General features: G+C 38.8%; 2 protein-coding genes across 3 annotated transcripts; both read left to right on the top strand.

Annotated features, from left to right (window-relative positions):
• Window positions 1–11,769: 11,769 nt before the first annotated feature.
• Window positions 11,770–33,478, top strand: LOC121318535 (sodium- and chloride-dependent GABA transporter 2-like). Of its 2 annotated transcripts, none has more exons than XM_041255300.1 (15): window positions 11,770–12,430; window positions 13,434–13,662; window positions 18,045–18,179; window positions 18,343–18,483; window positions 20,645–20,774; window positions 23,363–23,495; window positions 23,888–24,022; window positions 24,805–24,908; window positions 25,237–25,361; window positions 28,811–28,923; window positions 29,708–29,845; window positions 30,241–30,343; window positions 30,680–30,780; window positions 31,118–31,264; window positions 31,473–33,478. In XM_041255300.1, exons 1-15 carry the CDS (start codon window positions 12,428–12,430, stop codon window positions 31,626–31,628), a joined length of 1,893 nt encoding a protein of 630 aa, XP_041111234.1. In that variant the 5' UTR covers window positions 11,770–12,427; the 3' UTR covers window positions 31,629–33,478. The 2 variants fall into 2 exon arrangements, with proteins under 2 accessions (XP_041111234.1, XP_041111232.1); XM_041255298.1 differs by having other exon boundaries at window positions 13,421–13,662.
• Window positions 33,479–45,256: 11,778 nt separating this feature from the next.
• On the top strand, window positions 45,257–54,024 carry LOC121317834 (uncharacterized protein C11orf24 homolog). Its single transcript, XM_041253936.1, has 5 exons — window positions 45,257–45,387; window positions 48,462–48,583; window positions 50,072–50,393; window positions 51,621–51,764; window positions 52,280–54,024. Exons 3-5 carry the CDS (start codon window positions 50,150–50,152, stop codon window positions 53,857–53,859), a joined length of 1,968 nt encoding a protein of 655 aa, XP_041109870.1. The 5' UTR covers window positions 45,257–45,387; window positions 48,462–48,583; window positions 50,072–50,149; the 3' UTR covers window positions 53,860–54,024.
• Window positions 54,025–60,948: the final 6,924 nt, after the last annotated feature.

Here is a 60,948-nt window from a genome sequence, read left to right as displayed (position 1 = left end):
ATAATCACGTACAGGGCTCCTTGCTCTGGTACAACCACTTTCAACCCATTTTAATGTCTTTACATGGCTTTTTATATATTATTTTTCTGTGGGCTGTGGGCAGGGATATAGATTGGTAGAGTGGTTATGTGTGATTTTGTAGTTATTCACCCTTTGTGCCCCTCCAGACAGCAGTGTTAAAGCCTCTGGTGGTGTTGTGTGACAGCCTATAGCTATTCCTTCCACGTCACTGTGTGCAGGTTGGCTCCCCTGTGTGAAGACTGGTTTCTTTTCCACTGTTTCCCAAGTGAGTTGTGTGGAAACTGGTCACAGGCCAGCTTGCTGCACATTGCTGATAACAGCCAGACTGAATAGCCACTGACTGTGCCCTTTCTATGGTCGTGAGAATTGAAAGTCACATGTATTAGTGGCAATGCTGTTTAATTCAATGCTTGTTCAGATTATATGGATGACAACACAAATTGAACAGCCTGAGGAGACACATGAATGAAAACAATCAGCTTAATTCCAGACATGAAATGGGCACTCCTACCTGGATTTAGGGTCATCCTGAATTCAGTGCTTGTCAATTAATCAATGGCAATGACATGTAAAGGGCAAGCTGTAAATACATCCCGTTTTTTTAAAACAAGTCAGTTATTATAGCCCTATGTGACAGGGTAGCCGAATAGATGACATCCCCAAACCAGACACGGAAGTTGAAAGAGACAACACAGACAGGTACTCGGGTGAAAAGCGCACTGTGGCGCCATTTTTATTAAACACAAAAGTAGATAAAAAGGTTGTACAAAAACATTGCTCACAGAGCAAAATAAGTATTTAAATAAAAAAAGGTCACGAACAGAAAAACTGACACCAACTAAACAAGTACAGTGCTGGTGCTTCCAGCACGGTTAACAATTGTTTTTATTTCGGTTTTGTTTTTTTGTCCTTGCACGCACGCATGCATGCACGAACACCCACCTTGAACACAGAGGCTGCAGGAGTTTTATACATGTGACCGTCTCATAATAATTACAAACACTCAAACAATAATTCAATAAACGGCACCAGCCACATTCCCACAAGTTGTTTGGCAGAGGAAGCACTGCTATCAGCACCTCTGTCAGACTTCATTCAAACCGAACAATAACAACAAACCGGCGTGTTTTTAACTAAACACAACATACATTCAACTCATACAAAGAAATGCAATACATCTCCTGTTCTTAAACCCCAAACAATACATTTCCTTTTTAAATAATCATACAGTACACCAAAATACAATACAATACATTCACCTGTGCTGAATAAACACACTATTTCGCTACATGCAGGGCTTTGCCCTGCCTTCTCTAATTATGTCAGGGCTCTCTTTTGACCTGCCACACCCTACACTTGAGTTATTAATGTGTTGTACTATATTATTATTACTACTATTAGTCATTTAGCAGACACTTTTACCAAACGTGATTTGCAGAGACTAGGGAGTGAACTATGCATCACAACTGCTGCTGCAGAGTCACTTACAATAGGACCTTGGTTTTGCATCTCATCCGAAAGATAGGTAGTATAATTGAGTTATTAATGTGCTGTAGTATAGGTGTTACAAGTGTGTTATTAATGTGCTGTAGTATAGTTGTTACAGGTGTGTTATTACTGTGCTGTAGTATAGGTGTTACAGGTGTGTTATTAATGTGCTGTAGTATAGGTGTTACAGGTGTGTTATTACTGTGCTGTAGTATAGGTGTTACAGGTGTTATTAATGTGCTGTAGTATAGGTGTTACAGGTGTGTTATTAATGTGCTGTAGTATAGGTGTTACAGGTGTTATTAATGTGCTGTAGTATAGGTGTTACAGGTGTGTTATTAATGTGCTGTAGTATAGGTGTTACAGGTGTGTTATTAATGTGCTGTAGTATAGGTGTTACAGGTGTGTTATTAATGTGCTGTAGTATAGGTGTTACAGGTGTGTTATTAATGTGCTGTAGTATAGGTGTTACAGGTGTTATTAATGTGCTGTAGTATAGGCGTTACAGGTGTGTTATTAATGTGCTGTAGTATAGGTGTTACAGTTGTGTTATTAATGTGCTGTAGTATAGGTGTTACAGGTGTGTTATTAATGTGCTGTAGTATAGGTGTTACTGGTGTGTTATTAATGTGCTGTAGTATAGGTGTTACAGGTGTGTTATTAATGTGCTGTAGTATAGGTGTTACAGGTGTGTTATTAATGTGCTGTAGTATAGGTGTTACAGGTGTGTTATTAATGTGCTGTAGTATAGGTGTTACAGGTGTGTTATTAATGTGCTGTAGTATAGGTGTTACAGGTGTGTTATTAATGTGCTGTAGTATAGGCGTTACAGGTGTGTTATTAATGTGCTGTAGTATAGGTGTTACAGGTGTGTTATTAATGTGCTGTAGTATAGGTGTTGCAGGTGTGTTATTAATGTGCTGTAGTATAGTTGTTACAGGTGTGTTATTACTGTGCTGTAGTATAGTGTGTTATTAATGTGCTGTAGTATAGGTGTTACAGGTGTTATTAATGTGCTGTAGTATAGGTGTTACAGGTGTGTTATTAATGTGCTGTAGTATAGGTGTTACAGGTGTGTTATTAATGTGCTGTAGTATAGGTGTTACAGGTGTGTTATTAATGTGCTGTAGTATAGGTGTTACAGGTGTTATTAATGTGCTGTAGTATAGGTGTTACAGGTGTGTTATTAATGTGCTGTAGCACAGGTGTTACAGGTGTTATTAATGTGCTGTAGTATAGGTGTTACAGGTGTGTTATTAATGTGCTGTAGTATAGGTGTTACAGGTGTTATTAATGTGCTGTAGTATAGGTGTTACAGGTGTGTTATTAATGTGCTGTAGTATAGGTGTTACAGGTGTGTTATTAATGTGCTGTAGTATAGGTGTTACAGGTGTGTTATTAATGTGCTGTAGTATAGGTGTTACAGGTACAGTATAGGTGTTATTAATGTGCTGTAGTATAGGCGTTACAGGTGTGTTATTAATGTGCTGTAGTATAGGTGTTACAGGTGTGTTATTAATGTGCTGTAGTATAGGTGTTACAGGTGTGTTATTAATGTGCTGTAGTATAGGTGTTACAGGTGTGTTATTAATGTGCTGTAGTATAGGTGTTACAGGTGTGTTATTAATGTGCTGTAGTATAGGTGTTACAGGTGTGTTATTAATGTGCTGTAGTATAGGTGTTACAGGTGTTATTAATGTGCTGTAGTATAGGTGTTACAGGTGTGTTATTAATGTGCTGTAGTATAGGTGTTACAGGTGTGTTATTAATGTGCTGTAGTATAGGTGTTACAGGTGTTATTAATGTGCTGTATAGGTGGTATAAGTGAATTTTGGGTTTTTTAAATCTTAAACCTGAAAATGAAAACTCGTCCTTACTCATATCTTGATACACATCACATTTTTTACGCGTTGGCAAATGATCCTCTCATGCGGACTGTGTCATGCAGACAATATAACACAGCCAGCCCATAATGAATGAGGGCTCTGTATGAAGAGACCACCATGCACACAAGATGGTGGTTGCAGTGTTCTAGTCGACACAAATGTGATGCAAGTTTTGAAGACGTAATTTGGACTAACAAGGAAAAAGGAAATTGTGCAGAAAAAAATGTTGTACAGTACAAAATATGTTTTTGCTAATTGTTTTAATATTTGGAGTGCAGGTAGGTTTCTTGTTAGAAACTCATCTCCTTCTCTGTCATCAGGTGCTCCACTAGACTGGGCTCCAGAGAGTTCACATAGAAGACCACTTTACCTCACAAGGTCAGTCTGACTTTATTAGGGCTCACTAGTCAAAGACTGCTGGAAGGCATGATCAGCTTTCTCAATATGAGAAGTGTAACGTACATGAAAATTACAGTCTGGAGTCTCACAAACGTGTGAAGTTATTTTATTTTAGTTCTTATTGTAATTCTAAACACTTCTCAACATATTTGACAAGTGCTTTACAGGCATGTGAATATTTATACAAATTAAATTACAAAAAACGAAAAAGCTCCTTCTTAATAAATGAGCCACATATCTGTGTGTTGGCCAAGGCATACACAATAAAAATAGGAATGCAGACCACCGAGGACAAGGTGAAAAACCAGCACAGTGCCATGGACCAGCCTGGCTCCTTGGAGGATGAGAACCACGCCCCTCTAAACAAGTACAGAATGAATGTGACCTGGGGGCAGAAGCATCCTTCATTAGTGCTGAACAGTGCTGGTTGACAGTTTTTTTGGGGGATTTTCTACGCATGTGTAAAGATATATTTAATCCTTTATATATATGTATAATTTAGCCGTCGTTTTGCTATGAATCATACAATGTTAAGGGTTATTTTTGAATTGTATTGTTTAGCTGTAGTTGTGTCAGTTGAGTCTTTGTATTGTTGCTAACCTACCAGAGTTATTAATGACAATAGGAGCTAGTGCCAGTGACTGTATCTGATTACTGGAATTATAGTGTATACAGAGGGACCTCGATTTTAGAGCGGAACCACAAAACAAAACACAGCAATGCAATGCAAGCGTGGCACACAGCACAGATAGCATGGGTGAAGAACAACCAGCAGAACTTAATCAGGGGTGCAGCCCGGTAACCAATCATATCCTCAATGTTGTCATAGAAACGGTCAGCACCTGTAACAATCAGTCACATACTGCAAGTACCTGCCTCAGAAAGGAAATACTGACAAATGAAAAGGAAAGGACAACTGTATTGCTTACTGTGAGCTGCTGAAAATGGAACAAGCCTAGTTTGAAAATAACTCTTAACATTTTAAAAACAGGAGCACAAACTTCTTTTTTTAACTAGTCCTTCTTTTAGTAATGGCATACAAAGCTCAAAAACCAAGAGGAAGGTCTCCCAAGCGTTATTACATACATCAGCACCAGTGGTGTAGTCCTAAATCCAAAAGTACAGGAACGCCAAATGATACAAATTCCTGTTTTATTTGTTCATTGAGCTTGAGGTAACATTGAATAGGTAATGCATGTGTCTCGCATGAGACCTTTATAGGCTACTCCCCGGGTCAGTGCTACCAGATTGGCAGTTTTCCAGCCAAATGTTTTTGCAGGTAAATGCCGTCGGTGGTCTAGTTATTTTTATCGTGCATGTTCTTTTTCTATTTCTTTCAATTATGAGGTTGTCACCAGCGCAGATTGTTAGGTTAATTACCGCAGCCGTGGTTCCGTGAAAGAGAAGGCAACCAACAATTGTATATGGGATATGCCTGCCCATTGGATAGGTATTGCTGAGCTCTTTATACCAGAGCTGCCGATAGGCCCCTTCCTGGGATGATGCATTTGGTCCCGCCAGGTTTACGGTAAGTAATGTATACCAGAGCCATCGCGAGGGAGAAGGAACGACAGCATATGAGGGACGTACAAGCACTGTCTAACTCAGAGGTTAGCGATGTGAACTTACACCCTCAAGGACCCTTGTGCCTAAAGGCAAGGCAGGATCTACCGCAATAAGACGGTAGAACCTGGAGAAATTATAAGGCGTAGCCCAGCTAGCCGCAGTACAAATATCAGACATTGAGGCACCTCTGAAGAGGGCCCAAGATGTAGCCAACCCTCTAGTGGAGAGTGCAGCTACCTTACCAGGTGGGGGCAAGCCAGCACAATTATACGCAGTCGAGACTGTATCCACAATCCAATGTGACAGACGTTGCTTAGAGAGGGGATGTCCTAGGGTCTGTGTCCTGTGACAGATGAAGAGCTGGTTAGATGGACACAGAGCTCTTGTCCTATGCACGTAGCATCTCAATGCCGGCACTGGGCAGAGGAACTTCAATCTCTCATCCTTTGTTGAAGCAAATGTTGGTGGATGGAAGGACTCCAGTTCCAGTTCCTCACCTTGGGGCGGAAAGCAGGGTTGGTGCACAGAGCTATCTTCCCAAATATGCATGCAGGAGCTGTGGACAGACAGCGCCTGCAGCTCACTGACCGGTTTAGTGGAGGTGATAGCCAAGAGGAAGGCTGTCTTCATAGACAGGTACTTCAGCTTTATGGAGTGTATGGGCTCAAACGGATCCTTTGCGAGAGCCTCCAGTACAATATTAAGACTCCATTCGGGGAGAACGGTCCTCCTGGGAGGGCATAATCACAGAGCGCCTTAAAGAAAATGGTAAGCCAAAAAATGCGCACCTGGAGACATTGAATTTACGGGGCATGCTGACACTTTGCATCGTTGATGGTGAGGCCCAGCCTCGCCAGATGCTCTGTCACAACCGTTGTGTGGGCCATCACTCCCTCTTGCGACTGGGAACAGTACAAGGAGCTAGTGAGAGGCTGAATGGCAGCACAGCAAACTCATAAATGCTTACTTGAAAAAGAAAAGTGGAGATACTTTCTGTGCTCTGGATAAATGGAAACGTGAAAGTATGTGTCCCGTAAGTCCACGGTGGTGAACCAGTTGTCCAGCCGGACGGACTGGAGGATGTGACGATGCATCAGCATTTGGAACCGCCTTTCTTTTAAGAACCCGTTGAGGAGCCTCAGGTCTAAGATGGTGTGGCAGAGCAAAGCTCTGCCCTTTAAATTGGCAGGGATGGGGTTAACTTCCCCTACCTGCCTGGGTTTATTATGTTCAGGTGGCTGGGGTTGATTAGTTGATTAGGTTGATTAACGATCAGTCAGCGCCCAGCCACCTGATATAAAAGGAGGCCTCTGCTTCTCATTTGGAGGAGAGGGAGCTGAGGAAGCAGGTTGGGTTTTTTTGGGTTGTTTGGAAAGTTTGAATCCAGTGAAGGCATTGCCCAGCCTGGAAATTGTTATTTTTGTAAGTTTTGCTTTTTGTCTTTCTTTGTGTTTAAATTGCTTTGTTTTGGCCCTTGTGCCCTTTCATTTTTGTGTTTATTTATAATAAAATAGTTATTTTTTTGAACTGCAGTCTGTCTCTGGGCCTCTATCCACTCGCCAGCCTGCCACAGATGGGGTGAAAGCCGCCGTTATTTTTGGGTACAGAAAATACCTGAGTAGTACCCCTCTCTGTGGGAGGTGGGGTCTACGAGACGAATGGTTCGCTTGCACAGCTAGGCGGCCGTTTCCTTCTGAAGTAACGAGGCCTGGAGAGGGTCTGTCATCAAAGTATTTGTCATGCCTCGAAAGGGAGGAGGTCCCAAGCAAAACTGATCTCGTAACTATTAGGCCTTAGGTCACCCAACGGAGCCGTGGGGACTGGAACTGTTCTAGTGACAGTTCGAGTTTGACCTGCCCCAAGTGGAGATGCTAGGAGGGAGCAACGCGGCCACCTGCTGGAACACCTTGCGTTCCCAGTGGGATCTCTGCAAGATCTCCTCTATGACAGGCCCAAAGGTATGTCCTGGGGATATAAGCGTGTTAAGCAGTGCAGCCTTATCCACATCAGGAACTCTGGCTTGTGACACAGTTGTCTACGAGTCATGATCAAGCTAGCCAGGCTCCAGCCAAGCACTTGCCCTTGGAGACCAGAGATCTGCAGCAGCGTGCTGGACAGGAGACGTAACTCCGTGGCCATCGGCGTGGGGAGCAGGGCCTCGCGCAGTACACCATCCATGTAAGCAGTAAGCACACTCGCTGTATTACACAGGTGAGTTGCCTACGCCTCTGTTGAATACGCCCACTTGAGATGCGTTTCCGTCACCTTACATTGAGGGTACAGGCATGTTGGGTCTCTAGCCAACCCACCCACTGGCGAGGCCTTAACTAGGGCCGCAATGGTGGAGTCTACCAGGGTGAACCCTGCTAGGCCAAGCTTATCCTCACTTTCTAAGGAGGCAAGCGGTGTGGCCTGTCTTAGCACACTGGGGCCCGAGGCCAAACAATCCCAGGAGGAGTGTACCTCCTCCATGAAGTCTGGGAAGGCTGGGAACATCGGAGGGCGAGGAGCCATTGCCTGCATCCTGAAAATGGATCCCATAAATGCCTACCCTAACCGCATAGTCGCACACACCTGGTCAGCGCGTAGCATGTACCAGGGGGACACAAGGCTGCAGTGGGCGAGTTGAAGTAGAGAGTTGAAGTAGAGAGCAAAAACATGGTAGAAAGATAGTATACGAAGGTGAGCAGGCCTACGCAGCCGGAAGGGTCTACTCGACAGCGGGGATGCAGCAAGGCCTAGCCTCGTGGAGGAGAGCGCGGCTGGAAGGGTCACTCAACAGCGGTGATACAGCAAGGTCTAGACCTGTGGAGGAACTGTGTATTCTCAGAAAGAATAGAAAACCACTCGGGGCTGACTGCACAGGCAGTCGCTCACACTGCCTACCACACAAGCGAGGAGGCTGCTGAAAGACAGAACGGCAAAAAGGCTCTGTCTTTTTCAAAGTCGTTGATTCCGGGAAAGCGTCAAGCAAGCTTTCAGCAAGAATGCAAGGGAATTCGACTCAAGAAGCTCTTTTCCATCAACACGCTCAGCTCAACACAGAGGTCTTACCATGCCGTCTTGAAAAAGAGAAACGGTTTCCTTTGAATTTTATTCCCTCGGTGGGCACGATCGAGTGCATCATCCCAGGAAGGAGCCTTTCAGCAGCTCTGGTATAGAGTGCTCAGCGATACCTACCTAATGGGCAGGTGGTCGTCTTTGAATTGAAAGGGAACTTCAATCGACACAACTTCCTGTATAGTATATCACGTCCTTCCCTTGTCTTTTTTCTGGGGCTCTGCATCCAATAAAATAACGAATCACACAAACATTGTTATTCAGAACTGCACAATTACAGTTGTTTTTCAATTTATTTTTAAAGAATGTCTCCACTGACAGTTCTGGACAATTTATTTTTTCACGACATTCTGAATACATTTTTTTTTTTCCTGTACCGATCGCGTTTGATCTGATCAGATAAAAAAAACACAAAAAAAAAACCAGAGGTTCTGGTACTGTGAGAAAAAAATAGTGAGAAAAAACAAGCAAAGCAGATAAATAAATACATAGTTTATAATATTAATGTTTTTTTTGTTTGTTTGTTTTTTATATAAATGTGTAGCACTTATTTATGCTTTTGTAATATATATTAAATCTTAGATGTGCGGTTTTACTAAACGCGGTATACTAAATGCCTGTTACAGTAGTTTCCTCAATGAAGAACACAATCTCTAGTTAGTCATTGTTAATCACATTTAATCACAAAAGATCAATTCATTTGATTAATTTAGGGCTTAAATCTTTTTTTTTTAACAGGACTCATAATATTAAGTTTTTCTTTCTTAAACACTCTCAAACAGTAATGTTGAAGCTTACAAGTAACAAACACTCAGACATTCTAATTGCATATAGATGAAATTCACAAATACGTAATACATCCTTATTGTGGTTATTGATAGTAACTCACAAACAACTCCTACAACTCTCATACATACCCAGTATCTAAACATATTTGGAATTCACTTTTGATCTGATTACAATTACAATTTGCTTAACAAATAACATTATTATAATTATCATTACATTTCATACATAAACTTTTTATAATCACTTCAACAAGAATAAAATTAAATAAAGGTTTGTGACAGAAATACAATGCGTTCTGGTGATAAATCTCCCTCCCGACCTGTGAGGGAGCCAAAGAACTGGAGGGGAAGTATCTGGAAAGGCTGGCCTGACAGTTCGTTTCCGTTCAGCCTGGAAACAAGCGAGACTCTGTTGTAAGACTGTACTGACCTGAAAGGTAAACGAGGGGCAGCTGCAAGCAATAAGGCAGCTGCAACCGTTTACCTAGATGTCATGTGGGAGTACATATAGGGGCCAGGGTAACGCTGATCTTTTCCTTCATTTGAGTTAAACGGTGGGAGAGTGAAAGACTGAGAGAGGAGCTCTCAGAGTGAATCAAATACGTGTTGTGTGTTATTGTGTCTGTCCATATAATTGTCTGTTTTTGTGTTCACTAATAGACAGTTAAGCACACCTCCGGAGCTGTCGCCAGGGTTAACACGATCCGGAGCACCACTGCACACCACACAACCTGTGTCTGCACGCACCCAGGACTGGTGACCGCATCTTTTGTTTTTGTTCTGGACTGTGCCCTGTTTTGTTATCCCCGTGCTTTACACATTGTTGTGTATTGCTGGGGATTTATTATTTGTCGGTCACCAGACCTGGAAACCAAAATAAACACGAATTCACGCAAGTCTCGTTGTCTGCCTGTCACTCCTGCACCACATCACCGCTACATCTGTTCCCTTTACCAGCCACTTTGCCACAAGGTTACATTTAATAGGCTTCATACAGTATATCTTCATTGATGAATTTACTCTTAAATGTCAATTACAGGTATGGACTAAGATCCAGATTTTCATTGAGACATGGTTCCATTGTTTTCAATGCAGATATCCATTGAAAACTGATCCCACAGATGGTGACGTCTTTAGCAGTGTCATTATCCTTTTTCAAATGTTGGGCTACTGGAAATGTAGTGGGGTTGATTCGAATGCTTTCTCAATTTTCCACAAAGTGGTATTCTAAATGCCTGTTAGTTTCCTCAATGTAGTTTGTTGCATTTCTTGCAGATAATGCATTATACAGTTCCTTCAGAGGTGCTTGTAAAAGGTTCATGGATATTGAATGATGATTTAGTGCCTCTGATCTCAGTTTAGGTGTTAATGTACTTACAGGTATACATTGTGGTTTATTGCATGGATATTCCCCACAATGACGAATCTTGCTGTAAAATGTTGACGGCATCTTGAAAATAGGCTGTAGATGGATCTTGCTGTAAAATGTTGACGTTTCTTTGCACGTTGGTAGGGTTATAAGTGAGGACCAGAGGAATTCTGTTGTTTACTGTTGTTATATAAAGCATCCTTTCTGTTGATTTTAGAAATGCAAGCTTTAGCTTCAGTGATGATCTTATCTGGAAACCCTACATTTAAAAAAACCAAACAAACACATTTCCTCACTTTTGGTGAAAAAGTCTTGATCATCACTGCAAATACGTCTGTCTTAAAATTTAGGAATAGGGAATAGATTCAGGGCAAGCCTTTGGGTGTGAGGAGTCACACTACAGAAGATAGTGGTGTTAATGGTGAAATTCAAAGCTGTGACGGAGATGGAGATGGAAATTTGCTGCAGACTGAATAAACTGTTTTAAATCTTCAGAAGAGTTAGTTTAAATTCCAAAGATGTCATCAATTTATCTGAGATATAACTTAGGTGTGTTTCCATTGTGTTTCTGTAAAAAAGGACGGCATATGATGGTCCCATTTTAGTTCCATGCTAACACCCCTTACTTGAGTGTAATCATTTCCATTAAAAGAAAAACAATTCAAAGTCAGTACAAGTTTAGCCAGTTTCAAAAAGAAATCTGTTGGGGCTCTTTCATTATCCGTTCAACATTTAATGCATTTAATGCAAATAAACTGCAAAATAAAAGTAATACAGTAATATTGTCTTCCTTGTGCTACTTTATTGACACAATCTTCCATACATGACAAAGGGAGCTTCTTCCTTGTCTTTCTCATTCACTGCAGGACAGACACAGACATTACATCTCCCTCCTAAACTCAGGCTGTGTTTCAACTGGTCAAAGCAAAAACATTACGACAGAGGGGATGAGGAGGAGAGAAGGCAGTAAAGATAAAATATTGAGACAGAATATTAATGAAAAGGAAGTAAGAGCTTTTATTGAACAATGACAAGCCTTAAAGAAATCCAATGCATGACTAAACCAGTATAAAAGCAAATATTAAAAACTATCTTTGCATTGGCAAACAAACAAACATTGTAATGCCTTTGCTTTCTATACAGATGATTCATTTTTTTGCATGCATTTTGTAACCCTTTTTATTTTACCACTTAGTCATTTTCATTTCAGTGCACTGTTCTGAGGATTATAGATGTATTGGAAGGTAAACAAACATCTCAATACTGTTGAACAAAAGTTTAACCTTCCCAGGCCCTGCTCAAAACTTGCAACTTCTGTGCCTGAGTCTCCCTCCTGGTTGTAACAGCCTGGCCAGTGACGCTGTCCTGTCACACACATACAAAGCCCAGAGATCTGAACCACATATTGAACAACAAGCCCCACAGTCCCTCTCTGACGATAGAATGAAGAAATCAGGAACAATGTAGACACCCAGTGCTGGCATGCTGGTTTTCGACTGGCTGTGAGAGTGCACAGCTGGTTCAAGAAAAAAAACAAAAAAACAATTGATTAAAAGAACCTTCAGTGAACTGTAAAGTTCTGAAGTTACTCTTGCCTGGGCTCTTGTTAGAGGGAGCACAGCAAACTAACTCTATTAACCCTATCCATTAAATTCAAACATGCTGGCAGTTACCCATCTCTGGGGGCTGCAGGCATTCCTCTGCATTCTTCTTTCTATAAGCCAGATGTCTTTAAAGGGGAAGTCTTTGGAAGCCTAGAGCCACACCCCTCACTGACACAGCCTGCACCCCTCTTTCATAAGTCGAAGGAACAGTAAGAGAGGCCAGAAAGGGACTTTTTCATAGAGTTCATGGTAAGTGGAATATTCCTTGTTCGATTCAAACCATTTTATGTAAACATTTCTTGTATTTACTAAATTATATATATATATATATATATATATATATATATATATATATATATATATATATATATATATATATATATATATATAATATATATATATATTTACAAATAAATGATTAACCTCTACGGCAAAAAACATTTTTGCTTTTTGCATTATTTCGGCAAAATAACTTTTTGTTTTTTAATTCACATAAAGTTGTTCAGTATTTATTAATATTCATGCAAAATGTAAACAAGATTCATCAAAACAAAATTTCTCCTTGATTTTAAAGTGCATTTTAATTATCTAGTTCTTTACAATGTTTTTCTTGATTGTTTTCTCTTGGTAAAAAAGGTTCAATATAACAAATTACCTACTGATATGTGTGTGTGTATATATATATATATATATATATATACACACACATACAAATATAGCATTGTACATCTCCATGTGTTGCTACCTGTAATTTTTCTTTACATTGTTAACATACTGACAACTTTTTACACTTATAACTTTAAAGTCCGCTCTAGTGCACTGGGGATTGAGGTCTGTCCTCTAAATCACTGCAGGAAGAATGATTTTAAAAAAAAACATAACAACACGTGGGGGTGTGTAACACTATATTTTTTGGAACCCCGCTACTTACGCTTTAACTAAAAATGTAACTAAAATGCTACATTCGTAACAGATTTACTAAAGAACTAATAAAATGCTACATTGCAAATGCAAAATAAAAAATGCTACAAAGAGCAAAAAGGTTATCTTAAACACTTAGAAATAGTGTTTTGATTGTCCTTTTATTTTTCATTGTTAATAATCTTTTGCCAAATATATATACGTCACACATTTTGCGCCAATATTTTTCATGCAAAATGTTCTTGTCATTTTCCTGTCATATAAACCTTGTTGTTGGTAGTAGAATGCATGTGTGATTAATATTACTATAACACACAGCATGCATTCTCAGATTCCAGCCCAGGAGATCATGGATAGACCACAAGAAACTCTCCCAAACAATGCAGCTGGAAATTCAGAGACCCTCTGTCTGGAAAAAGGCTTGGAGCTGGAAGAAGAGGGTATGATGGAGAGAGGAAAGTGGGAGAACAAAATGGAGTTCATGTTTTCCATGGCAGGAGAAATCATTGGTCTGGGGAACGTGTGGAGGTTCCCCTACCTGTGCTTCAAGAATGGAGGAGGTGAGTGAGTGGAGGAAATTGATTGAGGGAGGGCGAGGGGTATCAGTAACCTATGAGCCTGCGAGCACTAGGGCGAGGGGTATCACTAACCTGTCAGCCTGCGAGCACAGGGGCAAGGGGTATCACTAACCTGTCAGCCTCCGAGCACAGGGGCAAGGGGTATCACTAACCTGTCAGCCTGCGAGCACAGGGGCAAGGGGTATCACTAACCTATGAGTCTGTGAGAACCAGTGCATGCACTAGCACTAACTCCCTCTAGCCAGTCGCCATGTCGCCACAAGCAAAATGTTTTCCCTTGTAGCTCAAGTTCGCCATGGTGGCAAAGGCTTTGAAAAATGTACTTGTGCAAGACTGCCAGCACGATTACTTTCAACGTGTGCTGGTAGATGAATCAATAAACACTGTTTAGTTTGATTTCATTTGTTTAGTTTGATTTCAATTAAAGCTCTTTAGCTTGTTCATGTAAAATGTATGCCACAAACGTTGTGTTTGGCAGGACAACAGAGGTTCTAATTAGAAATAGTCAGCGGATGGCGTTGCTTGTAAACAATATTTTTTTTAAAAAACATGGCATCAAAACAGAAAAATTCTTGATATGTTTCTCAAAAAAAAAATTGTAGACAAATTATCAGAATCTTGTTCCGAAAGATGTAGCCCAATGAATCCTACCATGTAAACATAACTAAAATGTGACTGTGACAGGGAGGTGAAGCAATCATGATTTCAAACATACCCTCTGGTCTCGAAAGAACATTTTCACATAAGGCAAGCCAGAAACACACAGCTTCAAAAGAGCACAGTTTTTTTGGGGTTTTTTTTTCCAGTTATTTGCTATCTCTTTAAAATGTGTTGAAATGTATTTTGGAAATAGTAACAGAGTGGATTCAAAAAAGGAACAATTTAATAAAAAATAAACACATTTATTATTTTAAAAAGAAGGATTCATCTCACTATGATATTGTAGCGATCTCGGTTAATGCAGGCAGGAGCATCATACAGGGCGAAACAATTCACACACAGCCGGGGGGCGGGTGTGAACATGGGACCGCTCGCACTAAAGCACAGCACCAATATCGCTGCACAAAAGAACAGGTGTTACAGGCTAATTCTCACCCCAGGCAAATTCTCATCCCATGAGAATTAGCCTAGGCTAAAACTCATCCCTGTGATAATTAGCCTAGGCTAATTTTTACCCTAGGTAAGTTCTGACCTAGGTTAATCCTTACCCTGTCAGGCTAATTCTGACCCCCAGGGCTGTGAAGGTTTTTGGAGATTTTAGCAATCAGAAAGATAAGATGATATGTGTCCTTAGTGTGATTTAACATTTTTGTTACCTTAATTAAATTAAGATTTATTATTTTTATTATTTAAATTTAATTAACTTAGTATCCTTCATTTTGGCACTAACCTGATAGTGTGGGTGAGAACAACAAGACAAGCACTAGCATGAACCTGATATTCTGTGTGGGACTGTGAGCAGCAAGACAAGTACTAGCACTAACCTGATACTTTGTGTGGGACTGTGAGCAGCAAGACAAGCACTAGCACTAACCTGATACTCTGTGTTTGACACAGAGTATTTTATAATGCAGTGATAAGGTGGTGTCCTCCAAAATCTGGAACTTTGATTGAGTGGAAATTACCGGTTATAAAATCATAAAAGTGCAGTGTGTTTGAATTGACTACCCCTGAGTAGTGTACATTACACAATGCTGGACAATTTGTGGTCTCATTAATCGGCCCAAGAGATAAATGTATAAAAGACAAGTGACAACACAGGGCAGCGTGTTCTTATCCATTACCTCAGTAGCGCAGAGATTAGAGGCACTGTGACCATGTTTCTGAACAGGCCATCTCTTTGTCTGAGTAGAATGACCCAATTCACAGGTTGCTCCTGCACCAGCTATCTGAATTCCGTTTAATGGAATATTACATTACAGTAATTCCGCTTTGCTTTCGCTATGATGTAGCACAGTAAACATGTATACAGGATCACAGTGGATTAGATAAAAAGGCAAAAACTCTAGACAAAATCACCCAAAGTCTATTATTCTAACTAAGGAACATCATCATAATCACAATCCATAAACACAGTTGGAGCTGCGAGGTGTTTAAATTGAATATGTGAAGCACCAACTTTATCAATATCCATGTCTTTATGTGTTATGATGATAGCATTTATGTTCTATCTGGTCTACTTTAATAGCAGTTATACTGTATAGATACTCATAATCACAATCCATAAACACAGTTGGAGCTGCGAGGTGTTTAAATTGAATATGTGAAGCACCAACTTTATCAATATCCATGTCTTTATGTGTTATGATGATAGCATTTATGTTCTATCTGGTCTACTTTAATAGCAGTTATACTGTATAGATACTCAGTTCCCATTCAAGTTTCAGATTTTAAAGGCAGTGTGCCAAGTTAAGAAAGCTTTAACGTGCCACTAAACCCTTTATAGTGCACAAATACGAGCCTACCCTTCTGGCTAATTAAGAACAAGATATGTGAGTAAACTATTTAGCAGCTGAAATGAAGGCTGTCATCAAGGCAGCTGGAGTCGAGAGATGCTCTTCACACAAAGCACTGATTCATTACCAAGGCCTGAGTCTGGCTGGAGAGATAACCCTCTGGTGGGTATTAAAGATATCATTTTAATAAGAACAGCAGGGCATGTTTCTCCCTTTCTTTCCTAGGAGTGGTACCAGACACTGAAAACAGGAAACTAGGTATAGATATAAACACGCTTATATACCACATGAAACCAGCTTACAGAATGTGTGCCTGTAGTACACAGTGTTAAGAATACCCAGCCTACAGAATGTGTGCCTATAGTATACAGTGTTAAGAATACCCAGCCTACAGAATGTGTTCATGTGTAGATGCTGTGATAGCACACATTCACCTGGTAATGTCTTAACAACCATAAACTGAAATTAAGTTAATTATGTTTGAACAGAAATGGAAATCCTAGTCAGTTTCATTTTATGTACCTAGTAACATGTGAATATCAGACCATTTAAAATGTAAAACACTCATAGAAAATATACTGACATACATATTTTACTTAAAGATTAGACATTATGCCACTGAAAATGCCACAGTGAATCTGCACTAGAGAAGTGGTTTGCTGGTTGTGAGCTTTAAGGTGGCAAAATAAATAACTGAACTATTGAATTGAATTATGCTGTTTTATAACAGTTTAATAACATTGAATGGTATTTTTCTTTCACACACTTGGAGCAAAAACCGTGGTCGATCTGCTCAAGTCTTCAACACTATTTGCTCCCGTTCTCTGAGTGGAATACAAACAGGTTACTGTCTAAGATGTACGCTGAAGCCCTCTAAAAATGATTATTTCTGGCTTTTTAAGACAATACATTTTATATCGCTGCAGAAAAAGCTTTGTTTATGTAGCCCATAAGGTCTGACTTTAGTTTAGAAGATCTTTATTTTTTATTTGTTGTGTTTCACAATCACAGTAAATAAGTGATATCTGATCTAAAGAGCATAGTAATAATCTACAGCACAAAGGGGACCTCTATCTTCATTTCATCCTCATATCCTGTTGTTGTTGTTGTTGCTGTAGCCACTCATAAACAAAGCAGCCCATTCCTGAACCTTTATTGTGAATAGAGACTTGGCATGCCTAGCTTTAATTGTTTAGTTCTGTTTGCACGGGAAGTGCATTCACTTTTCCAGGAATGTTGTATCTGACAGATTCTCTCTGTCTCAGTTCTAAAAAAAAAAAGCCAAACCATTGTTCAGAGAAAATCCTTTGAAATGCACCATTGTAGCATTTGAACAACTATCTGGTGTAATTACTGCACTGGTTCCCCTGTCTGTGTGGCCTGCATTTCTTAACTGCTTGTGTGTGACAGCTTCAATGTGTGTTCATTAGCCCTCCTAGTAACCTGTCGTGCAAATTATAATTTGTACATGATACTATTGCAAGCAACCATACTGTCTGCTAAAATGGACTGGAATGTAATTCTATGAAAAAGGAACATAACCTGCATTCACAAGTGTGATTCTGATTGTGTGCTTGATGATTCCACTATATCTCTCAATGGCATGTCTCTGCAGGTTCCACTATATCTCTCAATGGCATGTCACTGCAGGTTCCACTATATCTCTCAATGGCATGTCACTGCATGTTCCACTGTATCTCTCAATGGTATGTCACTGCTGGTTTCACTATATCTTTCAATGGCATGTCACTGCTGGTTTCACTATATCTCTCAATGGCATGTCACTGCTGGTTTCACTATATCTCTCAATGGCATGTCACTGCAGGCTCCACTATATCTCTCAATGGTATGTCACTGCAGGCTGCCATCCTGACTAGAGCACTAGTCCATTTCCTGTCTGTTTTCCAGGAGCCTTCCTCATCCCCTACCTCATCTTCCTTGTCTTCTGCGGGATCCCGATTTTCTTTCTGGAGACGTCTCTAGGACAGTACAGCAGCGAGGGGGGAGTCACTGCCTGGAGGAAGATCTGCCCTCTCTTTGAAGGTAGTAATAGAATGAAAAATAACATAAATAAAATTTGTAGTCTGCGAAGGCTGCATTTGCACAATTTGTTTGATGGGGGAGGGGAGACGACACACCACTTGTGCTCCTCTGTTCAGTATTTTGATGAACTGAGTTTGATCTCCACTTTTCTGTCTGTTCACAGGAATTGGCTATGCCTCACAAGTGATTGTGACCTACCTGAATATCTACTACATCGTCATTCTGTCCTGGGCTATTTTCTACCTCTTCAACTCCTTTAGTGCCACACTCCCCTGGTCTACCTGCGATAACGCCTGGAATACAAGTGAGAACAAGTCACGAGATATTGTTAACAGTTACTAAAGTATCTACTGTGTTTTAGTGTTATATATCCCCTATGAAATGTGCCAATTAAGAAAATAAATTAACTGATAGTAGCACATGTTTTAAATGAAGAATCATAACATGAATGCCTTAGTATTGGTTAAGGTTAACTTTGTCAGTTCTTTTCAAGATTTTAAAGGCTTCAGTCCAGTCCCCCCTATTCTGCTTAATCCAGGCTAAATACTGTACATTCAGATCTTTCAAGCTCTCTTCATAGCTCATTCCTTTAAACCTGAAGATTAGTCAAGGTGCTCTTTGTTGGACTTCAAGACCACAGTGTCCTCTTGGTAATGTGGTGACCAACACAGTATTCTAAGTCCAGCCTCGCCAATGCATTATCGGACCTCTTCAAACCTCCTCTGATTTGTACTCCACTATATACCCACAGCCCTGGAGAGGGCAACCTTGGCTCCTATACTCCTCGCCATCTTGAGCAATAGAACTGAATGATGTCATCAACAGACATTTCGAACCTAAACAAACAAAAAAGTTACCAAGTCATCTAGAACCTACCAATCCTTCCTCACTTTGTTTTCAAATATTTTGAACCTTACAGAAACAAGGAGTAGCTGGCTCATGAAGCAAATTATGCTGTGTATGTTACAGATGTAGTCCAAGGTTAGGCCATTTGCATATTAGCTAATTTGCACTTTCCTGTTTGATTCAGAACTTTGTGTAACAGCTAGATATTTTCTAGCTGTTACACAAATGATCCTACAACTGCTAGATGCTGCTAAGGTCAGAAGAACAATATTCAAAGATTTCAAAAGTTTAGTTCATTTACACATTAGCTAGATCATTTCAAAAGTAATTGTACAATTTAGATAGTGTGCAGTGGCAGCAAAGGATGAGCAGAGCATAGCAAACACACATATATAAACTGGCAAACTTACCTCTGTGTTCTTCAGAGGAGCTTCCAGGGGCTTTGCAGTGCAAATATGGAGCTAAGGCTTTTTCTTTCAGTGTAAGTTTAAATTTCAACTCAGATTGTTGTGATATGTAGAAGAACTAAATAAATATGCTGAAGAACATTAAACAGAAATGAAGCAATGCTGTCATAGGGAGTAGGGTACATAAGAACATAAGAACATAAGAAAGTTTACAAACAAGAGGAGGCCATTCGGCCCATCTTGCTCGTTTGGTTGTTAGTAGCTTATTGATCCCAGAATCTCATCAAGCAACTTCTTGAAGGATCCCAGGGTGTCAGCTTCAACAACATTACTGGGGAGTTGATTCCAGACCCTCACAATTCTCTGTGTAAAAAAGTGCCTCCTATTTTCTGTTCTGAATGCCCCTTTGTCTAATTTCCATTTGTGACCCCTGGTCCTTGTTTCTTTTTTCAGTTCAAAAAAGTCCCTTGGGTCGACACTGTCAATACCTTTTAGAATTTTGAATGCTTGAATTAGGTTGCCGCGTAGTCTTCTTTGTTCAAGACTGAACATATTCAATTATTTTAGCCTGTCTGCATATGACATGCCTTTTAAGCCCGGAATAATTCTGGTCGCTCTTCTTTGCACTCTTTCTAGTGCAGCAATATCTTTTTTATAGCGAGGTGACCAGAACTGCACACAATATTCAAGATGAGGTCTTACTAGTGCATTGTACAGTTTTAACATTACTTCCCTTGATTTAAATTCAACACTTTTCACAATGTATCCGAGCATCTTGTTAGCCTTTTTTATAGCTTCCCCACATTGTCTAGATGAAGACATTTCTGAGTCAACAAAAACTCCTAGGTCTTTTTCATAGATTCCTTCTCAAATTTCAGTATCTCCCATATGATATTTATAATATACATTTTTATTTCATGCATGCAGTACCTTACACTTTTCTCTATTAAATGTCATTTGCCATGTGTCTGCCCAGTTTTGAATCTTGTCTAGATCATTTTGAATGACCTTTGCTGCTGCAACAGTGTTTGCCACTCCTCCTACTTTTTGTGTCGTCTGCAAATTTAACAAGTTTGCTTACTATACCAGAATCTAAATCATTAATGTAGATTAGGAATAGCAGAGGACAAACTGTATATATTCAAACTGATTAAGTTCTCACAGCTTTGCAACATTTGAAAATATTAAGCCATCTCTTTCTTTGTGTTTAAGAATCATGCAAGGAATTTTTAGATTGGAATGATACCGACACGAAGACAGGCATGAACTTTGATACTGATATCAATATGAATGCAACTTTCTGGGATTTTGTGAAAAAGAGCCCTGAAGTTGAGTTCTGGGAGTAAGTTTCTTACTTTTCTTTGTCATTCATGCACTTGTATCCTTCTCAAAAGATTTACTCTACGATTAATGATAAGTATCATCTGCTCTCTGCACTGGGATAATGGGGAATAGCACAGATCAGAAAATGTAAAAGAAGCACAGTATACACCCCTGACAGTAACTGAGACACAGCGTACAGCACATCACTGACAGTAACTGAGACACAGCGTATAACACATCAATGACAGTAACTGAGACACAGCGTATAACACATCAATGACAGTAACTGAGACACAGCGTATAACACATCAATGACAGTAACTGAGACACAGCATACAGCACATCACTGACAGTAACTGAGGTACAGCATACAGGACATCACTGAAATAACTGAGACACAGCATATAGCACATCACTGACAGTAACTGAGACACAGCATATAGCACATCACTGACAGTAACTGAGACACAGAATACAGCACAGCACTGACAGTAACTGAGACACAGCATACAGCACAATGCTGACAGTAACTGAGACACAGTGTATAGTACATCACTGACAGTAACTGAAACACAGCGTACAGCACAGCACTGACAGTAACTGAGACACAGCGTACAGCACATCACTGACAGTAACTGAGACACAGCGTACAGCACAGCACTGAAAGTAACGGAGACACAGCGTACAGCACAGCACTGACAGTAACTGAGACACAGCATACAGCACAATGCTGACAGTAACTGAGACACAGTGTACAGCACAGCACTGACAGTAATGGGGGCACAGCATACAGCACAGCTCCTGCAGTGCTGCTTGTGGTGTAGTTACAGTGCACTGCTAGGTGGAGGGACTGTGTCAGGGTCTGGTCTGAACAAAGAGGGAGGGGAGTGAGTGAAGGGGGGGCTTGTGATGCTGCATTCCTGTTTGGCTGAGGAGACACACATGATGGAAAATAAAACTTGATTCCACTGATTGCTAAAAGAAATGTGCATGCCATCTGTCTAAACTGAAATGATTTGCATCTCCTTATGTGTCACATGTGGGATAATTGACTCACCAGCACAACCATTTTCTCATAAGCCCCTTATAAATGTGATTCAAATAATTTAGTTTCGAGATAATTTTTCTTAAAATATCTTTAATTTGGTTGAGTTCCATAACCTGCCACTATACAATAAATTAACTTGCTGTGCTGAGAAGCAACAGCATATGCAACTGAGAGGTACAGAAATGGGTTTTAAAGATTTGGTCATAACTAGATTAATAATTTATTAATTACACAGTTAACCACTGGTCAATTAAAATGTCTTTGTCTTGATTAATTGAATGGGGAGTTAAATTAATTAGCTAATTATATTGAATTTAATTTAGTGTATTAAAATAATATTAGAGACGATTTATAATGTTAAATAATTATTTTTGGAGGGGTAGACGGTAATGCACAGTAATTCTATATCACATCAATTAATTAATTAAAAGGAAACATCAAGAGGGGGGTGCCGTGGTTTTGTTTTTGTCTGTGTTTTGGTGTGTGTGTCGCTCCCTGTCACTCTCTGCATGCCCATGGTTTTGTTTGTCTGTGTTTTGGTGTCTGTGTGGCTCCCTGTCACTCACTGCATGCCCATGGTTTTGTTTGTCTGTGTTTTGGTGTGTGTGTCACTCCCTGTCACTCTCTGCATGCCCATGGTTTTGTTTGTCTGTGCTTTGGTGTCTGTGTGGCTCCCTGTCACTCACTGCATGCCCATGGTTTTGTTTGTCTGTGTTTTGGTGTGTGTGTCACTCCCTGTCACTCTGCATGCCCATGGTTTTGTTTGTCTGTGTTTTGGTGTGTGTGTCACTCCCTGTCACTCTCTGCATGCCCATGGTTTTGTTTGTCTGTGTTTTGGTGTCTGTGTGGCTCCCTGTCACTCTGCATGCCCATGGTTTTGTTTGTCTGTGTTTTGGTGTGTGTGTCACTCCCTGTCACTCTCTGCATGCCTATGGTTTTGTTTGTCTGTGTTTTGGTGTGTGTGTCACTCCCTGTCACTCTCTGCATGCCCATGGTTTTGTTTGTCTGTGTTTTGGTGTGTGTGTCACTCCCTGTCACTCTCTGCATGCCCATGGTTTTGTTTGTCTGTGTTTTGGTGTGTGTGTCACTCCCTGTCACTCTGCATGCCCATGGTTTTGTTTGTCTGTGCTTTGGTGTCTGTGTGGCTCCCTGTCACTCACTGCATGCCCATGGTTTTGTTTGTCTGTGTTTTGGTGTGTGTGTCACTCCCTGTCACTCTGCATGCCCATGGTTTTGTTTGTCTGTGTTTTGGTATGTGTGTCACTCCCTGTCACTCTCTGCATGCCCATGGTTTTGTTTGTCTGTGTTTTGGTGTCTGTGTGGCTCCCTGTCACTCTGCATGCCCATGGTTTTGTTTGTCTGTGTTTTGGTGTGTGTGTCACTCCCTGTCACTCTCTGCATGCCCATGGTTTTGTTTGTCTGTGTTTTGGTGTGTGTGTCACTCCCTGTCACTCTCTGGATGCCCATGGTTTTGATTGTCTGTGTTTTGGTGTCTGTGTCGCTCTCTGCACTGCCTGCCTTTCTCTGAATGCTCACAGAAATGCCCTGTGCCATTGCAGGAACCGTGTTCTAGGCAAGTCCCCAGGGATAGAGCACATGGGCAGGCTGCGCTGGGATCTCGCCCTCTGCCTCCTGCTGGCTTGGATCCTGTGCTACTTCTGCATTTGGAAAGGAGTCAAATCCACCGGCAAGGTGAGGAGGGGTGCTTATGTGCATGGATATGGCTCTACCTAGAAGCATAGGAAAGCTTGGACCTAGTTTTCATTCGATTTGTCCCAACCTTTTCAGCAAATAAACTTGGAATAAGAATTGAAAGTCTCCAAACATCACCTGCCCTTGTAAAGGTTTACAGCGGTATCACCTGGTAAACACACTGCAGAGTTTAGTAAAGCATCAGCAAATTTTACTTGTTTCTTTTATTTTGTATATCTTAAAAAACAAACATTAATTCTTTTGTTAAAGATTTCGAATTCTCCATGTTTTAAACATTATTTAACTGCATAAATAATTTCCAAACACACCTGCAAGCAAAACTGTGTTTGAATGTGACGTGAGTGGAAGTGATTGCTGTTGTGTGGTTCCAGGTGGTTTACTTCACTGCCACCTTTCCCTATGTGATGCTCCTCATCCTGCTGCTGCGAGGACTGACCCTGCCCGGGGCCTGGGAGGGAATCCACTTTTATATCTACCCCGATATCAACAGACTCAGAGACCCAATGGTGAGGCTGGTTTTATATCTTCGGTTAATAGACCCAATGGTGAGTCTGGTTTTATATCTACAGGCTGTCTTCTTCATTTAAAAAAAAAACCTTTACAGTATTTTTTTTAACCACAGATGTATGTGTAAGGAATACTAAAGCTGTAGCACGGACCTTATGGGTGAAGAATTTCAAAACTATAGCACAGACAAAACCCTTGAATGTGAGTGAGGAGAGAGTATTTGTGTTTGTCCATGTGAAAGTGATTATACTCAAGCTAGTTTTCATTTTGCAGTAGTATAAACAGAGGCTGGACACAAAATCAAAAACATATTCCCTATCACTGTAATTGTCATGTTAGGCACAGTCCATAAACAGATGGCAGGTATTAACATGTTGTGGTCCCATCTCTATAGTATCTGCCTATCTAGCTAGGTAACATTAGGAAGTCCAATGTCACTTCTAGCTATTGTCGGTAAAACCAACTGAACACCTTAATTCAAATGGGTGAAATATTGCTCCTAGGAAAAAAGCACATGGATTTTGTATCTAATGTGCTTATTTCCAATCAGGTGGTGTTAGCTGCTCAGAAAGAGCACATGTGAAATCAATTATTTTACTTTTTTAATGACGAAGGATTCCTACAAGCACGGCGGATCTCCTTCAGCCCACCCTGTAGAGTCCTAGCCATAAGCGTTCACTGCTCACTGTCTATTTTTCAGTACCCTGACCCTGTCCAGGTCTCTGTTCTATTCTTCTGTGGGGGACACTGATATAACAACACAAACATGTGATGTTCACAGGTGTGGCTGGATGCTGGAACTCAAGTCTTCTTTTCCTATGCTGTGTGCCAGGGCTGTCTGACTGCATTAGGAAGCTACAACAAGTACAACAACAACTGTTACAAGTAAGAGCAGCAGAAATGTCACATGTACAGTGGTCAATGCACATTAGGGTACTGTTTACCAAAGTATACTTCAGTGGAATACTGTAGGACACCATAGTGAACTATAATGTTTTGGCCACTGCTGTAATAGTTTGTGTATGGAAACTAAAGTAATATTGTATTTCAGTGGATAAGGAAAGTGTCTTGTTTCATTCGGTGCACAAATTTAGTGTGATATGATACATGTGAATGTGATGTAAGAATTTGATATGATACATGTGAATGTGATGTAAGAATGTGATATGATATATGTGATTGGGATGTAAGAATGTGAGCGTTCTCTTTGCAGGGACTGTCTGGCTCTGTGTCTTCTCAACAGTGGAACGAGTATTGTGGCTGGCTTTGCTGTCTTCTCCGTTGTGGGATTCATGGCTTACCAGCAGGGGGAGGAGATTTCCAACATCGCCGTGTCCGGTAGGTCATCCTGCAGGTTTCCAAGTCAGGTAACTTTGATAGATTACACCCTGGATGTAATAATTTGTAGACAGTGCATAGTTTTCTCTTTTAAAAGATTCCATTGCCAGTAGGTCAATAAAAAGCTATACTTATAAACTGAGCTGATGCAGCATAAGATGGAGTTACTGTTTAAGGATGGTCAACTGACAGATTTCCAAGGCTTTTGGTCACCAGTATTTTTTTTTTCAAGAAGGAGCAATATATATATAGATAGATAGATAGATAGATAGATAGATAGATAGATAGATAGATAGTCACGATAAAAGTATTTCAGCAGTTTGAAAAAATGAGAAAAACCGCTTACATTTCCAATTGTTCTATTGAAAGATATAACTTAAACTAGAGATTGACCTTTAGAATAAAATAACTAAATATTACATAACGTGCATAAAATAAAAAATAGCATGCAAAAACAAAATTCATACTTTGACAAAAGTATTTGGGCAATCAACATATTTACTAACTGTCTTTCGGTTTATTTTATAAATATTTATACATTTATAACGTATGAGTAGTATTTGGGCAATCAACATATTTTGTGTGACAGAAAGCCAAACTGATGATAATTATAGAATAAATAAATACATAATCATGAAGTGCTGAAAAATAAATCAGATATTTCTGATTCAAATAAGCAACAAAATTGGTTAAAACTAAAGAGTACAGTAATGATCTCTAAATGGCAGGGATACAACTAAATGAAAAAGGAGAAACTACCAGAAAAATAGCAGATAGACTCCGTTTAGCAAAAAGCACTGTATTGGCTATTATTGACAAACACTGGAGAACAGGAACTACTGCAACTAGCTCCAGGTGTGGAAGACGAAGAAAGATTTCTGCAAAATCTGGAAGAAGAATTGTTCAAGCAGCCCGGCAAAATCCTCAGACTACTGCAAAAGATTTCACACAAGAATTGAGAGAAGATGGTCAAGAAATTCACAAGCGAACAATTCAATGATACCTTAACAAGATGAATGTCCATGGGCAACAATCAAGATGCAAACCTTTGTTAAAAACAGCACACAAAAGAAAATGGTTAGGAGTTTTCCATTGGAGACTTGAAGAAGCCTGATGATTTCTTCAACCAAATTTTATAATCAGATGAATCCAAAATATAACTATGTTCACCAAGAAAGCAACAATATGTTTGGAGGAAAAGAGGAGAAGAATTTAAAGAAAGGTTTATCATGCCCAATGTTAAACAAGGTGGAGGTTGTGTGATGGTATGAGCTTGTTTTTCTTCCGTAGGCATTAGCGACCTTTGTATTGTAGAAGGATCAATGACCCCAGGCATTCTGCAAAGTCTACAAAGGAATTTCTAAAAAGGAAGATTACAGTTATGGATTAGCCACTTCAGTCCCCAGACTTGAATTCCATCAAGATGTTGTGAATTGACTTGAAGGCTGCTGTTGCAAAAAGGAAACCAAAGTCGATTGCAGGACTCAAAGCTGTATGTGTTGAGGAAAAATATCTCCGGAAAGATGCCAGATGTATATATCTGTGTACATATGTATACAATATGGCTCAACAGGATGTCTCTATATGTTGAATATACGGACGGTTTTGTATCATGAGGTGAAGCTGAGTGCCTGCAACCACCGAGAAAAATATATTCAATGCAAAACTATGAGAATAGCGTTTAACACTACTATCTTTAGTAACGTAACACAAATATTACAGTATGTGACCATAAGTTTAAAGTTACAATAACAGCCGTTACAAAACATAAGGCTGTTTACTTCATGTACGTGTGGAAACGTACGACAAACTTCACTTTTTTAAAGCAAACAAGGTTTACACAGTAATAAATACTACAGTAATAATGTAATAAAGCAATAATGTACTTAACACAGATGTTTTGGTCAAATGTGACCACACTTTGCACATTGGTAGTTCACCTCCGCCATTTTGACACACACACAGAGTCAATTCCTGAGAGTGTTAGCTAACATTACAGAACGCTTTTTTGTAACAGGGCGTTCAATAGAAAACGTTACGGAACGTTCTGTAGCGCTCTGGCTATCGAACGTACCCCTGTATCTCAATTTCTGGTGAATTTGAAATCTTGTTTCCATCTTTTCCTTTGCTATATTGAACAGTTTCAATTTTTGTTTTACTTGTTTGTTTAATTTTGGAATGAAAACGGATGAGTTGCAGTTCAGGCATAAGTTAAAGCATTTGAATAAATCCTTTAGCAGATGAATACACCGCTGCCTTGAAGGGATGCACCTGATTAGCAATGATGTTCAGATATCCTATGGCATTCAAACGTCGCTCCACTTTTATCAAGGGGCCCAATGTGTGCCATGAAAACACATCCCACACCATCACACCACCACCACCAGCCTGCAATGTTGACACGCGGCATCATGGATGCACGTACCCATGTGGTTTTCTCCATACCCTAGTCCTCCCATCAGCGTGAAACAGCAGGAACCGGGATTCATCAGACCAATTAATGTTTTTCCCAATCCTCCAGTGTCCAGTGTTTTAGTTCCTTAGCCCATTGCAACCGCAGTTTCTTGTGTTTTGCTGAAAGAAGTGGAACTCTGTTAGGTCGTCGGCTGCCATACTCTATTCATGTCAAGGTATGACGAGTTGTGTATTCTTTTATGGGTCTTTCGGCACCAATGTTGTACTGGACTGTCAGTTGACTAACTGTAGCCCGTCTATTGCTCTGTACAATTCATGTCAGCCTTCTCTGGCCTCTTTCATCAATGAGCCGTTTTCGACCACTGGCCTGCCGTTGGCTGGATGTCCTTTGGGTGGTGGACCATCCTTGATACACACAGGAAACTGTTGAGCATGAAAAACCCAGCAGCGTTGCAGTTCTTGACACACTCAAACCGGCACGCCTGGCACCTACTACCATACCCCGTTCAAAGGCACTTAAATCTTTTGTCTTGCCCATTTACCCTCTGAATGACACATATACACAATCCATGTCTCAATTGAGTGAAGGCTTAAAAATCCTTCTTTAACCTGTCTCCCCTTCATCTACACTGATTGAAGTGGATTTAACAGGTTACATCAATAAGGGATCATATATATATATATATATATATATATATATATATATATATATATATATATATATATGCGTGTGTGTTTCTGTGTCTAAATGATTGTTATTGTGGACACATTTTTCACAGTCCCTTCCTATGTTTTCATAAACGGCTTTATGGTGCTTCCTGTAATCACTGATTACACTGATTATCTATTGTTATTATGATTGATGTTTAAAAAGACAAAAATGCACAGAAGAGTAAAGAATGTAATACAAAGTAATGCAGGAATAGGATTTAGTATAAAACTGGATATGAATGTGGGAGACTACTTCTTTCATGTTCAGTAAAGTGACGTGTGTGTGTGTTTGTGTGTTTGGTTTTGTTGTGTTCCTGATGTAGGTCCTGGACTGGCCTTCATAGCTTATCCTAAAGCAGTGACAATGCTGCCCCTTTCCCAGTTATGGGCCTGCCTCTTCTTCCTCATGATCATATTTCTTGGACTCGACAGCCAGGTGAGTCAATCAGGAGATATTTCAATAAGTTGGCAAGTAGCTCACTGGTTCATCATGTAGTTGGGAGTGTGCCAACATTTGAAAGTTTTTTTTTTTTTTTTAAATAAAACATTAACCAAAGTACACTCTCTTATTAGGGGAAAGTAGACATGGAGCAATTCAGGGAGAAATGGGGCTGGGGGTGGGGGTGAGACCATTAGAGACCAGTAACTGATTTGCAAGCCAATAACAGGATGGTAACAGCTCCCCTGCAGCGTCTCAGGAGCTGGTGTTTTTTATTTGCAATCACCACTTGTATATTAGCCCATTTTCTCTCCAATTTGAAATTCCCAATTTGTAAGCCTGTCTCACCACTGCAACCCCTGCGCTGACTTGAGAGAGACGAAGATGAGCACACGCATCCTCTGAAACGTGTGTCGTCAACCGTCCGCTACCACACAGCTGAGAAAGCCCTGGCTGACCTAAGCCTTTTCCACTCATGGCGGCGGTCGGCCAATTGTGTGCCGCCACCTGGGAACTCCCTTCCATGGATGGCAGTGGAATACCCTGGCCTTCAACTGACGACCTACATGCTATAGGCACACCTGCACTCCACGCAGAGTGCCTTTACTACATCTTAACTAGAGTGATGCCATTACGTGACTAATTGGCTGCAGTGATTTCACTATCTTCCACCCTCTTGTTTCTAAGCAGCTAATCACCCAATAGTAAGACATCATAAGGTTGACCCAGTTTCTCGTCTTTCTAAAACATATGATATTACTAACACTCTTGTGATTCCCAGTTTGTGTGTGTCGAGAGCCTGGCAACCGCCATCACAGACATGTACCCTGGCCTGTTCCGCAAGGAGAGGCGACGCGAGCTGCTCATTCTGGGGATAGCTGTGGTATGCTTTCTACTGGGCTTGTTCCTGGTGACCGAGGTAGGCAATCTCACACCATCCCAAGCACACTTGTATCGCCTCATCATTCTCTTGCATGCGCCCCAGGGTGCTTCCCAGGTCCACATTTCTGAACAACTACTGGGGGAATGCTAAGTCAAAAAGATCAGTCTTTAGCCTGCTTGTAAAAACACCCTCCCTTGTCTGTATGAAGTGCCGTTCTTGATCTTGCCAGCAGACAGGCCATCGTCAGTCAAATGCTAGGCAGAATGCTTTTATTTAAGATCCAAACTAAATGTATCTCAGCCCTGCCAAAATAAGCAATGAAGATATTGTGAAAGACTTCAACTCGAATCGTTCATCATTGAGTGTCTTCTTTTAGTTTGTTTTAGTATTCCTAAAAACACGCAGTAAGGTTTTCTGTCTGTTTCCACCAGGGAGGAATCTATATCCTGGAGTTGATCGACTCCTGTGGTACAAGCGGTCTGTGCTTGCTGTTCATTGCCTTTTTTGAAAGTATCTGTATTGGGTGGGTCTATGGTAGGTACTGTGAAGTAGATCACAAGTCAGATGGCATCATGTTTTTATGTATTTATACATTACTTCCATTAGTCCTATCTTCTATCTAGCAGTGCTAGCCATTGCAGTTTAAAACAAACCGGTTCTTAATACTGTCGTATACTGTTTCCCTCTGTTCTTTAGTATACCCAGGATGCTGATGTATGTAATCCTAATACAACTAAGACTTTGGGAGACATTCCTCACTGTTTTGAGCTTTGTATGCCATACTAAAAAAAAAAAAAAAAAGTTTGATGGTCGTCTTTTAAAATGTCCTTTCTGAGACGGGTACTTACAGTATGTGACTAATTGTTACAGGTGCTGACCGTTTCTATGACAACATTGAGGATATGATTGGTTACCGGCCCGGCCCCCTGATTAAGTACTGCTGGTTGTTCTTCACCCCTGCTATCTGTGCTGTGAGTGCCACGCTTGCATTGCATTGCTGTGTCTAAAATCGAGGTCCCTCTGTATACTGGCATGTATGTCACTGGCACTAGCTCCTGTTGTCATTAATGACTCCGGCAGGTTAGCAACAATACAGGGACTAATAAATACAGTCACAACTGACACAACTACAGCTAAACAATATACAATTAAAAAATAACCCTTAACATTGTATAATTCATCGCAAAATGACTGCTAAATTATACATGCATATAAAGGATTGAATATATGTTTAGATATGTGTAGAAAGAAAATCTGAAAAACAGTCAACCACTGTTCAGCACTAATGTAGGATGCTTCTGCCCCCAGGTCACATTCATTCTGTACTTGTTTAGAGGGGCGTGGTTCTCATCCTCCGAGGGGCCAGGCTGGTCCATGGCACTGGGCTGGTTTTTCACCTTGTCCTCGGTGGTCTGCATTCCTATTTTTGTTGTGTATGCCTTGGCCAGCACACAGGTATGTGGCTCATTTATTAAGAAGGAGCTTTTCAATACTCAAGTTTTTTGTAATTTAATTTGTATAACTATTTACATGCCTGTAAAGCATTTGTCAAATATGTTGAGAAGTGTTTAGAATTGCAATAAGAACTAAAACAAAATAACTTCACATGTTTGTGAGACTCCAGACTGTAATATTCATGTATGTTACACTTCTCATATTGTAGAACCTGAGAAAGCTGATCATGCCTTCCAGCAGTCTTCAACAAGTGAGCCCTAATAAAGCCAGACTGACCCTGTGCAGTACAGTGGTCTTCTATGGGAACTCTTTGGAGCCCAGCCTAGAGGAGCGCCTGGCGACAGAGAAGGAGACTGGCTTCTAAACAAGGACCTGGTCTGCACTTCAGGGCATTGCCCAGAGAGATGCACCCTCACTGGTTCGACTCCCTAACTCCCCACACCTCTGTGTTCCTCAGGGTTAAAACAGAGCACTCTCAAGTTCTGATCACACACCCACAGTGAACTGCTGCTGAACCAACAGTAAACAAGGAGTACAGATTTACTTGACATCGACAAGTCCTAAGCCACTTGCAAAACAGGTTATTTTTGTGAATCAGCAAAGTAAATTCACAAAATGAAAAAAGAATAGACCAAAAAAGCATTGTATGGCATTGTCATTCATACAGATTTGCACACAGATTTGCTAATGGTTATGCTTTGACACTTAGCATTGCAGTGGCTGCCACCTGAATCAGAGACAAAGTGAACATAAAAACACATGAAAACTGACCAGTTTTTTTTTTTTCTTTTTTTCTGTTTGATTTATTGGTCACATTATTTCGAGGGCTTAGAACCAGAGGGGCATAAGTGACATTTTCACAATTTGACAGGAGAGCAAAAATAAGATTTTGATTGTTTGTGTTCAATTGCCATTTATCAGTACATGCACAGTATCAATATAATTTTGAAGAAAATTAGAGTTTAAAATATTTTTGAATTTCAAACTTCAAAAAGTAAGAATAGCACTAGAAATTGCTTACAAGTTAGATTTTCCATAACACACTGAAATGAATACCCATTGTACAGAAGCGTAGTTTTCTTCATTAGTTCCATCCCAAACATTTTTTCTTAAATTTAATAACAATTAATAAATAATTATCTTTAAAATAAAAATGTTCACATATACAGTATTATTTCATCAATTATACTTAAAAAATACTACTGTAAAATATAATTTACAAGATTTTCTACAATTGACATGGTCTGGTTCTTATTCTGTAGTGAATTAATTACTTGAATCCTCAGTTTTACTGACTAAAATGCCCTCAAAAGTTAGATATTGTTTTACACAAAGCTTTATTTGACAGCTTTTTTTCAGCCATTTTGACTCATCTGCTGTCACTCAGCCATCCCACAATGCAACACAGTGCCAGGAGGGCCTAAGTGTGCTAGTTATGTTTACCTCGAACTTACAGTTGTGTCTTTATTACTTTCTCACACTATTCAATGCAGTTTGTGATTTCAGTTAGGTCCTTTTGGCACTAGATATAGCTAATCAAGAGATTTAATTTGATATATGCCATTTTGACAAAAATGTCACTTACGCCCCTCTGGTTCTGAGCCCTCAACTATGCTAACAACTGAGTCAAAAACAATGCTATACTTTATAGCTGTATGGTACTACAGAGCTGTATGGAGAGACTGTCCTATATTATAAACAGTAGTTAGTCCTCTAGCTGTATGGAGAGACTGTCCTATATTATAAACAATAATTAGTCCTCTAGCTGTATGGAGAGACTGTCCTATATTATAAACAGTAGTTAGTCCTCTAGCTGTATGGAGAGACTGTCCTATATTATAAACTGTAGTTAGTCCTCTAACTGTATGGAGAGACTGTCCTATATTATAAACTGTCTTTAGTCCTCTAGCTGTATGGAGAGACTGCCTTATGTTATAAACTGTAGTTATATGTTGAGATTGTCAAGAGAAATTCAGACAGACTTGACTAAACTGAAGATGATAGCTATACCTGTAATTTCTTTGAACTTCGATTTTACGAAACAATTACAGTTTTAGACATTAGGGAGAGACTTTGTATTGCATAACTTTTAAATTAAATTGATTTGAATGACAACACAACTATAAGGTATAGTCCCTTTAAGATGCAATGTGGATACAAGTGTTCAGGTCTGACAACAAAAACTGTCCTGTGCATTGAAATAAAGTTTAAATTTTTTTTTTCTTTTTTTTTTTTTTTTTAAATATAATTTCCTTTTTGTGTCTTCTTTTTCAAAACTTTCATCACATTTGTGTCAACTAGAACACTGCAAGCACCATCATGAGTGCATGGTGGTCTCTTCATACAGAGCCCTCATTCATTATGGGCTGACTGTGTTATATTGTGTCACAGTCCGCATGAGAGGATCATTTGTCAACACATGTAAAAAAAGGTGATGTGTATCAAGATATGAGCAAGGAAGAGTTTTCATTTTCAGGTTTAAGATTTAAAAAATCCAAAATTCACTTATACCACCTATAATATATATAGAAAAATAAGATTTAAAATTTTAAGGTATTATGATATGATATTATATATAATACATTATATCGTATATTATTTAACATATATATATATATAATATATATATATATATATATATATATATATATATATATATATATAAAATTAAATTAAAAACCATACATTTAAATGTGAAAATATGTACATTTTATGGTCAAGGACAATTAAAACAATGGAATTTAATAGTAATTTAACAGTAAAAGTAACAGTTTGACAGTATATCAAATTACAGTAATCAGTATGTAAAACTACATGTTATCATAAAATAACAGTTTGACTATATGAGATTACGATAATCAGTTTTTAAAAACTGTACATTTTACTGTAAAATTAAATTAAAAACCATACATTTAAATGTGAAAATATGTACATTTTATGGTCAAGGACAATTAAAACAATGGAATTTAATAGTAATTTAACAGTGTTCCACTGTTCCTTGATGAACAAAAGGCAATGCAAAAACTATAAACTATTTTTTTATTCATCGGTACCATTGCATTAGCGAGATAGCCGACCGCAGCATTCCAACAATTCCACTTCGCATCATTCCGGTTGAAGAGGTGGGAAACCGCTTCCGTCAAGCAATCTTCAAAGCAGCAACATCATCAGTTGGACGAAAATACTGGTGAGAAAAATACAACTACATAGGGAAAGGAAAAGAAAGAAAATACAACAGTGTGAGCCGAAGTCCTGTCGGATATGAGTGCATGAGTAAAGAAATTATATGCCTTGCTTTAGTGTAAAACTGATTTGAACCGTGGCACAATAAAGTTGTAAGAAGAAAAAAGAAAGCTGCTGCGTGTTTCTTTTTAAGGGTGCAACACACATCACACGTATTTTACCTCAGACACGAGCAAAAGAAGAATCAGCCTTGCTCGTGGGGCGACCTCATTTTATGCATGCGCAATGCTCCATGTAGCAGCCAATAATGTAATAACTACCATTAATGTAATAACTGCCAATAACGTAATACATTTTCCATTCTTAATGTAATAAAAGTCAATAATGTAATAACTTACCAATAATGTAATAACATTTCTGAACCAATAACGTAATAACTTTTTACCCATAATGTAATAAGTTCCCAATTAACACAGTTATGTGTTTCGTAAACCATTGTGTAAGAGCCAATATTGTTGTTCGTTTTTTATATGTAATTTCTACCTATCAATAACATTATGGGGAATTGCTACGTGCAAAGAGATTGATAATATGTTTATGTAACACACCTGTGTATTGCCCTTTAATTGAAACTCTCTGTTATACATAAGCTTATATTGTATGTTAGGTCATGTAATGTCCTCAGTTTAGAGTTTATAGAGGGAAATAATGTACCTCAAAGGGTTGTAGAATGTTTGGTGCCACTTTCCAATCAGTACACATCAATTCCATACAAACTTGAATGTCTCTTAAAATCCATAGTACTCATGTCTGATTGGACTAGGGGGCATGTACCTTCTGTAGTTTTTCAGGACCAGGGTTTGACACTGCAGCACCTCAGTAGTGATAAAAAAGATGAGGCTTATTATTTAATACCATTTAATGTATTTGACAGATCTGGAATAATGAAAATACTGCAAACAATCTTTCTCCTGTCCTGTTTCATTTGGGTATGTGCAGGACATGGACAGAGAGCAATGTCAGATGAGACCTATGATGTGATACTCAAGGCACTCAAGGGGGAATTTAATGTCCCTGTAGCACAGAGATCAAGGACCCAGCGTGCTGCTCTTGTTCGACTGTGGTGGAATAGGCAACTTTACACCCTCAGTGAGGATGGCCAGGCAATTACATTTGCTGGAAAATTGGTAGCTAAGAAGTCAACTATTCCTACACTTGTGAACAGAGTTCTTGATGAAACAAAAGGCTCTGGTGCAAGAAAGGTAAACATACACCTTAGAGGAGAGTACAAGACACATTGGACAGGTCAAGATGCTACCATCTGCATAAGATGATATTTGGAAACAAACCCATTCCAAAATCCATTAAAGCCAAAGCAGTTCAAGATCACCACCAGATTGATCTTCTTGACATGGGCAATGGAGAGTTGTGCATGGCCAAGCCACATATAGGTATATCCTGACCATAGTAGATGTATTTAGCAGATACATATGGCTAAGACCATTGAAGAGTAAACACAGCGCTGAGATTGCCAAACATCTTGAGGACATTTACTCTGAGCATGGTCCACCAAAGATTTTACAACATGATCAAGGAAAGGAATTCAAAGGTGCAGTACGAAAACTCATGGAATCCCTTCAGGTGAAAATAATTCAGAGCTCGCCATATCATCCCCAGAGCCAGGGTAAAGTTGAGAGGAGTCACCACGTACTGAGGAAAAAGATTATGTAAGACCTAGTTAACTATCAACAAGGAGGAGTCAATTGGGTCAAGCATTTACCAATTTATGCCAGGATAATGAATGAAGACCCAAAGGAGGTTTTAAGTTGGATGTCTCCTTTTCAGGTGTACTATGGAAGAAAAAGTCATAGACTGTCCAATCGGTTAACCTGTTCCCCAGCTCAAGTTCATGAAGAACACTGTCTACCAACCCACAAAACACTGCCTACCCAAAAGCATAGGCTTTTGTTTGAGGATAACCAAATGAAGATTAGGAGAAGGGCACGAAAGGCAACACAACGCTGCACAAGATGAATGACTTTGTCTGGAAGTCATAAATCCTCTATATACAGGGTAAATGACAATGTGTTGGTCAGGGTGAAGAGCGGTAATCGTAGAGTTGCACAAAGATAAGGTTCAGTTCCATATGCCCAATAGCCCCACTCCAGCACAAAAGTGGTTTTCAGTGTCTGATGTGACCAGTGTCACAAGACTGGAGGAAAAGCAGCGCCCAAAGTCTCAGCCCAAAACAGTTCAGCAAACCCACCTGCTAATTCCTTACAGACATGAGGAGAGATTGGAGTCTTTTGAATCAACAAACCTGAACATTCGTTTAGACCCGATTCCAGATGGCAGTTGCCAATTTGCTGCTGTTGCTGACCAATTGGCGACCATTGGAATATTCCGTTCTGCATCAACATTGCGAGAAGAAATTGCGGCTGATCTAACATTTCATCCTCATGGAGTGGATGGGACGCTACTTTCTGAGTATGTGGAGGGGACATGGGGGGATTATTTACAGAGGATGGCACAACATGGCACATATGGTGACCACATAACTCTTCAAAGAGCCTCCCAGATATTCAATGTTCAGTTTGTTGTTGTGTTAACTCTTGGTTTGGATGCAACCCCTGTTATCTCACCATCCTGGTCTCAGCATACATATAAAAGAGTTATTTGGTAAGGACAAATGATGGATGAGAGTCTGGATTCTGCTCAGTCACATAGCCTTCGGACAGTACAAAGTTAAGGACATCTACTGGAAGATGTAATGACCATTTTTGTTGTTGGTGTTTTTTTTTTTAGGTCAGCAGATAATTTCATTTTGATTCTCTCAAGTTCTTTTTTAGTTTGTAAATGAGTGGAAGTTACTTTTCATTTGAGATTGAACATTACCTCCAGTACCTTACCTCCATTTTGTCAAAGGTACAGTGCAGTATCAGAGAGTTTAGTTCTTTAAAAAGGGACCTTAAACTGTCCTTTATCATTATAAAGCTGAAAGATGTGTTACTAAAGTTATATTTGTAGGTCATGTTATGCTATATTTTATACTTTTTTGCATTAAGAGGTTGAAAGTTGAGCACAAGGGATAATAGTGCCAGTTTGGTTCAAAGAGGTATAGATTTCATATTATACAACATAAGAGTAATTGTCTGTGTTTGCAAACATGTGTGCTCCCACTTCATTTGGTACTCAAATGGTTAAGGAGTAGAAGGCAGGGCTGGAGATAAGTTACAAACAAATTATGGGCAAAGAGAGAGAGAGAGAGAGAGAGTTGAGTGCGTTTTTAGTTAGGACTAAGATTCAGGGGTCAGGATTGGTCAGGTTTTTGAGCAGCTATTTGAAAGAAGCAACAGTAAGGGTAAGTGAGACACTTAATAATAAATAAAACTTTAACACAAAGTGATATAAGTATATTATTGCATTATCGGCTCCAATTATTACAAATTTTATTATTTTTTATTAACCCAGCCAATAATGTAATAGCCAGCCAATAATGTAAGAACTTATTACATTATGGGCAAAAAGTTATTACGTTATTGGTTCAGAAATGTTATTACATTATTGGTAAGTTATTACATTATCGACTTTTATTACATTAAGAATGGAAAATTTTTACATTATTGGCAGTTATTACATTAACGGTAGTTATTACTTTATTGGTTTCTACACTCCAGGGATACAGATTTCTGAGGGGATATTGAATTATGTAGAAACTAACTTCATACTAGATATTTGTAGGGTTAAAATAAGTGCTAAGTAAATAAGCTAAAATATAACGTTCATGCAAGCTGCAACAAGATATAGCTTAGATGGCTGAGACAGCTGAAAACTTGTTTGTCTTGATAAATGTGAGACAGGATGTATTACGTGCTAACCACAGCCATCTGCGCTTGACTAGAAAGTGCCTTCATTAGAACTTATAATTAATGGCTTAAACAAAACATATACTGCTTTTATGCAAATAATAATGGGTGTTTCAAGTGTATTTGTTAGGTATAAAAGCTCTGCTGTTAGTTGCTAGGCAGAGAAACTTGCAATCCTTTATTGTACCTTTCTCTCCGCGCTGCACAAATAAACTATTTTGGTATTGGACAACAACCACTGTGTTCGACTATTTGTAGAAAACCACGACAATTGGGAGCTACACCAGCACTCAAAAGACGGTGATCCACGCAACCACAAAGAAAGTAAAGAAAAATAAAACCGTCCTGAAATCCTGAATGAGGACAAAACAAAAGCGACCATTAATTCTTCCTCTGTGCTCATGCTGCTGCACTCCCTGCCTCCTTCTTCTTCTTGGTAAGGGTTGTTGGCGCATGCCATCTAAACAGAGATGATGAGTGCCCTCTACCTTTATATATGGACATTTATTTATTCCCTTATTATATTTTCTCCCATTTCCCTATACTTTTTATACATTTGACTATACATTGCTCTCATGTGTTTCTCTCCCTTCTACCTTCAAAATATAATTTACTGTTGTTACTTCAATTTCTATTTTCCTTAATTTTCTATTGAATATGTTTCTTTGCTGAATATATGTTCCACTGTTCCTTGTTCACCACAATTATTACAAAACCCATTCTCATGACTCCCAATCCTGTATAAATGATCATTTAATGCTGCATGTCCTAACCTTAGTCTATTAATATTAGTTTCTTCCTCCCCATGTGTCCCTTTCCCCATGTTTCTATTTCCCTACTTGATTGATTTTTCTAATAAAATCTTCCCTTTCCACTGTTTTCACATTGCTCTAGCCATACACCCATTATGTTTGCTTTAGCCACAACATTCACCTCTGCAAGAGTCAAAAGGTACTATTATGTCAATTTGTTCATTCAGAGTTGTTGCTGCTGCTGCTTTTTTTTTTTTTTTTTTTTTTTTTTTTTTGCTTTCCTTTAAAAGCCACAATTTCCTAAGATCCCTGCTGTCTGTGTTATCCCTTGCTACGTTTATAGTAGACGTTTAGCTAGTCAGTTGCCGACAGCTGGAAGCAATAAGTGTAATTGTGAGCCTTGACAACATTTAGATAACAAGCTAATTATTATTATTAGCCGTAATAGTAGTCGTAGTATTGTTGTTGTTGCTGTTGTTGCAAACTTTAAATAACCCGTAGACTATATATAACCGTCTGCTTCAGTATTTGACGTAGTTATATTGCGTTCATGTATCCGTAAAAATACTGCATTAAAATAACTTTTTTTTTTTAAAAAAACGACAGTGGTAGTTTTTCCATGACAGTAGTGTAATCTATTGTATAGAGAAACAAAAAAAAAAAAAAAGTTTTGGCAACCAGACAAAGGTATGGCTGTTCTTTTCTGTTGTAAAAGCAGCCATTAACTGAACGTTATGCAAGTACAATCTATTACATCTTACACATCAACACCTGTTAAACCATGCATCTGTTCCAGGCCTAAGGTTTTAAACCCAAATATCTTCTTGTATTTGTGTATACAATAAGCGTGCTTACAATTTAATTTATCCTGCAAAGCTATCATTTCATATATGAAAATGAATCTGGGTAGGGAGCGAGTGGGGTTGGTGTTAATTATAATGAATGTCATCCAAAAATAAAACAACGAGCCAATATTATATTTTATTGGAAGCATACAAGTCTGCTTCTCTGACATCAAATACACAGAAGCTGTTTGATTTTTCATTTTTTGTGGAAAAGGAAAGAAACTGCATTCTCAACATAAAACAGTAGCAGCTTCTTTTCTGAAAGATTCGTGAAACAGTGCAAGTTTTTTTTGTGAACTTTATCAGGTCATGCATTCCAATCTTACTTGTTATTTACTTTTTACAGGAAATACATACAACATACATGGTTCATGGAACAATTACATAATCAAACATGATGGTTAAGGGCTTCACTGGGGCTGATTAGATTACATACATGGTGGCCAAATATATTTGGATGGCCCCTAATATAATATGGCCCCCTGTATATAAGCCAAGGGGCCGCCATCATGCAAGGAGACACGTGACGGTTCATTTTAAACATGCAGCACAGTCTGAAGGTTTGTTTCTTATTTAAAGTTTGTTTATATGTCATTGTGAACTATTTGTGTTCAGTTGTTTGGGTGGTAGCCAACTGGCAGCATGAGAGAGCACACAGGAAATTATTTTTATTATTATTATTTCACAACATGTTGTAGTTATTTACAAAAAACAAAAGAAAAATTCACTGACTGGGTGTTAACTACACTTATTTTCTTCGCCCTAACTCAGCCTTGCTTCAGCTAAGCTCAAAGCATGTAAAAAGGAAACACAATATTGCACACAGTAAAATAACTATAGGAAATACTGCATAGTTCAGTATTTGTACTGTGAGTAGTAAAGTCCAGTATTTGACCTGCACATAGTAAAGTCAAGTACTCTTACTGCAAGTTCACTTTGGGTTCTGGAGTAAAAGGTCACCAGGCTTCCATCTGTAGGTATTACTGTAAGTTAGTGTTATTCTCTGTTTTGGGATTTGAGTTGTAATTGTATTTGTTCTTTGCAGCTAAGAAGGTAAGTAAGTAACTCTTGGTTTTAAAGAATGGTCTTTGTTCCAATTACAATTTTGCAGTCCCTCAGCTTGTATCCGTCAGGTTTCTAGCGCGCCCTCTGCTGGCGTACTTCTTAAAGGTCAACCCGATCCGCTATGGCCTCCCTACTGACTATCTCAATGCACAGCTCCCAAATAAAGCAGCAATTAAACAACAGCGTGTCGTTTCTTTCTTTCTTTTTTCGTGCTGCACTGCCCCCCTGTTTTAATATACACAGTCCTGCTGGGAAACTTCACTTTAGCCTCTAAGGGAATACTGCAGTAGCTCAAATTCTCTCTTTATCGTCCGTACTCCTCGCTTTTACACCCACGTCTGTATATTGCGCAGATCCCTTTTCACCTCCACCCTGCCACTACCAACAGTGCGTTCAGTAGGCACGGTGCCCCAAGGCGTTAGGTGGCTTTTCTTATTGAACAATGTGCACTTCGCGAGCACTTCGTAATGCTAGCTAGTCAAGATCAGAGATGCCTCGCTGGAGGTTAAAACATGGCTGACGTCCAAGATCTATGCGGTGGTTGCGAACGCATTTTTCCAAATATGGACTTGTTTGACCAAGACATGTGTGATAAGTCATATTTTTGTTGTAAATGTAGCTTTAAATAAAATATTTTTAAGTGACTGTAGAAAGGAAACAATTTATAACTTGGCAAATATGACTCATGCCTGTACTACCTCAAAAAAGTCTCAGTTACCTCTCAAATGTTTACAAAAAAAATAAAAAATACTTCAGGAGCAAGAAAAAACAGCAACCTCAGCTAAAAGATGTATTTATTTAATTTATTTATTTTTGGATTTTTGGAATGCCATCTGGGAGTTTGAAAATATCATCAGAAAAACAACGAGATGTTGACAAAGCTATACTGGAGTGGATTACTCTTCATCTACAACCATTTTGTCCTGTAGAAACACCATCATTGAGGTAAGAAATTGTAAATCATCTCACTTTCTCATGTTAAAGATTTTATTTTATTTTATTTTATTTTTTTAATGTAGTAAATATGCCCAGTTTGGAGAAATACATATTGTTATATAGAAATAAATATGAATTGTTATATTATTAATTCATATTGAAATACTCAAGCTACAGTATTGTTACATTATTATTATTGTCCACAGTATTGTTACATTAGTGTATTAATTGTGAACAAGTTTCCAAAGCGTATTTAATAACCAAAATCGAGATGAAAACAATTAGCATTTTATTACATTTTAAAAGTCTTTAATATGTTGTGTTAGCATTTCCAATTAATAATCTCATCCAAAAATGTTCCTTTCTCTCGTATTTAAGATTTTACTTATCCTTAATTTAAAAGGATAACTATTTCACAGTTTTTTTGTTTCTCTTTATTTATTATATTATTTTCTACCATGTTATGGTTGAACTTTTAAACAGATGTTTTTATGTTGTAAATATGTTGATTGCGTCAAACCCAAAAAAGTTGCAAGAAAATAAAACGGTGAAGCTTTAAAACCAGATTTCAATATTCTTATCTCTTACTCAAAAACGCATTTAATCATCTTGGAATATTTAGCCAAACAACACCTATATATATATATATATATAAAATGATACATCTAGTTTACACTATTTGTTGTGGCTCGGGAGCCGAAGCCGGAGATGGAGCAGCACTGCGGTGCGGGATGATCGATCCAATAAAAATGACTCTGCTGTTCCTTGGGTTGACCATAGCAGGACACCATCTAGCAGAAGCTCTGGTCGGACAACTTAATACAGAGTGTGAAAGTCTACAGACCAAAAAAAAAAGAAAGAAAGAAAGGACCAGTGCCTGAAAGCAGCAGGTGGCAGCAGAGACTACCTAAAGGTGGCGGAGAAAGACAGACGCTTGATTTGAGTTTACGTTCACATACTGGTAAATACAGTTCTTGGGAGGTTATTTACTTAAGGTCAGAGCAATCTACGTTAAAGTCTTTCTGTGGTGATATTACTTGTTATAGTGATTTCTTTTAAGAAAAACTAATGAAGGGTGATGGTAAATGTAGGTGCGATATTAGTGTCATGCCCACTCGATTAAATATGACAGGTTGTAAGACAAAGTAGTGTGCACCCAGGGTCGTTTCTAGCCTTTTGGGGGCCCTAAGCAGGATTTGGCCCCCGCCCCCGCCCCCTCACTTGGTACGACATCAAATCAAATTAACATAGATTTAAGCCTACTGTCTTGAAACGTTTGTATGAGCACACATGTACGAGCAAACGTGCAATGTACAAATAAACATTTAGATTTTTATGAGGCAAAAAAAAAACTCGAACAAACCTCTTGCAGATCCTGTTCATGTTACAAATGTAAAAGTTATCATCTTATAAAGCCTGCAGACTGTTCATGCAAACTGCAAAGCAATATTAAGTACCTTGGATGGTGATGTTAATGTTAAAATTTGATGACCCATATTATTTCAAAGATTAAAACTAATTGTCCCCCAGCAAAACCACAGCAACTTAAAATGACCATATTCACACTGTCAGAAATATGGGATTTTAAAAGGACAAGATTATAACATCAATATTAATAAGTAGATGGTTTCATACCTTTATTGATTTGCATTTGGTTCACTGCTACTTAAGTTGCCTTACACTGCTGAGACTGGTGCTGTCACTGACTCATGCATTGATCGAGTTTAGCTCACAGTTTCTCACTCAATTCTAATATTCTTTTGTCAATATAAATCGTCGATAGGAAGCAGTACAGTACTTCAGGCGGGGGAAACCGGTCTCAGAGCTCCCGGTGCTGCCTAGCGCACAGGCCGGGTCGCTACAGATGCAAGTACACAGCCACTGTGCTATAATAAAACGCTATGCTATGGCAGGTAGGGTGATATTTGGACAAGCTGACTGTCCAGTTAAAGTGACAGTCACATTTAGTGTCATCATAAAAACAGGTACTTGGATTTTTGCTGTGCTGGCGTCAAAATGCTATATGAAAAAAAAATAAAAATTATCAAAACGTCAAAAAAATCAAATACAATACCTTTCTCTTGTGGTTTTCCTTCTTCAATTTCTCTTTTTAAAGTACTTAAAGTACTCATGAAACATTCTAATATTTTGAACAGGTGTTGTAAAATGGAATATGTTTACTCAAGAATACATTCAGAAGCACCACATTGAGTTTCACATTACCGAGTGAGGACACCGTGGACTAGCTGCAAGGACTTGGCACCAGGATATGTGGGAGATGGACAGAGTTTTGAGGGCCAGTTATGCTGAAGTGTAGCACCCTGGATTATGTTCAGTGGATTGTGCCCAAAAACACAGTCCATTTAAAAATATGTAAATCTTGTAGCAGTTGGGATCCCTCTGTATGGGTGACTGCCTTGGGGAGATATTAGGGGGAGGCGGGTCAGTGCTGTATGTAATTTTTTTTCTTTTTCTTTTTTTTACAATATGTATATACAACGTGTTAAAAGTTTTCCACTTTTAATTCAAATATTTCAACTTTGTTTATAGTATATTTTAAACTGCTACAAATTTGTGTTCAACAGGCAGACTTTCTAATCCTTATTAACAAACTCATAAATAGTGTTAAATAATCAAATAGGTTGCAGTGATAAATTCCTAAAACAATAAATGGCCAGATATGCTTGTGGGGAGCCCGTGGTACATTGATAAAAGAGTCTTCTGGATCATATTCTTCAGCAGATCATTGTAAGATACACGTAGTGTATAAAGTTTTATTATCATTTTCTGCACCAGTCTACCTGAGGTCTTCTACTTTGATCCTCATTGACCAGGTGGGCTTTCTTTTTTATTGTGATATTAATAAAATAAATACCTACTGTACTTGTATACATAAATACACTGGTATACAAAATTCTGGTACCCATTTATACAGTTGTGTTTTTACTGGAGCAATCTGGGTAAAGTACCTTGATCAAGAGTACATCAGCAATGTCCCACCTGAAATACAGTTGATTAGTAAAAACAAACAACAAAAATTCTAGATTTAAATTAAATCCAGAAAAAAACACAGGGTAAAATATGTGCTTTTTGTTTTTCACACTTGGCACCCCATATTCACATGCTATAAATCATTAACATAATTGTTAATAGGGCACAGCTTTGCACATGTAATCTGATCCTTCTACTGTATATCTACGCTTTATTTCCTGGGGTATGAAATTGTCATGTGATCGGGGTGCTGGATGAGCTACCCTCGAGCTCGGCTTCGTTATGACGCAATTAGAAGCTGCGCGCACACAGGGTGCGCTGAGTGAGGTTGAGGAATGCTGGATGCAGTCCACAGCTATACCCTGTTGGAAGAGTGCAACCTCCTGGTGACGTTACGGGTTGCACGGATGTGGAGATCTGTGTTCAGTGGCACTTTGTAGCCTAACTAAACGGGAATTCCAGTATTTAAGAAACTTTAAAAAAGGGTAAGATACAGTATTTTCTGCCTTCGTTAGAATGTGTGCGTAAAGTTTAACTAGATGCATTTGAATACTATCAGATGTTTTAAAAGCCTCGTTTAATGTTTTAAAAACAACTCAAATCACGGGCAACTACTAAGGTGCTATGCGTATCGCTGTCAACTAAACCTGCAGCGTTTTCGATTTGAGGTATGAGTGGAATTCTGGCGAACAATACATTTTAGGTGAGTGATCCATTGCAAGGTTCGCTTTTTATTAAAAAAAAAAAAAAATACAAGGAAGTTGTTCCAGGTTAACACAATAATCACAGACAGAAAGTTATACAGACGGTGCTGCCTCTGTCTGGAGATGTTTTGCATGGTTTCATGATTATATTGGCAGAATTGTAATTCATGAATTAATAATTAAGTAATGTATTTATTTTAAATGTACTGAAACCCTCTAATTACTGTAACCCTTATAAAATGCAATATGGTAAATTTGCTTTAACATACATTCTATGTTAGCTTTGTTTGCATGCCTCTGCCTTCACTGCCCACTATATTATTTATTTCTTAGCAGATGTGCTTAGCCAGGGCGACTTACAGTTGTTACAAAGTATCACATTGCAAAATGTGGTATTACAGATAAGAGCAGTTATAAAATACAGTAAAATCAGTAGAAAATAAGAGCAAACTAAATAGTGCAGTAAATAATTACCTTTAAGAGCGAATTCGACTGAGCAGTGTATTTATAGTAAATATATTCGTTTGTAAGAGTAAATTCCACTAAGAGCACGTAGTAAGTAAATAAATGCAATAAATTTCATATAAGGGCAATTGCAAACAGCGTGGATACAGATATCTTTACACTATCTATGTTTTTACAATTGTTACCAGTATACATTGACCGGACTAAAAGATTTCAGTATAAACATTTCCAAGTACAGTACTGGAGAATAAAGGGACGTTTATAAAGGATATGAAAAGAGCAAAATTTCAAACACAAGCAGCTCAAGGTTCCAAGACATTTGGTTTATAAATGGCATGTAGCCCCCTAAACTGGTTGATTTTATTTCACAGTGTCACTTGGCCCTTTATGTAGATATCACATCATCCGTGGACAGATAAGCCTTTTATATTTAGGTTATTGTGCATGTCAAATATACTGTGGCTAAATAAAAATAAGACCAACTGTAAGAACTTTAAAGTGAGTCACCTTTACCTAAAACCTGAACCATGACAATGTGTGCCATGACAATGTTACCAGGATATTGGCCTACTGTTTGCCAAGCAAATAATTTTACTTGTCCACTGTTAAAGTTAAAATTACAGTACTGAATTGCAGTAATTTAATGATTTGTAAAGCTTTGTAATTTTGTAAAGTTTGGTGTGTGGTACGTTTCATTACAGTATTTCATTACCTTAACTGTAGGTGTTAAAGTTCTACTGAATTGAGCTTTGTAATTTGTAAAGCAATTTTAGGGAAAGAGTATTGAGAGAACGCCAAGATCCTTTGCATCATTCAGATGTTTTGTATTTGAGCGCTATAGATCCGGTCAGCAAGGTATCATTTACCTAATAAGCCTACTTGAGCCGTATATTGCCCATATCACCAGGTGCAGCCATGCGTTGACAGTAACACAGACTATAGTATATGCATAGGGCTGCGCTTTTTTGCTGGCGCATTCCTATACTCAGTTGGCGATGCTGAAAATATTGGCAAAGCCACTGCATGCCGTGCTGTCCGAAGGGTCTATCTCGCCCTAAAGAGATTTCTTAATGTGTTCATCACATTTCCGGGACATACAAGGGGAAACGACATCAAAGAGGGCTTCTATGCAGTAGCAGGTAATTTACTAAGTTATATGCAATTTAATGAATAGGTTATCCCATCGTTATCATTTATTAAGTAGTCTTTGGTGCTGTGGACTGCAGTCAGATCCCCATCAAGGCACCCTCAGGACCAAATGAGGCGGATTATGTGAACAGGAAATCCTTTCACAACATTAATGTACAAGTACTTATGACATTATCACTTACATAAAATTAAAAATGAGCTACAATTCAGCAACTGATGCAAATAATCCAATATTTAAATGACAATTATACAATGCCAGTGCTAGACAGTAGGTGTCAGACTTTGGATAATACTGAACATCATCCATGACTTGACCTCAGTTATTCTCAGATGAACTGTGACAGATCCTGTGACATCATTGCCGCATGTGCGGTGCTCCACAAATAAAAATAAAATTAAAAACTTACGCATTTTGCTTATCTGCAGTTTTTTTTCCATCCTTCCTCTCTAGACTTGGCAGCAGCAGCATTGCATTTAGTTGTGATAATGCTTTTATATTCCTCAAAACTTTTCGTTACAAGCTCTTGCTCAAAAAAGTTGCTCTCTGTTTCAACGTCATCGTTCGTGAGGATCATTGATTCAGTGCTCTGCGATTCTCCCTTTGAGGTAGCCCGAGCACGCGCAATTACCCGGATTTCTTAAGTCGGAATCAAGTTAACGAGACACTTTTAGCCTGTATTCGCAGTCGAGGAACGGAGATAGCCTGACTTCATTTATTGGGTTAACTGAATCTGGCTAACCTCTGATTAGCCTGAATTAGTTAAACCAGCTACGAGGAACAAGGCCTTGCATTATCTACTGACAGAGCCAGTGTTTTGGTTAGGAATGTGGCACTTTGAATATCGTCTGCTGAATTGCGGATAGAGAATTTGACTCCGGACGAATTGATAACATGCCTATCTGTGTGCATTTCCTCAGTTGTAGTGTTGAACAGTAATAATTAAATTTTTAGCTAGCAATTAATGATCACACTAGTCATGTTTTTACTGCCATTAATTGTAACTTTCACCAGTTACTAGTTATTTCTCTGTCTGCATTTCACGTGTTGGCTTTTAAAATGAGCCATACTACTGTACAATTATTGTGGATAATAGAGCTATTAATTATAATTTCTCAGAACAATACATAATAAAGACTTAAAAATTATCGATAAAATCACCGTAATCAATTCTTGTTCTGACTTCATTTCTTATTGGAGTTTAGTCACAGCCTTGTCTGAAGTGTTCTTGCTGTAATTACAGGAGTTCTGAGCAAAGTTCAACAGAGTGATAACAAGTGTGCAACAACATTGAACTTTGTACAAACTGCTGACACATGGAAGAGTATTAAGACAATCAAGAAGAAAAGCCTGGTGTGCTGACTGGTAAGTTGTTTTTTCTTTTTTTTTAAGTTGTATAAAGTGGTTTATAGCTAACAAAATAATTCCATCAATCTCACGCGTTTCTACATTGTCTCAAACGAAACGAGCCAGACGGAGTCCGTTTGAAACAGACTCGGTATGAATGCAGCTTTAAGTAGAACCAGGTCCTGTTTTAACATTTAAATACATATTTGCTATACAAGTTATTTTCAAAATCATCACACTTGAGACCTAATGGAAGTGCAAAACAGTTAACATCTATAATTATTTGTTTGCTACAATTACTTTAAACATTATCAACATTTGAATTGATTTCTATAATGTATTGTTCCATTGAAAAATATAAATTAGAGCTTCAGCTTTATAAAACAACAAATTACATAACATGCTAAAAATGAAAAATAATATGCAAAAACTAATTTCATACTTTGACGTTGGTATTTTGTGTGCCCACCCTTTGCTTCCTGGCATCTTTCCTCAGATATTTTTGCCCATTCTTCAACACATACAGCTTTGAGTTCTGCAATCATCTTTGGTTTCCTTTTTGCAACAGCAACCTTTAAGTCAACATCCACAACATCTGAATGGGATTCAAGTCTTGTTGCCTTTTTGAATCACACATGTCCAATTTACGTTTCAGCTCTTGATTATGTATTTGTTATATAATTATCATCAGGAGTTGGTTTTCAAGCATGATAACTGTCAATAATTAGCAAAGAATGGGTTTCATATGAAACATGTTGATTCTCCAAATACTTTTTTAATAAGTATAAAATTCGTTTTTACATGTTTTGTAATTGTGGCAGTGCAGAAGAGCCCCCTGTATAAATATGGAGCAGGACAAAGCCCTGCTAAAAATGTCCTGTTTGGAATTTAGAACAGGTGAATTTAGTATAGGATTTAATTGTATTGTTTGGTGTTTGTTTAAGAACAGCTGATGTTATTGTTTTAGTTAAATGTGGCAAGGCAGGGGCAATGTTAGCAGCTCGCCTCTGCCAGACATCGTGAGAATGCATGGTCAGCAGCAAATTATTAACAGCTGTTGACCACGCAAATATAACAGGCTCGTGCAGAATGTGGTAATCTCCAGGTTGATTTAAGTGTTTGCTAATCTGGAGATGATCACAATCAAAAACCTGCGCATTTGCTGAACGCAGTGGGTGTTCAGGAAGGAGGAACAAGAGTGCAGGAAAAAGATTCAAGTAAGGAAAAGAAAATAATTACAATTGCAGCTTGTGCTGGAGGGGAGGGAGTGGGGGGGGGGGTCTGGGTCTGGGTCTGGGGACGTCATCAGCGAAGCCGTCCTTTGATTAGAAAGCTGAATCTCTAATTTATATCTTTCAATAGAACAGTTAGAAATTATAGAATTCACTTTCTTTGTGGTTTTAACTGCCCAAATACTTTTTTCTGCAACTGTATGTATGTATGTATGTATATGCTTAGTTGACTGCCATAAAGATCAAAATGTTGGTTCCCTTTTTTTCTTTTAAGGTTTGGAACTCCTGGATTAATCAGATTAGTTTCTGTTCAGATATTAAACCATCAGAGGTTTGTCTTCTAACTGACGCTATGTCAAGTACTGAAGGGAAGAGAAGGCAATACAAGATGCCTGTTTGGGTGCTCTGTGTTTTGTTCCTGCTGTCTGAATCCCCCACACCCAGCACCAGCCAGCTCTGCTCCACTGAAAAGATTGAGAACATGATCATTGATATTGAGTCTGCACTTCAGTACGGGGTGAGGGGCACAGAGCCCATTTACTCCTCAATGGAAGACCACTGTATTAATCTCTGCTGTGCTAAGGAACCAATTGAAGGTATGTTTTCCACCAATAAATCATTGTTCTTGCTTCTGTTGCTCAGGCTGTTGTACTGTGCCTGGTTTATGGCTTCTAGTAAAGGTTGGTGCATTCCCCGGCAAAGTCACCTTGTACTAGATGGAGCCACGAAGCCTAATACTGAAAACTAATGAGAACGTAGAAAATGCATTCGATACTTGTGTATGACAAGTAAATAACGTTTGAAGTGGAGCATAAGATATGTACGAATGAGTGGAGGCTATCTAAGCTCATTCATTTCCTAGCAGCCGATTGATCACGGATCAGGCTGTGTTCACACTGGATCCGTTTAGAGCAGGGGTGCCCAGACTTTAAGTACATAGGATCTACTTTTCCCACCCTTATCCCAACGTGGTCTACCAGCAATGAATTGTCAAATTATTACATACAGTAAAACCTCTAACTATACACCTACATTGCCTCATTGCAGCATCCCGTTTATTTAAAAATTTGACAGTAAAAAGTAGAGGGTCAAGAGCAGATGTGTTGATCCTCTTTTCTGTATTAATCCCTGTAAAAGTGGGGCTTAGTACCTGCTGCTTTTGTTGTGGGTGTCCACTGAATAAGAGAGAGACAAAGAGGGATGCAGTTGACAACACCACTCAGGCGTCCATGTTTTATTGAAATAAACAAAAAATTGCAGCGACAGATGGCCGCCACTAGGGTACCAGCAATGATAGTTTGCCAAACACTGCCTTAGCGCTGCTCCCACTAAAAGGGAGGTCCCGCTCCAGAACCTACTCTGTGACACACTAAAATAAACTGTTATGAGATCAAAATCCCCTAAATTAATCCCTACACAATTCACTCACCCTGGCTCTTCACACAGTAGTGAGACTGCACGCTTGCTGGAACTAGAACAAAACAACTGGCTTTCCAGCTCTTTTTTTATACCATGTGGCTGGGTTTAATTGATTATCAATTAGTCAATTAAGCCCCAGCCACATTCCGCACATCAATTTGGCAAAGTTGGATTTAACCCCATCCCAGCCAAACTTAAATTCAAAACTTTTCAACTTTATTTACAACTGCAAAAACCCACCATATCTAGTACACTCTTGCATTCAATTTTTTTTAAACTATACAATTTTGTCTTTGAATAAATGTCAAGAAATGTTTGTTTTAAATATTCAGGTATTTTCCCCATCACTAGTATGTTAAACCCTGTTTCTACTTTTATTTCATTAAATAATTACATTTTAATAGGTCAGAAGACATGCAACTTTGTGATATTTGACAAGATGAAGACAGCCGGTCATCCAAACTGCTATATGTTTAACTGTCCTCTGAGTGCTGGAGCCTGTCCAATGAAGCCTTCTGAAGGGATGAACAGCTATAAAATAATACAGGGTAAGCACGAACGATACTATTCAATAAAGATAATGAGCAAATCGACAATATTATGTGGAACGTTGTAGTTGCTATGAGGTATACTTCCCAAATAAGTGGCAGAATAACCTTGTCCTCAAAGTAAAACAACTTGGCTGAACAGAAGCGGAGTGCCCAAAAGGCCTGTTTGGGCCCATGCTTGGTGTGAAAAACGTAAGTTCTGGAAAAATAATTGATTCAGGTTTCACTGTTTTAAAGATGATCAAGTTCTGTGATAACATGGGTTCAATGTATATACTGCAACAAAATTGAAACTGCAATAAAAATTGTGATTATGTTTTTTACTGCTTCTAATAGTATGTTGCAGCCATAATTATGGCATAGTGAACAATGTGCCATTGTTATTTAATATTTCACACTCCAATGGGCTTAATAAATATTCAAAGTCCAACAATATTTTTCAATCATTACAATAATCCCAAGACTGTATTTCAGCACAGATATATTTACACAGTTGTTGTTTTTTTTTTTCATAGACTTTCCACCAGGAGCACAAGATAGTAAGAAGAATGTTACTAGTGAACTCTCTGAGGTGATCAATGTGATAGATACACATCTGAACATGGATAAAAGGAACCAAGCAGAACAAGAAAATGTGAAGAGAGAAAACATACCTGGATCGGTAGGGGGAGTTGGACCAGGTGGGGATGATGGACCACCAGGAAGCAATGAACCACTATGGAGAGAAGGACCACTAGGGAAAGAAGGACCAGGAGGGGAAGATGGACCTTTAGGGGGAGTTGGACCAGGAGGGGATGATGGACATTTAAGGGGAGTTGGACCAGGCGGGGTTGATGGACCACTAGGAAGCAATGGACCACTATGGAGAGAAGGACCACTAGGGAAAGAAGGACCAGGAGGGGACGATGGACCTTTAGGGGGAGTTGGACCAGGAGGGGATGATGGACCACTAAGAAGCAATGGACCACTAGGGAGAGAAGGACCAGGAGGAGATGATGGATCTTTAGGGGAAGATGGACCAGTTGAAGGCCTTGGACTGGCAGGGGACATTGGTGCAGGATTTAGAAAAGCTGCTACTACAGTGTCAAAAGAGTCCGTGGCATCTGTGAAACCAACAAGTACCACGTCTAAAGCAAAAACAAGCAAAATTATTATACTGCTAGCCACCACCATGCCTAATTTCACTAAAACAGTTACTACTACAATAGCCACTGTGATTAAGCCATCAGCAACAACCAGAACAATTATCACGTCAAAACCAACAACTACCACTGCTAAGCCAACCACTACCACTGCTAAGCCAACCACTACCACTGCTAAGCCAACCACTACCACTGCTAAGCCAACCACTACCACTGCTAAACCAACCACTACCACTGCTAAGCCAACCACTACCACTGCTAAGCCAACCACTACCACTGCTAAGCCAACCACTACCACTGCTAAGCCAACCACTACCACTGCTAAACCAACCACTACCACTGCTAAACCAACCACTACCACTGCTAAAACCACTACCACTGCTAAACCAACTACCACTAAGCCAACCACTACCACTGCTAAACCAACTACTACCACTCCTAAGCCAACCACTACCACTGCTAAACCAGTCACTGCTAACCCTAACTCTACCACTGCTAAACCAACCACTACCACTGCTAAACTAACCATTACCACTCCAACTGTGACTATGACTACTACTACGACTGCTACTACTACTACTACTAAACCAACAACTACAGCTACTAATCCCACCACTACCTCTACTAAGCCAACAAGAACCACTGTCACTACTAAGCCAACAACTACTACAACAGCAGCTGCAGGACATTTTGCCACCATTGCTTCTGTGAACCCTGCACCAAAAGACAGCAGGCAGCCTAATCCAGCAAAACCAAACCTGAAGGCTGCTTCTGAGCAGGCTGAGATCTTACAGGATGGAATGAAAAGTGGTCTGATAGCTGCCTTGGTATTTGGAGTGGTGTTCATGGCATTGGTGGTGGCCCTACAGAGCCAAAAGGTCATAGAGTCTTTCAAGCGAAGACATTACTCCAGGGTGGATTACCTGGTCAATGGGATGTATATTGATACATGAACAGATTCAAAGCTTAATGACTGTCATAGGAGAACCTTATTTTAGAAGGGATATTTTATTACATTTTGAGAGACTTTTTCAGAGCCCCCTTTTAACACTAGAACGGTTATACTCATACCTAAAACCACCACCGGCAGTCATCATAACAGTTACATTTTAAACACCATCAATATTAAAATGAAAGACAAGCTATTAAATACAACTCAAAAGTTTTGTCCAAGCACATCATATCAAATGCCTGCACAGACAAAACGGCAGTATCTAAATGAACAATTAAACACATGGTTTATTTTCTAACTTGCCACATATAAAGCACTACTTCAAAAAATGAAAAACTATAATAAAATAAACATTTCAAAAGAAACTAGTTTGTACATACAAAACTGTAAAAACAAAAAGTAGTTTTTAATTTAAAACGAAAGTAACATACAAATTCTCTTGCGTGTGCCAGTCGATACAGCACTAAATCCAGGTTGAGCTGCTTCAGCCTGCTGCTTTGCAGTTTTGTGATCGAAATGTTTCTGCTGAAGCGCTGTGGCAAGCTGAAATCTCTCCTACTGGTATTTTCCTCGGTGCATTTCTTGTACAAAACAAAGGAATTGACGACTGCCAGATCCAGTAGAGATAACAACAGCCTTGTATATAAAAATTAAATAGAATACTGTAGGTTATATTCAAAATAATAACATGTATTGTAAAAGGCTGTCAAAATGACTACTTTGGCAGTTCTAGGTGAGTGGGATTATAACTTCCTTATTTTCGTGATCCTGCCTTTCAGACTCTGTCAGGGCATTTAACCCTTTGCAGTCCTATGTTGGGCCAGATCTGACATTACAATTTTCCCTTTCCAGTCCGACATCATCAAAAAGACAGAAAGCACAGGTCTCTAGTCGTTTTTTCACCTGAAAAAGACAAGAAAAATTTTCAATGGCCAAGTGAGACCGATAGGAGTTGAATTAAGCTGAAAAAAGGGGTGTTTCTGAGCAATACAAATCCAAAATGACTGCTGTGATGATTCTAGTGTTAAAAGGTATGCTAATCTTGCAGAGTTTTTTTTTTTTTTTTTCTTTTTTGATAGGGCGATAAACTTTTTGGGGTATTGCAACTATATCAAATATCACAAATGTGGATTCCTTATGAACAATGATTAAGTTTTTTAACCAAGAAATGCTGAGTAAGAAAACAAACAATTAAAGGTTGGCTTCTGAGATATTGTATTTTTGTGTGGAAGTTCCAGTGTTCTTGCTTTTAAATGGGAATTATGGGATATCATTATCTGCCTTTGTAGGCCATATTACCACAATTTATATGGTACAATGCAGAAATATGTTTTAATTATGAAGAGTCTTCAGTAATCATCAGCCAATTAGTAAAGAGCATTATGACCCGTGTATTTTTTTACAATTACATATCGTCTTGCAGTGTGTTTATAAGGCTGCAGCATACGAGCTGATTGATTTGAAATGAAATTGCAACTGGATTATTTATACATATTGTAAGGTTCTGTAGCAGTAGTCACAATCCTCATTGGTTTTATTTGCATTTCTTTTAATTATCATTACATTTTACGTAACATTTTTATAAGTAAAAAAAACAAAAAACAACACAACGATGAAAGACCTAGAAGTATCAAAAGCATTTAACCCTTTGATTAGTGAGTTCTGAAATGCACTGCCGGTCCTATTATGTACAAACAAGCTGAAAGCTGTATGTTTGTAATGAATACAGACAAATCATTTTTACCGTAAATAAATCAAACATATATATATTTTAAAAATTTAAAGTCATAGGGGAAGGTTTTGACTAAAAAAGAACATGTATTCCATAAACAATAAACAACGGGGTGGAGCAACCACAACAACACGTCCGAGAGAGAGAGAGGGAATGATCCGGGAAAACAGGTTGTGAGGGTGGAGGGAGTGACAGTGTTTAAGGCTTCAGCGTATGATACTCCTTTAACCATAGAGCAACATACAGAGCTTGGCGCTGTCACTTGATGTTGATGGTAAATATTCTTTGCTTGTGTCTTCACTGACACAATTGCTGACATCCGATTCAGTGGAAGAACTATGCATTTTAATTTAAATCAGAAGCTGAATTCAGTATTATTACTAATACTTCTTTCTCACTGAGCGATTTTCGTCGGTTTACAACCGCTGTTGACATTTTTGTGACAGATAATTATATGTAATTCAGTCAATATCTGACAGAGGGCGCAAGGGACCAATAAAAGGTGTTATTGAAACCTAGTGTTACAATATTATGTGATCAGGGGTTTTGTAGGCTCAGTAATTCCGGTTTAAAGTTGCAGAACGTATTGGTACATTCGTACTACTCAAAGGGTTAACCATAGTCATGAATGTTTTCTGCACAAACAACCATCCCTTGTCCAAAACATACAGTCAAACTTTTAACCGTTAAACAAATCTGTTAATGTTTTTTTGCCAGATCTGAAGCCCAGGTGATGTCAACAACACATACATTTCTTAAAATGTAAACAAACTAAATATTCCAGTGAGCCACTGAGCGTAGCAGAAGAGCAGTGTGTATTTAAAAAGTGCTCTGGCTCCACAGAACCAGAAGAATCAGAATCAAAGGACACGGTGGAATTGGTGAAAACCGTATTCCAATCTACTCTGAAGCTGCTAGGAGATTTAAATATTGAACTTGAAAGAGCACTTCGAACATTAACACCTAAACCGAAGGATTCTGCAGCACCACCTTGCTCGATCAGAGTCATATTCCTGGACTTTAAAGTAAAACAAACTGTCTTACAACAGGCCTGGAAACAAAGGGATGTCACATATAAAGGGAAACATTTATTTTGACCAAGGTTACTCTTCTGAACTTCAGAGACAGAGAAAACAAGTACGAGAAGTGATGAAGCTACTGAAAGAAAAAAATATTAAAGCACAGTTGCCTTACCCTGCACAGATAAGAATATTTCTGGACACTGGTGTTAAAATTTTCAGATCGCTGACTGACACTGTGCCAGCGCTCAAATCACTGGGCATTACAGTAAAGGCAGATGCAAGAACGGTCCTGGAGAGAGAGTTGCTGCACAGTCAATGGTCAATAAAGGGTGGAAAAAAACAGGAGAGACAACATCCCAACCTGGCACAAAAAGATAATCCAAACCTTATTAAGAAGTGGAGAGCAAGGTGAGATGACCCAAAGATAAGAGGAAAATTAATCAGAGAGGCTGGACATTTAAATTTTATTGTACCTGAATATAATTATTTTATTTTATTGAATATGATGTAACAAACCGTGCTTTCACAAGTTTCCACATACAAAAAATTGGCTTAAAAGAAGATCTACTTAAGCTAGTTAGAAGTAAGTTATGTTTTCTGTTAATTATACTAAAAACGGAGGGGGAAAAATAAAAATATAGTTACATGTTAGTGTACAGATGTGTGTGTATGTGTGTGTGTGTATATATATATATATATATATATATATATATATATATATATATATATATATATATATATATATATATATATATATATATATATATATATATATATATATATATATATATATACACTGAGTGTACAAAACATTAGGAACACCTGCTCTTTCCATGAATGTAACGATGTAATGATGTAACCTGTTAAATCCACTTCAATCAGTGTAGATGAAGGGGAGACAGGTTAAAGAAGGATTTTTAAGCCTTGACACAATTGAGACATGGATTGTGTATGTGTGCCATTCAGAGGGTAAATGGGCAAGACAAAAGATTTAAGTGCCTTTGAACAGGGTATGGTAGTAGGTGCCAGGCGTGCCGGTTTGAGTGTGTCAAGAACTGCAACGCCGCTGGGTTTTTCACGTTCAACAGTTTCCTGTGTGTATCAAGAATTGTCCACCACCAAAAGGACATCCAGCCAACGGCAGGCCAGTGGTCGAAAACGGCTCATTGATGGAAGAGGCCAAAGGAGGCTGACACGAATTGTGCAGAGCAACAGACGGGCTTGTTAGTCAACTGACAGTCCAGTACAACATTGGTGCTGAAAGACCCATAAAAGAATGCACAACTCATCATACCTTGACACGAATGGGATATGGCAGCCGACGATCTAACAGAGTTCCACTTCTTTCAGCAAAACACAAGAAACTGCGTTTGCAGTTGGCTAAGGAATGAAAACACTGGACACTGGAGGATTGGAAAAACATTGACTGATCTGATGAATCCCGGTTCCTGCTGTTTCACGCTGATGGGAAGGACTAGGGTATAGAGAGAACCACATGGGTACGTGCATCCATCATGCCGCGTGTCAACATTGCAGGCTGGTGGTGGTACCTAATGTTTTGTACAGTCAGTGTGTGTGTGTGTGTGTGTGTGTGTGTATATGTATATATATGCACGTGTATAAATATAAGGCAACAGGTAGTACATGTATGCACAAGGCAGAGTACAAATTGAAGGAAAATTGTTAGAAAAATTAGAAAATTGTTTGTGTATGAGAGTTGATGGTGCAGTTTTTTTTTCTTTTAAAACATGGACTGGACAGATGCTGGTTATGCTGTTTTTTTTCAAACACCAATGCCTCAGTTAAGGTAGACACAGGCCCAGCTTAACTGAGATTATTGCTGTTTTTTTCTGTTGAATACTTTATTGGTTATTCTCCCAGGGATGTCTCAACATCAAGACACTCCACTCCATCTAGGACAGATAGCTTGCATTGAAGTAGTAACACCAGCTTGTCTTTTTGATTAATTCTGAAATAGGGAATTATATTGCTTTATATTGCAAGTCTACGGGGGCCCATTTAATAATAATGTTATTGATTTGCTTTCTGTTTATGTTTACAATTTTTCAATTACACTGTATTTTATTTTTTACTATTTTGGGGACGTATGGATATCATTTGAACAGTGGAATAGTGTCTCTTAAGCACTTCCAAGAACAAAGTACGCTCTTCTCCTATATTAAACTGGGAGAGATATGTCAAAGTACACACTCCTATATTAAACTGGGAGATATGTCAAAGTACACTGTCCTTCTCCTGTATTAAACTAGGAGAGGTATGTCAAAGTACATTCTCCTCCTATGTTAAGCTGGGAGATATGTCAAAGTACACTCGCCTTCTGTATTAAACTGGGATAGGTATGTCAGAGTACACTCTCCTATATTAAACTGGGAGAGATATGTCAAAGTGCACTCTCCTGTATTAAACTGGGAGAGGTATGTCAAAGTACACTATCCTCCTATATTAAACTGGGAGAGATATGTCAAAGTACACTCTCCTTCTATAATAACCTTGGAGAGACCTGTATAAGATATATTTCCCTTCTAGGCTGGAATAGGTTTTTCTACCCTGGCTTTCCTGAGATGAGTATGTTAAATGTGGTAAATAATCACCCCATAAAAATAAAGAAAATACTATCACAACTTAAAAAAAAACTACACTGATCTATCACCTTTATATAGGAAACATACCTCAGCACAATACATTAAAATGAGAATGGGTGGACAAGGTGTATTACTCATCATGTAAATCAGGGGGGGAAAGGGTGGTGGCAATTCTACTAAGTAAATCAGTGAACTTTTCTCTGACCGCACAGGACACCCAGCGTAGATATTTATTACTAAAGAGAACAATAGATGGACTCGAAGTATCATTGATTAATACATATGCCCCAAATGAGGACACCCCCATTTTTCAGGGAAATAGCAGAAGTGCTTGCTGGTAAGTGGTGGGACTGCAATTGCATTTTAAATCCTAACATTGCGAAATCACCAACCTCTTTGGGGTCAAGTTCTAAAGTGTGGTTGAAGGGCATCATCATCTCCAGGGCCTAATGGAGTTCCATACAGAGTGTACAAGAGTGCTTCTGGAGTTCTTTGAATCCTGTGGCATGGGAAAAACAGGTTGTACCAAGAGCATGGCACCAAGCAGGTGGAGGCTTTATACAAAAAAAAAAGGATTCTACAAGCACCGGTCAGTTTCGTCCTATTTCCCTAATAAACATAGAAGGCAAGATTTTCTTCAGCATTATTGCTCAGAGATTGTAAACCTACCTATTAAAGAACTGCTTCATTGACAGTTAAGTACAAAAAGCAGGCATTCCAGGTTTCCCAGGATGCTTAGGACACATCAGCGTAATCTGGCAACAAATTCAATAAGCAAAAAAGGAGAGGAAGGAGCTCCATGTGACATTCCTGGATTTGGCTAATGCATATGGTTCCACATGAACTTCCTTGGGCAGCATTTGATTTTTTCAGCGTACCGATGACGATAACAAATTTAGTGAAAGCCTACTTTGGAGATTTGCAATTTAGTTTTTCAACTTCAGAATTCAGCAGTACATGGCAATGCCTAGAAGTTGGAAAAATGGCAAGATGTACCATTTATCTACTGGCTTTTACCAGGGCATTGGAAGTAATTATTAGGGCATCAAAATGGGTAGTGGGAGGAGAGCGCTTGGCTTCTGGAATGTGACTATCACCAATTCGAACATACATGGATGACATGACAACAATGACTACAACAGTAGCCTGCACTAATCGGTTATTGGGCAAATTAACCAATAACATTGAATGGGCACGAATGTAATTCAAGCCCACTAAATCAAGGAGCATCTCTATAATTAAAGGTAAAGTAGTAGATAAAAGGTTCTACATTAATGGTGAGGCAATACCAACAGTGTCTGAGAAGCCAATGAAAAGTCTAGGGAGATGGTATGACAGGGATCTAAAGGACACAGTTTGTGTGGGAGAAGTTAGACAACAAGCAGTGGAAGGGTTGAAGAGCATAGACAGCAGCGCTTTACCAGGCAAACTGAAACTTGGTGCTTTCAGTTTGGTCTACTGCCAAGACTGCTGTGGCCACTGACTGTGTACGAGGTTTCATTTACAACAGTTGAGAAGCTGGAAGCTTTAATTAGTTCATACGTCAGGAAATGGTTGGGAGTTCCACGCTGCCTCAGCAGAGTGGGACTTTATGGTAAAGGAATACTGCAGCTACCAATCTCTGCTCTAACCGAGGAGTTTAAGTGCGCCAAAGTCCAACTGGAAATTACATTAGTAGATTCACGTGACTAATGCATAAGAGAGGCAGCACTTGTGTTGAAAACTGGAAGAAA

This window comes from Polyodon spathula, chromosome 7 (assembly GCF_017654505.1).
Source record: "Polyodon spathula isolate WHYD16114869_AA chromosome 7, ASM1765450v1, whole genome shotgun sequence".
NCBI lineage: Eukaryota > Metazoa > Chordata > Actinopteri > Acipenseriformes > Polyodontidae > Polyodon > Polyodon spathula.
The sequence above is the reverse complement of the archived record's forward strand: the minus strand, read 5'-3'. Positions and strand labels throughout refer to the sequence as shown.

Bases quoted from the DNA above. Each gene is read 5' to 3' on its own strand.
- LOC121318535 (XM_041255298.1), top strand. From the start codon at position 13,422: ATGCATTCTCAGATTCCAGCCCAGGAGATCATGGATAGACCACAAGAA. The intron at 18,484-20,644 runs GTGAGAACAAGT...TTTGTGTTTAAG, and splicing joins CGATAACGCCTGGAATACAA to AATCATGCAAGGAATTTTTA. The intron at 29,846-30,240 runs GTAGGCAATCTC...TGTTTCCACCAG, and splicing joins GCTTGTTCCTGGTGACCGAG to GGAGGAATCTATATCCTGGA.
- LOC121317834 (XM_041253936.1), top strand. From the start codon at position 50,150: ATGTCAAGTACTGAAGGGAAGAGAAGGCAATACAAGATGCCTGTTTGG. The intron at 50,394-51,620 runs GTATGTTTTCCA...ACATTTTAATAG, and splicing joins TGCTAAGGAACCAATTGAAG to GTCAGAAGACATGCAACTTT. The intron at 51,765-52,279 runs GTAAGCACGAAC...TTTTTTTCATAG, and splicing joins CAGCTATAAAATAATACAGG to ACTTTCCACCAGGAGCACAA.